This window comes from Urtica dioica, chromosome 3 (assembly GCF_054948205.1).
Source record: "Urtica dioica subsp. dioica isolate 48M chromosome 3, U.dioica_male_clone48M_v1_H2, whole genome shotgun sequence".
NCBI lineage: Eukaryota > Viridiplantae > Streptophyta > Magnoliopsida > Rosales > Urticaceae > Urtica > Urtica dioica.
In genome coordinates this window covers 2,435,805-2,507,893 of record NC_142758.1, presented here as the reverse complement: position 1 = coordinate 2,507,893, position 72,089 = coordinate 2,435,805, and the positions used below count along the sequence as shown (strand labels likewise).

Sequence of the window (72,089 nt, the reverse complement as noted above, 5' to 3'; positions counted from 1 at the left end):
ACCTCTTAGGCTGAGCTCAAACGTCTTGTTTAGTCCGAATGTACGGCAACAACTCCTCAAATTAATTCATGAATTACACTTGAGCTGACATCTAATTAATTCTCTTCAAAATTACAAATTAATGAAGAAATTGACGTGTCCTTTTGTAGTAATTTATTAGTCTTTTCTATTAATCACTTTTTCCTTATAAGATTAATTATATGCACAACCATATATGTGCAAATAAAAATTTTGACGAATAAAAATGATATAAAAATTGTCCCACAAATAAAACTAAGTTACAAGCACACTAGATGTTGAGCACTTACAAATTCTAGACATGATTGTCCATAATTAAAAATTCTAGGGAAGATAATGAAAAAGTGTTTTTGAATTTGCATTCAATTGTCCCATTCAATGCTCTAGTACTAAAGACCTTTAGAAGCGACATGTCGCATCTAAAATATTTCCACGTTTTGGTAGGATGATTTTTAGATGCGAGAAACGGACCAATTCCCATGTTTTGGACGGAGCTTAGATACGACATGTCGCATCTAAAAAAATTAGATGTGAATATTTAGGTGCGACGTTTATCGCATCTTAAAACACTTTTAAATGCGATATTTGGACCTTTAAATGTGCTATTTGTCGCATCTAAAAATCCTTTTTATTCAAGTGATGGTTGCTCCATTTTCCTTATATAGAGATGTATTTGAGGGATCATAAGGTGATCAAACTTAAGACTTGACAAATATCAGATAAGCGTCCTAATACCCTACTTGAGTGGGTATTAGGACACTTACATTTGTAACCACATGTTACGTTGAGTGAGATTATGATGGGGTAATTCGCCGTCAAATCTGTGTGCTTGGATGGTTACCGTTTTTCTTCAAATTGTAGTCACGTTTTCTTAGTTTTACTCAGGAAGCGCGACTAGAACACCCTGAACTCGGCACTTTTTGACTGTCTTGTCGATACTTATATGATAATACAAAATTATACTTTTTTTATGTTAAAGAATGTCTTACGACCGAAGATTACGAAGAACATCACAAAACTTCAAAAAAAATATTGTACAATAAATGTGAAATCTAGTCAAACAGGTGGTGGTATAGACCGTCCCAAAGCTTGATATATTCTTTTTCTAACCAGATCTTGAATGTGAGTTGACTTGATAAATTTTCCTTTTTTAAGGCAACTTTTGCTGCGAGTGCAGATTGAATCCACAACTTCCACTTTGGAGGTTGTGTAGAATTATGAACTAAGCTATGCTAGGTACCACAGCTAACTTTGATATCAAGAGGTAAAGAATTTTATTGCGTTTTATTATTGAGAAACAATCGATGGTAGGGATGGCAATGTATAGCTCCTACAAAACTAGACCCTACCCACAAATTTTATTAAAACCATACCATACTCATACCTATTTATTTTTAATGGGTATGGGTCTGGGTAAAATCCTAGAGAGTACAAGGTGACCTACGGGTATGTTTTTTACTAATTTAATATTAGAATTATTAATAGAAAAAATACTTAACTAAAAAATAAATAAATCTAAAAAATACTTCAATTAATAAATACATACCTTAAAATTTGCTTATATAATTCATAAATACAGTAATAATTTCAAACGAGTAGGGTATGAGTAGGGTCCTGGGTAGCGTACCAAAAAGTCATACCCTATCCATACCCATATAATATTATATGGTTATTACCCGTACCCTATCCATTACCCATTTAGTAATTTATTCGGGTAAGACTCTACCCGTGGTGAGTAGGATCTTGAGGGTATGTGGGTACATTGGTAAAAAATTGCGATTCATAATCGCGGGGGTAAATAAATATCAGATCATGCATTGTATTGTGAGAGAAATAAAAATTTAATGACACATCAGGGACATTTTTATCCAAACGATAAAATACACATAATTTTAAAATTTAACAATGGAGATGTGAGGTCAACAAAATCAATTTGGTACTCGCGAGTATATTATCTGAATTTTTCTTGTGTTATCTTTACTAAAAATAATACTGAAATTCAATAAAGAATTCTACCGTTTCCTCTAGATTTCTTTATCATGAACCTACTTAAATTTGTCTATTTGTCTTCACCGAAAGAGAGGGGAAGAAACGAGTACAAATCGTTCTTGGATGAAAGCGTATCAAACCCTAAAGAAAAACTAGGCGTATCAAACCACGAGCGAGATCCTGAAACAGATAGAGAAAAAGAAAAAATTCATCTCCAAAGATTGTATATGTGTTCAGTCATCATTGTTCACGGAGAAAGAAGAAAAAAAGAAACAGGATAGAGATATAGATAAGTAGTAATGGAGAGAGAAAGAAGCGCGTTTTTATGTCAAATGGTTTTCTTTACAAATAAAATCTCGGCTTTATCTCAAGTTTTTATGTAGTTTGAAATTAATACACAAAAGGGGAGTTGTTTTTCTTGGATGTGGACATGGGCCTTAACGTGAGAAGAACTGTTGATAAACTTCCAATGGCCATGGGCTTGAACGTGAGAACTTTTAATAAACTTCCAATGTAAGGAATGGAAAATGGCTTCAACTAGTAGCAATTTTGATCATTTGGACAAAAATAATAGCAACTATATTATTAGACATTTTTACTAGTAACTGTAGACCTATAAATCTATAATTGTTGTTAATTGTAGACTTGTAAGTCTACATTTTATGAAAACTGTATACTTTCATGTCTACAGTTACTAGTAAAAGGCCTCTAAACATAGTTGCTACAATTTTGGTCCAAACTCTAAATTATCAAAATTACGACTAGTTAAGACCATTTCCCATTTTTCTTATGGTCGTCGATCAAGCTTTGGAACATGACGCATTTAGTTCCCTTGGCGTAGAAGCAATTCCCCGCTAAGCACCATAAAACCTCCTCTTACTGTGCTGTGTGCAAGTGGTGATCCTTGCTATAAACCAAAATATCGTCGAAGAAGACAATGATGAATCAACGGCGAAACGGCTTAAGGAGTTGGTTAATTGCGGCTTGAAAATTTGAAGGGGCGTTGGAGAGACCGAGTGGCATCACGAGGAATTTGTAATGTCCGTCGTGAGTTTGAAACGCGGTGTTATGTATGTCTCTCCGATCCGTTCTGATTTGATGGTATCCGGACCGTAAATCAAGCTTGTAGAACACCACGGCTCCACCAAGCTCGTCGAGGAGCTCATCGATGGTGGGAATCGAGAAGCGATCATTGACGGTTTTGGCGTTTAAGGCATGGTAATCCACACAGAATCACCAAATACCATCTTTGTTCTTGACTAACAGGACCAACGACGAATATAGACTATTGCTATGTTAAATGAACCCGTCGTCGAGCATATCACGTACCAACTTTTCCATTACATCCTTCTGAAAATAAGGGTATCGATACGGCCTTACATTCACCGTAGAGGATCCCGATTGTAAGAAGATTCTATGATCAATGGGACAAGTGTTGATGTCGATTTTTAGATCGACCAACAATCACAAATAGGAAAATGGAATAATGAAACGTTTTAAAGGGGACATAGAAAGATGTCGTATAAGAAACAATTTTATAACAAAAAATTATAATAATATACGAATATTAATTGATTTTATTGATATAAGGAGAATTACAAAGGGACGAGGTGACGAACTCAATAAGTCGAGCTCAAGACTGTGAATACAGGAATACAAAAATAGAATCTATTGGAAAATGAGAGCTTGCGTGTGTGAAAATTATCATCTCCTCTTCTATTTATAGGCGAAATGAAACCTTCGGGCCGAAGACACGTGTTCTCAGAACCATATTCGTCGCCAAGGCTGAAGTCGTCCAAGATCCGGTCTTCGCAGCGTAGTCTACTCTTTGATTGACCGATCCTTCTGATCGAGAAGACATGGTCGAGCTGGAGTCCATCGAAGCGGGAAGTGTCGCTGATCTTGGGCCGATCTGCTGAGAGTGAATTGGGCCCGTAATTGATTTCGTGGGCTGGTCTTCAAACTGACTATGGGCTTCAGTTGGGTCAAAGCCCAACTCGAAATAATATTAAATATTTGAATTTTTATACCCCCACAATTAGCCCCCAAATATTTTGAAAATATTTTGAACATTTTGAAAATATTCAGCACATAGAGTTCGAATTGTTTCGAGTAAAAAGGGGGGAGATCAACGATTTGGGACCATGTGGCGTCGTGAGAGAGCGCGTCTCTTTTACACGTGGCATGTTTGTAACCGTGTTTCGTAGGTCGAAGTCGAAGAGTCGGGAAATCTGTTATCTTTGCGGTTATCGAGAGAGATTTGATTTGATTTGTTTTCCGAAATCATTAGATTTTCTCGTGATTTTGGTTAATAATGAAACGTATAAATATGCGGGTCGGGGAGCCATCTCTCCTCATTTATATTCTCATCGTTCACATTTAAAAAGGTAATTCCTCTTCTCTCTAACTTCTCGCTCTTTCTGATTTCGAGTTCTCTCTCTACGTTCTTTAGCTTACTTGCACTTCGGCTATTATCGATTGTCAGTTCGACTAGCGAACTCAAACGTATTCATAGATCGAAACACTTCGTCCGTAGAACATATTAGAACCAGATGTCAAACTCAGAGTTTCGTCCTTCGGGATCTCAGCCTTTCGGGAATGAGGATATCTTGTTACCCTCAGCCGTGACCTCGACCGATCTTCGTAGAATTCGTGAGAAATACCAGATCTCCCCAGAAATTAATATCCTTCTTACTCCTCCTGGGGCTACAGCTGATGCCGTAGTGGAGGGTTAATGTTGTATATATGAATTACGGCTGGAGAAATACGGTTTGAGATTTCCCATTCATCCTCTTTTGTTCGACTTCGCCCAGACTCTGGGGTTGACCCTTGCCCAGATGTGTCCGAATTTTGTTAGGATGGTGATGGGTTTGATAGTCGTGGCCTACGAGGAAAAGATCGAACTCACTTTGATGGATTTAGTCCGTCTTTGTGTGGTAACGGCGAACTCGAAACATGATCCAAAGTGTTTCTACCTCTCGAAGGCCGCGGGCAAGGGTGTGATCTCGGGCCTTCTTTCGAAGGACAAATTTTGGGGACGGCGATATTTTTTCTTTGCCGTGAACGAGCATTCACTCGGGGATCGAGCTCGTTCCTTCTCGTCAAAATGGGCGAGCTCGCCGAGTATGCATAAACTTTAGTTCGCCTGTATTTATACGTTTTTTTGCAACGACGTTTACTCATCATTCATCATATATTTTTTTTGTAGAGAAAATAAAAGCGCCATCCCAAGGAGTGGAGTTCACCGAGAAATTATCATTACTGCAGTTGGGCGAAGTAGAGTGGTCGAGCTTCACCCCTTACAGATTCATATCAGCCAAAGTTTGGCCTTTTCCACCGAATTTGTCAGGAAATTTAGAGGAAGGTTAGTTCAACTCGACCTCGTCCTCATTCTTTTGTTCGGTACCAATCGTCTTCGTTGTTTTCTTAAAATATATATTTATATATACATATATTTTTTTATGCCCGGGAGGCGAGGAGACAAAAGAAGGGTCCCATCGCTGCGACTTTGACCCAGACTCCAGCTGCTCCTACGGACACTCCCGATGTCGAAGTGACCGGGGTTCGCTTGGTGTCCGAGATCCCAGTTGTTTTGGTGCCTTCTGACGAGGTACCTGAGGCAGCCGAGGACGTTCCTACAGGTGTCCAGGGAACCGAGGCTCCTGAGGCCAAGGAAGATCAAGTCCCCGAGATCGAGGATGACTGTCCTTAGGTGGCCAAGGTCGCGGGCGCGGCCAAAAAGAGGAAGATGCCGGCGAAACGAGTCCTTGAGGGGGGTGCTTCCGGAGAAAGGAAGAAGAAAAAGAGGAAATAGCTGGTTCCCGAGTCCGTCGGACAGAATGAGGAAGGGCCGACCCCTGAGGCTCCTGTAGCTGTGGTGACTAGGGCAGACAAAGGCAAAGCTGCAGCTGAAGGAAGCAAGTCCTCCTCGAAGTCGAGGTCTGGAGGCCGAGATGATTCTGCCCCATCGGCGTCCCGGAAGAAGAAACACGTCATCAACTTCCATTACGCGCGGGATCACCTGTTGTGCGACGATATTTACTCCTCAGCGGGACTTCTTGACGGCAAGGTCGAGCAAGAGAAACTTGCCGAGGTTCAGAAGGGGACGGAGTCCCTTCAGGCCGAACTCCAGGGAATGAACGACAAGATTGCCACCCTCCAGGACGATCTCATAGCTAAGGATGCTTTGCTGGAGAGGTCGCACGGCAAGATTGAACGCCTTACCGACAAAGTTCAATTCTTGTCGGTCGACCTAGACAACAAGAAGGAGAAAATCAAAGGAAGGGCGGCTCGTTGTAGCGGCTTCGAGAGGGAGAGAAACAAGCTGGCGGCCGACTTGGGGGCTCGGGATAGAGAGCTCAAGGACGCTCTGGAAGAGATCGCTCGATTGAAGAGGACTGCGAAGGCAGAGCGAGATCGGGTGGTGCACGCGGCGAGGAAGGCGACCTCGCATAAGTATCGCGAACAGATACTCAAGCACCGAGCGTAGAAAGAAAAGATGGATGTGGCCGTCCTTATTCTCAAAAATCTCGAACAGTGCCGGGGGAACAGAGAGCAGATTTCGGAAGCCATGAAGGGGGAGATCTCGGACTGGGTGGCCGAGATGAAGGACACTGAGGATGACATTACTCAGTACGAGGCCGACTTCGCGGCCGTTGCGATTCCTACGGTCGATGAGATCCCGTTCACCCCATACTCCAACCGCTCTCCTGCCGACGTCTCTATGGCCGAGGACGAGACTGTCCTTAACGAGCATGGTTTGATGCTTGGCCGTTCTAACGAGGTTCTCAATGCGATCCCGGAGGGGAACGAAGAGATGGCGGCGTTCACGCCTACTCCGGAGCGTCGAGATGTTGAGGCCGAACCCCGCAACCAAGCCTGAGCCCGTCCTGCTATAATTATTTCTGTTTTTCTTTTTTTTTTTAAGTATTTTTTTGTTTAGGGACCCGTGTGTTTTGGGCGAGTTTTAATTGTTTTTGATACAATTATAGGGGGCTTCGGTACCCCTATTTTATTTGAATTTATGTTATTCTTATATGCAATTTCGATTTCTATTAATTTTTGCCAAGTTTTTTATCTCCCCAAAATCTATTACGAATGCCTGGATGTTTATTCTTTCATTCAGTTCGTCCGGCCGATCTGAATACCATTAGTGTTTGATCCTGAGACAACTCGGATTGATATAATCTGTCAAGTCTTTCAGGTCGCCTGTAGGCCTAAAATGTTTCCCTTAAGTTTCAGATGATTTGCTAGGTCTTTTAGATCGCTAAAGAACGAAAAAGTTTCCTTTAGGCTGAGGTTTTGAATTGGTTCGTCGTTCGAGATCTGTTAATTTGTTCGGAGTATCGCCTGTCCGAAGCTTTTCCCTTTAGATCTGAAGCCGAAGTCCACAAATAAATTTGGTTTTTAAGTCTTTTAGACCGTCGGGGATCTAAAAAGTTTCCCTTAATATTTTCGGACGAGGTCGACTCGTGCGTGTGCGATCTTTGATGACGCTGTGAGATGTCGGCTCTCGCCAGAGTCCGTGAGGCATTTGCACTGCTAGCCTAGTCCGAGGTCGGGGTCTTTGGCCGAGATGCGAGCTCCGTGGCTCGAGTGGATAGAGGGACTGTCCTGTGGTAAGAGGCTGCCTACGTACCCTTATGCAAGGATCAAGTCGGACGTAGTTCAATTCTTACTGCTTTCAGCAGTAGTATTTTTTGAGGTTCGAGACGTTCCATGATCTTAAAACCGGGATTCCGTTGAGTGTTTCAAGTTCATAAACGCTGGGATAGGTTACTCTGGTGACCCTATAGGGGCCTTCCCATTTTGCCCCGAGTTTTCCTGTGTTTGCCTCAGTAGTGTTTTGGAAGATTTTTCGGAGGACCAAATCCCCTATATCGAATCTTCATGTGTTAACATCTTTGTTGTAGAATCTAGCGATGGATCGCCTATAACGGGATAACCGTGATAGGGCTGAATCTCGCTTTTCTTCCACAAGGTCTAAGGCATCGCATAGGGCCTCGTCATTTTTTGGCTCATCCTCAGGTGCGAGTTTTACCCTAAGGGTTTGCACCTGATGTTCAATTGGGATGACAGATTCAACTCCATGGGCGAGGGAAAACGGAGTCTCCCATGTCGGTCTCCGCAGGCTGGTTCGGTACGCCCATAGCACACCTGGCAGCTCTTCTGCCCACCGCCCTTTCTTGGCATCGAGCCTTTTCCTTATGGAGTCGACTGTGGTTTTATTTGTTGCTTCCGCGTGCCTGTTTCCTTGAGGATATCGTGGTGTTGACATTCTTACCTCAATGTTGTTATGGGAGCAAAACTTTCTAAACTTTTTCGATAGGAATTGTGATCCGTTGTTTGTTATGATCTCGTGGGGAGTGCCCTGTCGACAGATTATATTTTTCCAGATGAATGCGGTGACGTCGACATCTTTTATCAAGACGAAGGCTACAGCTTCCACCCACTTTGAAAAATAATCTATTAAGATTAATAGAAATCTTAACCCGCCAGGGGCGACCGGCATTGGTCCCACAATGTCCATAGACCATTTCATGAACGGGTACGGAGCCGAGATAGATGACAATTCTTCTGCGGGTCTTTTTATGTTGGGAGCGTGGCGTTGGCATTGATCGCAGCGGCGCGAATGCGCCTCGCAGTCTGCCAGCATGGTCGGCCAAAAGTAGCCTTGCCTCTTTATTTTGATGGCAAGCGCTCGCCCGCCTGCGTGATTTCCGCATTCCCCTTCGTGTACGTTTTCCAGGATTCGTTTAGACTCCTCCATCCCGACGCACTTGAAGTAGGGTCCTGCGAAGCTTCTTTTAAACAAGCTTCCATCTATGATGCAAAATTTTGCGCTTCTTAGCACGAGCTTGCGTTTTTCCATCTTATCGGACGGGACCGTACCAGTCGTGATGTAATGTAGAATTTCATCTCTCCAATCCCACTTTTCTATTGTAATGACCGCGTTAGTGGTTATGACAATGGAAGGTTGTTTGATTGTTTCGACTGGGATGATCCTTTTGAGGTCCGGATCCGAGGTGGATGCCAAGGCGGCCAACGCGTCGGCTGAAGTATTTTCACCCCGAGGGATCTTAGTCAGGGAGAATTCTTCAAACTGTTTTGTGAGCTCTTTTACGACTTTTAGGTAGGCTTCCATTCGCTCATCCCTAGTCTCGTATTCTCCGGAGTACTGGTTTGCCATGAGTTGGGAGTCGCAGAAAGCTTCTACTTTCTTTGATCCGACTGCGGTAGCCAACCTCAGTCCGGCGATTAGCGCTTCGTATTGGGCTTCGTTATTTGATGCGACAAAGTCGAGCCTGAATGATTGTTCTATAGTTTCACCGTGAGGAGACGTCAAGTGTATTCCTACTCATGCGCCCTGTTTTGATGACGCCCCGTCCACTTTAAGTGTCCAGGTGCCTTCGACTTCGGTCGTGGTGGGACTTTCCCTTGGGAGTTCGATGATGAAATCCGCTAAAACTTGCGATTTAGCGGCTGTTTTCACTCGGTACTCGATGTCGTATTCACTCAGTTCCACGGCCCACTTGGTTAATCTTCCCGATTGATTAGGGCTGTGCAGGAAACTTCTGAGCGGATGTGATGTCATTACTATTATGGCGTGAGATTGGAAGTATGGTCGAAATTTTCGAGCAGCGGAAACGATGGCCAAGGCCTCCATGATAGGATATCGAGTTTCAGCGTCGACTAGCGACTTGCTTGTGTAAAAGATCGGTCTTCGGTCACCTTGCTCTTCTCTGACGAGTACTCCACTGACTGCCGCTTGAGATACTACGACGTATAGATAGAGCGGCTCCCCTGCAACGGGTTTTGCCAAGATTGGGGGTGTCGATAGATACTCATTCAATTTTTTGAACGCCTCTTCGCATTTGTCGTCCCATTCAAGCTTCTTGTTTCCTTTAAGGAGCCGACAGAAAGGAAGACATTTATCTGTAGACCGAGAGATGAAGCGGTTGAGGGCAGCGATGCATCCCGTCAACCTTTGAACTTCACGCCTATTACGGGGTGAAGGCATCTCTCGCAAGGCGTGTAATTGATCCGGGTTAGCCTCAATTCCTTGCTGGGTCACTAAATACCCAAGGAACTTGCCGGATGATACTCCGAACGAACATTTGGTGGGATTGAGTTTCATTTTATATTTATTCGGTACCTCGAAACATTCCTCCAAGTGTCCTATGTGGTCATTCTCCCTTAAGGATTTTACCAACATGTCATCGATATACACTTCCATCGTTTTCCCTATCTTTTCTTTGAACATTTCGTTGACTAACCTTTGATAGGTGGCGCCAGCGTTCTTTAGTCCAAAGGGCATGAACTTGTAGCAATACGTGCCTCGGTCGGTGATGAAGGCTGTTTTTTCTTGGTCATCCAGATGCATTAAGATTTGGTTGTATCCTGAGAATGCATCCATGAATTAGAGGATTTTATGCCCCACGGTCGCTTCGACTAGCTGGTCGATGTGAGGCAACGGGAAGCTGTCTTTGGGGCATGCTTTATTTAGATCAGTGAAATCGACACATACCCTCCACTTCCCATTTTCTTCTTTACAACGACAGTGTTTTCCAGCCAATCCGGGTATTTCACTTCGCGGATTGAATCTGCATTGAGCAATCTTTCAACTTCGCCGTTGACTACCCGTGCCCTGTCGGGACCGAGCTTTCGTCTTTTTTGTTTTACAGGTTTAAAACTGGGATCAACGTTAAGTTGGTGAGACGTGACGTCGATGCTTATTCTCGGCATATCTTCGGTTGACCAGGCGAAGGTGGATTTGTTTTGTTTTAAGAAACAGATCAGTTCTCGCCTGATGCCACCTTTAAGCTTAGTTCCGATTCTGACACACTTGGAAGGATCGGAACCATCGAGTTGTACTTGGACCGTTAACTCAGTGCTTGGTGTATCAAGGGAGTCGGGGTTTTCTAGTGCAGATACGCTCTCAACCGACTCCACATTCATTAATTGCTATTGTTCTTCTTTGATTGTTTTAACGCAATGTTTATGGCTAGTGAGATAGCAGCTACGCGAGGTTGCCTGGTTACCTCGGATCTCTTTTATCCCCTCAGGCGTAGGGAAGCGAATACACTGATGAAAGGTTGAAGGCACAGCCCTCATCCTATGTATCCACGGTCTTCCCAAGATAATATTGTATGGGGAGAGACAGTCTAGTACTTGGAATTCTACTATTTTATTGATTTCATGTGTTTTTATGGGCAACCTGATCGTTCCTAAGGACGGGGTAGTGGACCCATTGAAACCCGTCAAATGGGTTTTTTCCCTTTCAATCTCGTCTTCGTTGATTCCCATCCTGGCTAGGGTATCTTTGAAGATAAGATCTACTGAACTACCTGTGTCGATCAGAACTCTCTCGACCTCACAGTTAGACACGTCGATCGTGATTACGAGTGCGTCGTCATGCGGTTCGGTTGTCCCTTGTCTTCTTTCTCGGAGAACGAGATTTGAACATCTTGTTCTAATCTGATTTGGGTGGTTTGGTTACTCAACCGAAGATGATGTATTTTGATAGAGTTAACCGTTTCGTTGCAAAACTTTGAGCCGCCCATTATGAAGTCAACCCTGTGTTTTGCGACAATCGGCGGGGAGTTTTGTTCCCCTTCCTCCTCGGGTTTTGCTCTCTTGGGGGAGGGGTTGCCCATTCCCCTGTTGTTGCTATTGAAGATTTTCTTCTTTGGCGGGGGTCCTAGATCAACATCTTTTAGTTCCCCATTTGCATATTTCTCGGCTAAAGCCTTTCGCATGGTCTCACAATTAACTGTGTCGTGGCCGTTAGCCTTGTGGAAACTGTAATACGCATTGGGGTCCCGTGTCCATTTCTTAGCCTGGGGACCTCCCTCCTTAATGTCGTCACTGACATTGAGCGTATAATTAGGAGGGGCGTGCTGCTTTTTGGTGTGAGGTGCGGCGTCGTGGGGATTAATCCTGCGAGGGTTATTCCCAGCATTTACGGGCATCACCCATGTATTGGAGGGTGGTTTCTTTTCGGCCGCACGTTGCCTCTCGTAGGAAGCAAATTCTTCTTCGGCATTTGCATAATATGCGGCCTTATGAATTGCATCCTCTAGTGTGAAGGGGCGGTTGACAGTCATTTCCAATTTCAGCTTTGAGTCGTGTCTTAATCCGTTTCTCAGAGAGGTTATGGCAGACTCGTGGCATACGTTGGAGATTTTCGAGAGTACGTCCTTGTAACAGATCATGAAATCCTTCAAAGATTCGTTCTCTCTCTGTTGGATCCCCCATAAGTCTGCTATGGTCAGATCGTCCTCCACGAACATCGAATAATGTTTCAAGAATGCAGCCGATAGCTTATCGAAACCATCAATGGAGTTTGGTTCGAGTTTGGAGAACCATTCCAAGGCGGGTCCGGACAAGCTTTCAGCGAATAGTTGGCAATACCCTGCCTCTAATTCTCTCTCGGAGAGCATAACCCATCCCATTGCGACTCTGAAGGACAATATAAAAGCTTTCGGACTCGAAGTGCCATTGTATCGTGGAAGGCGAACCTTTCCGGTATCTCCCAGTTGCACTTCAGTGATATTTCTGGCGAAATGAGTTCGCTTGTTTCTTCAATAAGACGATCTATCTCGGGAGCCGAGCTGGTCGCAGAATGAAATTCTGAACGAACAGCTCTCAGTTCGGCCGCTATAGATTCCTTGAACCTGTCCAGGTCGGTCACACTGGGTTCGCCACCACGAAAGAGGCGAGGTCCCGATTGTGCCGGATTGACCGCGGTTGTATTTACCGGGCCATGACGGGTCTGATTCGTCATGCCAAAACGTTGGGAGGTGAATGTTTGATAGGTCGCTAGAGGGTGAGGTCTCGAATCAGTCGGGAAAGACCTGGACGGTGCTCCCCCGAGCGGAGGTGGAGGGAGTCCGGAAGGATCGATCGTGACTTCTGTCGCGACCTCGCCAGAAGTCCCTCCAAGCTGAAAGCTTGTGATGGGCAACTGGTCTGTTCCTCGGGTGACCTGTATCCCAGAGAAATCCAGACGGACTCCGGGAGGGATAGCTCGGCTTTGCACAACCGAGGTTGCTTGGCGAGAGAGTATCCGGAGTGTTTTGAGGAGTCGAGAGAGTATTCAACCGGTCATTAAGAGCACGGTTGGTCTCGGCTTGCTCATCTATCTTTTTGGTCAGCATATCCAGGATTGCCCTGATCCCCGGGGGGATCTCCTCTCCGGATTCGTAATGAGTCGGAGTGGAAGACATGAAAATTTCTTTTTTCTACGAACTGCTTCTTCCGAGGTTGATCTTTCTAAAAATTTCCCACAGACGGCGCCAAATTATTGATGTCGATTTTTAGATCGACCAACAATCAGTTTTAAAGGGGACTTAGAAAGATGTCGTATAAGAAACAATTTTATAACAACAAATTATAATAATATACGAATATTAATTGATTTTATTTATATAAGGAGAATTACAAAGGGACGAGGTGACGAACTCAATAAGTCGAGCTCAAGACTGTGAATACAGGAATACAAAATAGAATCTATTGGAAAATGAGAGCTTGCGTGTGTGAAAATCGTCCTCTCCTCTTCTATTTATAGGCGAAATGGAACTTTCGGGCCGAAGACACGTGTCCTCAGATCCATACTCCTCGCCAAGGCTGAAGTCGTCCAAGATCCGTTCTTCGCGGCGTAGTCCACTCTTTGATTGACCAATCCTTCTGATCGAGAAGACGTGGTCGAGCTGGAGTCCATCGAGGCGGGAAGTGTCGCTGATCTTGGGCCGATCTGCTTAGAGTGAATTGGACCCGTAATTGATTTCGTGGGCTAGTCTTCAAACTGACTATGGGCTTCAGTTGGGTCAAAGCCCAACCCGAAATAATATTAAATATTTGAATTCTTATACCCCCACAACAAGCATGCGGCAATTCATGGGGTTTGTCGAAGACCGCCCGGTATCGCTGCAGTAAACCCTTAGCTTCTAGTGGTTGCTGGTCTTCAAGCACGGTGAACTCATTCGGGGTTGTGGCTTGTTGGTGGGGTTCAATCGCCGAGGAAAGTTCGTACATGGTGCTGATCGAGTCACTGCAAAGCATAGCCGTGAACTGAGGGTACAAAACTTTCCTTGATTTGCTTGGTTTATTCCCTTCAAGCTTCACCATCTCGCCTTGCCACATAAATTCCATGGTGAGCACGTCGTTGTCATGTAGACATGGGAGCCCCACATCTGCCCGAAGCGTCGGCAAGAGTCCGAGATCCATCACGACGCTGGCCATTGATCCAATCATCATGACGATCTTCAAACAATTGAGAGTTCATCATTGCATGGGGGAGTGAATGTGGTGGGTTCAGCAACAACTCCTGATGGATCTCCGGTTTCACACCTTAAATCAAAAAATTCAGAAACAATGAGTTAGTTATTCTAGTGATTCGCAACATTAGAGCTTCAAAGTTGCATCGAAATTGAGCAATCGTACCTGTTTGGTTCAGTTTGGCTATGCGACCCAACGGGTCATCCTAAACTGACAAACTGAATCGAGCATGAAGCTGAGTCAGAAACGCATCCCACGTGGTAAAACCACCGCTGCGCTCCATCCACTGATACCACATTGAGGCGTTGCCATCGAGATGAAATGAGATGACAGAGGGACGAGTAGCTGGTTGGACATGATGCAGATCAAAGAATTTATCAATCTTGTATATCCAATCATCCACGTTGGAGCCATCGAAGCGAGGATCCCACGTGGTAAAACCACTGCCGCGCTCCATCCACTGATACCACGTCGTGGCTTGCCGTCGAGATGAAAAGAGACGACAGAGAGACGAGTAGCTGGTTAGACATGGTGCAGATCGAAGAATTTATCAATCTTGTATATCCAATCATCCAAGTTGGAGCCATCAAAGCGAGGAACGTCCACGCGAAGGATTCGCATCAGCGGGTTTAGATCTGGGCTTTGAGGTTTGGCGATCGATGGTTAGCGCATTCTGACTACCGGTCAAGGTACGACCACCACCGACGGAGGCTCCTCGGTCGGTGAAGAGCTCGCGGAAGCTCGATCCGGGCACTGTGGGATCGAGAGCTGCGAGATCTGAGCAACGGTCAAGGTCCGGTGAAGCTCCACCATCGCTAGAAGATGCTCCTGTTGAGCCATCGACGAGGATCCGTGCTCCTCCAACAGCGTTGTGAAGTGTTCACGCTGCTCGTGACGTTGGGCGTGCGATATTCGCAGAATTTGGCCTCCATGGATTGAACCAGAGCAATCACGGGCTTCACATCTGCGGGTCTTTGGGGAACGGTTAATTCCAGCTGGCATTTGAATCATCTATCAGGCTAGAGATTTCACTCTAAGTTCAAAATTATTTTTCAACGCGTATAGGTGGATATGTTTCTTCAATTCAAGTTTGTTTTCAAACTGCTGCCCAATATATATTTCTTCTGAGCTACCTGTTACTTTCAAAGGTTCGTTAAACAATAATTTAACAGATTTTACTTGAAAATTTAAATCCACTTAAATCACGCATGTAGAAGAATGACTTGGATAACGACTCGGTTCTTCCTTCACAACATCATCGGCGGTGAACTCGGGTGCTTTCCTTGAATAACGAATGATAGGTGATCCGATCATCGGAGGCTTACGCTGGCAATGACCCGATGGTTCACAATGACCCGTTGGTACTGTAAAAGTTTCCACAAACTCTTGATATTCTTCCAGATTAGCGAATTCTTTAAATTCTTTACCTCTACCATTGTTATCTCCATAATCTCTGTCACCTTCGTATTCATCACCTTCGCCACCATCGTATTCATCACCTTCTTCACTATTGTGTCCATCATATTTGTCACAGTTATGATTAGAATCTCTATCATGTCTGTATACTTTTCACCGTTTTTGGCACCCTTGTACTCGTTAATCAAGTCATCGTCACAGCCACCGTCTTCATTTTCAATTATAGGATCATTTTTTCGATCCTCGATAACAAGAATATTTCGTCTCTTCTTCGGTTCATTGCAAGACACCTTCCAACTTCCACAACTTTCCATTTACATACTCCTCGATACGCAATAGGCGTAATGATCTGTTTCGGTACCAAACTTACACAAATGGAAATCTATTACGATATTTATGCTTCATAAAATGCGAAACATCACCATTGTCCTTCAAAATGGTAGGACCCAGCGGAATTGTACCCATTGTGTGTGGGACTTCGAGTTTTCAATCGAACACGAATCTGTCTAACTCGAGCTTCTCTTATATAAAACCTACTAACTCCGTGTACATTCTCTTTCGAAACATCGAATGCATGCGTATCTGCATTGGTGAACCTCCATAGGTGTCCTTCCTTCTCCGAAGTGCCGTTTACCATGATAAAAACTGCAAAAAACAGTCAAACTATGTAAAACTAGCTTATCCATCATACATCATCGTACAACATTGCATCGTATAGAATCTTATAACATCGTACAGACTATAATTTTTTCCCCAAATTTCATCGTACAAAAAGTTGAATCTCATCATACCATATCGTATACCATCGTACAAAAAAATTAAAACCCATATTTTTTTACTATGTTTTTTAGATCTGATCGATTTTTATCGTTACATTCTATCATATACAATAAAAAAATGATTATGTTAGTAATCTTACCCATGATTCCTTTGAAATCCACTGAAGTAGAGAGGATTCGAGAGTGAGAGAGAAGATTGAAGTGAAAAACTGATGAGAAATGAATGAGTGAATGAGGTATAGAGTTCAGAAGGATATTTTTGTCCGATTTTGGGTCAAAAGTCCAGTTTTAGATATTTTTCAAAGTTAAGGTCTAATCTTGATATTTAATCAACTATTGAGCCCAATTAATGAAATTTCTCAACATAAACTAACGTGTTATTTAGCAACAATTTATATTAGCTTTCTCTAATGAATTAACTTTGAATATTATAATTCTTTCTTAGAATATGAAATTAAACTCGAATAGGGTAAAAATGATGTTCTATATTCCTTAGATTGTGTTCTATTCATAGAATAGATGCTACTGATAATTACTCGGCAAAAGAAAGTACAATGGATCGTTTTGTTACTTTTTAAGGGGCAGCTTAGATGTATCTTTCTTTACAAAAAAGTACAAACACAAAAAGAACAAAGAAAAACTTACAAGCATGCAAATTTCTATATAAAAGAAAAAATATATGTTGTCACAAAACATTGTCACGACCTCTGTTGATTCAACCATTATTAGCGGTACTACTTCAAACCGGATTAACATCCTTTGACGCCGTGTTCTGCTCGCCGTCGTCGTTCTCTCCGGTCAACTCTTCCAGCGATTTTCCCTTTGACTCCGGCACCAAGAAAGTGAACAACATTCCCAAAAAGTTAATGACTCCGAGCATGATCAAAGAGTTCTTGATCCCGATCCCGGTTGGGTAACCTGCATCCACCTTCTTCGGATCCGTGCTTTGCGCTGCATATAGGAACCCAAATGCACCGACTATGGCCCCGGCTTTTCCCGAAGCCGCAGATATTCCGTGACAGGTTGACCTAAGCCTGGCCGGGAAGATCTCGGCCGGGACAATGAACGTGGTAGCGTTGGGACCAAAATTAGCAAAGAAGAAAGTCAACGAGTACATGATCACAAACCCTATATGGTTATCCTTCTGGGTCCAGTGGTGATAAGGGATGGCTAGAGCAAACATGAAGACGGTCATGAAGAAGAAGCCCATGAGTTGGATCGCGAAGCGGCCCATGTAGTCGATGAGCGCAACAGTGAACCAATACCCGGGGACGGTGCTGAAGAGTGCGATAAGAGTTTGGGCTCTGGCGATCTTGTAAACCTCGTGGATGGCGTTCATAGTGTTGGCCGGCGGAATCCAACCGATCCCGGTGAAGATGTCCTTCTGGAAGAGGTTCTGACTGTAGAAGGCGATGTCCAAGAGGAACCACGTGGTGGTGGTCCCGAGCAAGTGAAGGCCGTGGCGGCGCGCGAATTGCGGGGAGAAGAGGCCAAAGCTGTTGGCGGTCGAGGTGGCTAGCGCTTGGACCTTCTCTTCGTCGGCCTCGAGCTCGACTTGGAGGACTTTGGACATGTCGGCCGCGGCCAGCTGGGCGTTCTTTGCCACGAGGGCCGTGTAACGGGCAGTTTCCGGCATCTTCATGCGCCAGTAGTATGTGAGGGCCGCCGGAAAGGCACCGAAGATGACAATAATGCGCCAAATGTAGTCCGCCTGTGGAGGCAGGGACGCCACCCGGTCGACTGCGTACGGCGGCGCCGGAAAACTCTTGTCAAATGCCGTCGACACGATCAGGGCCACAATCCCACCACCTGAAAGATATTTATTATTTGTTTAGTATGATTATTGTACCAATCCTCATGATTGAAATTAAAAAGAAAAAGTCAAACCCAGAAAGCTATCAAAACAGTGCTATGGCGTATAAGAGAATAAAAACCTTACCTAGAATTCCGAAGCCCTGCATCGCAAACACAGCAGCGATAAACGCGCCACGTGTCTTCTTATTGGCGTACTCGGACATGATCGTGGCGGAGAGCGGGTAGTCACCGCCGATGCCGAAGCCAAGCCAGAACCGGAAAAAGCAGAGAGTGGCCACCACGGCCTTTGGCGTGCTTCCGAGGGAGAGCCCCGATCCGACGGAGCAGATGACCATGACAAGAAGCGTGAGTCCGTACACTCTCTTCCTCCCCATCTTATCGCCGAGCCATCCGAAGAAGAGCTGCCCAGCCAGAGTCCCGCAGAAAGCCACGCCGTTCACCGCCGCCGCCACGTTTGGCGGGAGCGAGCCCGGCTTCTCCGACGTGAGGTCGGTGTAGTAGATCCGGCCCAGGAGCTTGGTGACGAGCGAGACGCAGAAGAGGTCGTAGGCGTCAGTGAAAAATCCCATTCCGGCGATGACTATGGCCGTGAAATGGTACCATTGAGTTTTCGCCACGTCGAGTGCGTTAAGCACTCCCATCGTTTGTTCTCCCGCCATGACTGATTGTGATCAGTACTCTCCGTTTCTCTTCCGTTTTTATCTGTATATTTTGACAAGAAGATTAGGTTATTTTATTTTGCTTATAATTTCTGGCAGATAAGCTTATGGGTTTAAGATATGTTGAAAAATTAAATGAAACACGGTAACTTTATTTGACTTCGTGTTTTGTTTTCTTCTAACTAACTGTTAATTTGATTATTAATTTATTTCTTTTGAGGGTAATGAAAATTATTTTAAATATTGCAAGATTCCAGTCGCTGATTGACTTATTTGTTCGAGTATTTCTATTACTTAATTAATATTATTACGGAAATTGAAAAATGATGAGTCACCATGAATCATGCGATGCAGTTAATCGAGTTGATCAACTAGGGATATTAAAACAATTAGTAACTACATATAGCTGTATTTGCGTGCAATGTTATAAATGCTTCTAGTTATTTAAAAAAAAAAAAAAAAAACAGCAGTAAATGCTTATGCTTCTATATATATAATGGATAGAATACCATGGAGTATAGTAACTACAATTTACAACTATTGACAAGCACATCAATCTATATAAAAGAATACGTAAATAAAATTAAGAATCTAAAATAACTACCAAGCTTATCACTAAAAGAATTAACTGCGTCTCTTGTATATAGAATAAGAAAAAGCACCTAGGACGACAAAATCTCACTTTGGTATATCATTAAATCGTAAAAACACTCGAGAAATATAGAAATAAGGGAACTAATAAATTAACCCTAGTCCAAAGCTATTATTCAATATAAGACTAGTGCACTCAAATACATATTTCAAGGTATAATAAAAGAGAATAAAAGATTATTTACAATATATGTGTATAAAGGTAATGACGCGAGACCTTGTATACGTACTATTACACTTTATTGAGGTTTAACAAACAAAATAATCCAGACAATCATGGGAAATTTATTTTTGACATCTTTCAATTATGCACAAAAAGCATCTGAAAAGAAACAATGTTGTTTGAAAAAAATGAAAATAAAAAAGAAAAATCAAAGAAGAGACGCTTAAGAGAGAGAAATAATTGGAGCCACATGTAGACTGACCTTCTATTCGAGAGAAGTGTGTACGTATTTGAATGACTCGTGGAAGAGATATATTTCTCTACTGCTCGGAGACATATATATATATATACTGGAGAAAGGTCATTTTATAAATATATGTTTATATACTGGAATCATTTTGGCATCTAATGGCATATACCCGCTCTTATCGTCACGTATGTAGTCTAAAAAGTCAACTCGATCTTCTAAACGTCATTACATACGGGCCACGGTGGTTTCACAACTAGTCCCCCCACACCCATCTCCCTCCCTCTCCGTATCTCTCACGCACGTTAAAAAAACGGAAAATTACGAAAATAACTAATTTAAAAGTTTGATATTACTGAATAATCAATGTTTAGTAAATTTTAGATAAATAATCACTTTAAGATGTAAATATTAAGTAAATAATCAATGTTTAATATATGAAAGTGTCTATTTAGTAATGTCAAACGTTTAAATTGACTATTTTCCTAACAAACTCTTTAAACAAAATCATTAAACCGAATTATCGTAGTGGATAAAGAGGAATACAAATATCAAATCTTTATAAAACCCATTTCGCATTATTTAACTATATCCTCACATGGTATTTTATCATTATTTTTAAGTTTCTCTCTATTGATTGTGATCAATAATGTGTTAGATAGAAAAACATTTTTTTATTGTCATGTTTTCTTTTCTTACCATGTATATTTTCAATATATCCATTGACATTTTGGAAAACTTGTTATTAACCCCGGATCTTAAATTCCAAACAATTTTAATATAGCTAATCAATATATTTATGAAAATAAAATATGGATAAGTATTTAAATATGAGGATGGCCAAAACATTTTCGAGCGATTATTACCACCGAAAACGGGTGTAACGACTACGCAAATACTTTAATTGAGATCCGGACATCACACACATATTCTTCAATAATCTAGGATTTGTATATAGAACGTCGAAATCCAAAGCCTCGTCAACAATTTATGTAATTTTAGGTTGATATATTTTCCAACATCAACAAACAAAAAATACAAGACAAATTTTTTTTTTTCGCAGAAAAGCATAAGAAATAAGAAAGAATATATAATTCATGAAGAAAAAAATAAGGGGCCGTTTGGTTTAGTATTCTAAATTTTTTTTTTGTTTTTAAATTTTGTTTTCTGATTCTAATTTTAAATTTAAAAAACATATTTAGAATTATGTTTCAGAATATTTTAAAATGTTGTTTGATTATGTTTTACATTCAATTGTTTTAGAATTTAATTTAAAATATAAGAGAGATAAAATAGAAAACACATTTTTATTGTTTTATGTTTTCTAAACAAATTTCAAAGAATAAAGAAACATGATTCTAAATTTGTTTTCTAAGTACTATAGCCAAACATGTTTTCTAAAAGTGTTTTCTAGAATTTAGAATTAAAAAACTATTAACAAATTCGGAATCACAAACCAACAGCCCCAAATATTAAACCGGTATTTGGGCAGATAATATGACCGGTAGTTACCCAGTGTGTCGGAGAGGACAAGTTCCAATATAAAATGGTGTAGGCCACGTATTTATTATATGGATTATTATATCATAAGAGTTGCTTTAAAGGATATTCAAGTTAATAAGAAAGAGAAATTTCATTAAGTGGGCTTAATAAGCTATTAAATATCAAGATTAGACCCTAATATTTAAAAATATCTAAATATGGACTTTTGACCCAAAATCGGACAAAAATACCCCTCTGAACCCTATACATCTCTCACACTTCATTTTTATCATTTCAATCACACTCAAATCCACTCAAATCCACTCAAATCCTCTCTACTTAAGCGGGTTTCAAAAGAATCATGGGTAAGATTACTAACTTAATCATTTTTACAAAGTTTATGATTGTATATGATAGAATGTAGCAAAAAAAATCGATCAGATCTGAAAACAAAGTCCAAAATCTGGGTTTAACTTGTTTGAACGATGGTATACGATGATGTACGATGAAATTTAAATTTTTGTACGATGAAATTTAGAATAAAAATTGCGTTCTGTACGATGTTGTACGATGCTGTACGATGCTGTACGATACTGTACGATGCTGTACGATGCTGTACGATTCTGTACGATGCCTGTCTGTAAGATGATGTACGATTCTGTACGATGGTGTACGATGGTGTACGATGGTATACGATGCTGTACGATGATGTACGATATAGAAGCTTATTTTGCATAGTTTGACTGTTTTTTGCAGTTTTTGTCATGATTAACGGCACTTGGGAGAAGGAAGGACACCAATGGGTTTTCACCAATGCAGAATTTCGTGCATTCGTAATTCCGAAAGAGGTAACGTACACGGAGTTAGTAGATTTCTTATACGAGAAGTTCGAGTTAGACAGATTCGCGTTCGACTTAAAACTCGAAGTCCCATACGCAGTCGGTACAATTCCAGTAGGTCCTGCCGTATTGAAGGACAATGGTGATGTTTCGCATTTTATGAAGCACAAATATCGTAATAGATTTCCACTCTGTGTAAGTTTGGTACCGAAACAGATCGAGGTCATTGCACCTATTGCGTATCGAGGAGTATGTAAAGGGAAAGATGTGGAAGTTGGAATGGTGTCTCGCAATGAACCGAAGAAGAGACGGAATATTCTTGTTATCGAGGATCGACAAAATGATCCTATAATTGAAAACAAAGACGGTGGCTGTGACGATGACTTGTTTAACGAGTACAAGGGTGCCGGAAACGGTGACGAAGTATACAGGCGTGATAGAGATTGTAATCACAACAGTGACGAATATGATGGACACAATGGTGATGAATACGAAGATGGCGAAGGTGATGAAAACGAAGGTGGCGAAGGTGATGAAAACGAAGGTAGCGATGGTGATGAAGAGAATAGTGATGGATATGACTGAGATAACAATGGTAGAGGTGAAGAATTTGAAGAATTCGCCAATCCCGAAGAATATGAAGAATTTGTGGAAACGTTTACGGTACCAACGGGTCATTGTGAACCATCGGGTCAATGTCAGCGTGAGCCTCCGATGATCGGATCACCTATCGTTCCTTATTCATGGAATGCACCCGAGTTCAGCGCTGATGATGTTGTGAAGGAAAACCCGAGTCATTATCCAAGTCATTCTTCTACAGGTAATTTAAGTTATTCAAATGAGATTCAAGTATAATATGAAACCACATATTGTTTAACTAACCTTTGAAAGTAACAGGTAGCTCAGAAGAAATATATATTGGGCAGCAATTTGAAAACAAGCATGAACTGAAGAAACATATCCACTTGTACGCGTTGAAACATAATTTCGAATTTAGAGTGAAATCTTCTTCGAAAAAGAGATGGTATGTTCTATGCAAAAACGAGAGATGCACATGGAGGTTGAGGGGTGTCGTGCAGTGGTCTGAGATGTGGGAGATTACGTCGTACGAGGGTAAACACTCATGTGGGCGTGTTGTTCGAACAGAGGGCCATCGAGGAGCGGCACCATGGGTCATCGGTCACGTATTTAAAGACAAGTACTCAATTAACTCTATGGCGGAGTATTCGGCGCATAACGTCAGGGAAGAAGTGAAGACAAGATGGGGTGTGAACATATCGTATTTGAAAGCTTGGAGATCCAGGGAGAAAGCTATTGGGTACGTGCGGGGTACGCCGGAACAATCGTACCAGAAGTTACCGTCTTGGCTGTACATGTTGAAGCAAAAGAATCCTGGGACGTTAACAGACTTTGTGCAAGATGGTGACAAATTCAAGTATGCTTTCTTTTCCATTGGGGCGTGTCGTAGAGGCTTCAAAGCATGTCGGCCGGTCATAGCATTGGACGGTGCATTTCTGAAGACAAAATACGGGGGACAGTTGCTTTGCGCAATTGCAATGGATGCGAATTCACAATTATATCCACTTGCATTCGGAGTTGTAGATAGCGAGTGTCATGCTTCTTGGATTTGGTTTTTGAGAAGATTGCGAGAAGCTATCGGTGAAGACGTACCTAATTTGGCGTTCATATCCGATCGCCACGTTAGCATCATACATGGTGTCGAGGTTGTGTTTCCTGGTATCCCTCACGGAGCATGTTACCATCATTTACAACTAAATGTCCAACACAAGTTCAAGACAGACCATTGTCGCTTTGAACTTTACGATGCGGCTTACGCCTTCAGTAAAACAGCATTCGAAGCTAATTTTAGACAGTTGAGACGTAAGGATGTCGAGATGGCAAAGTATCTCGAAGAAGTTGGTGTCGATCGGTGGGCCAGAGCTTTCTTTCCTGGAAAACGGTAAGAGTCTAGAACTTCTTTTGTACTGGATTTTTTATGTCGTTGATTATATAAATCAAGTATGTTTTATATAGGTACGACCTAATGACGAGCAACAACGCAGAAAGCTTCAACAACAAAACAAGGAATGCGAGAACGTTTCCCATTACGACGTTGCTCGAGTTTATTCGATTCACACTCCAAACTTGGTTTTTTGAACGAGAAGAGATAGCGAACAAGTTGAACACAAAATTGACATCAACGTGGCAAAATGATCTCGCACATCTAAATAATAAGGCACAGTTCGTCAATGCGTAGGGACTTGGTCTATATGAATGTCATGTCAAAGACGTAAGAGGTGATTTCGATGTAGACCTTATGGCGAAGACATGCACTTGCGGACTACCACAACAATTGAATATCCCGTGCGAGCATTCTATCGCAGCAGCCCAACATCGAAGCGTGGACGTGTACTCGTTATGCAGTGACTTTTATTTGAAGGAGACGTGGATTGAGATGTACAAGGAAGCCATATATCCGGTTGGCAATGAAGATCAATGGGATGTCCCGGATGAGATAAAAAAACATGAAAGTTTCGGAACCCGTTGAAAAGAAGCAAGCCGGTCGACCGAAGAAAAGTAAACAAGGAAGAAGAAGAATTAATCGATACCCATCTCAAGGCGAAAAGATTGTCGTCCAGCGAAAATGCGGGAAATGTGGTGGTAGGGGACATAACAGAAAAACATGCACTTGGAGGGATTAAAACTTTAACGTTTATTTGAGTGACCGTTTACTTTGTGTCATGTCAAAGACGTTTACTTTAACTTTAGACTTTTATTTAATGGAGTGTCATCCGTCTCATGGACCTTTTCGCAATTCAACTCTGTGAGAACGACGAAGATCTCATCTCGCTTTTGTCCCAAGACTCGTTTTCGTCCACAAATGTCTCGAGTTCTAAACCCTTTGTGAATGTGTGAATTTTTTATGTTTTTTTTTGTGAATCTCTTTCATTGAATTACATGTTTATAAGGTACAATAAAAAACATATTCAATCAATAGTCAACAAATCATCTCGATAATATGTTTATAAGGTACTATTACATAGAAAACCAAAAACATAAAAAATAAACATCCGAAAATACAAAATCACGGGATAAGGTGGTTGTAGAATAAGTCCACGCACCATTTCTTCCTGAACGTTCTCATATTGACACTTTGAAGAGTGTCAAATGATTCGTTCAGTACTAGGTGCTCGACATACTTCAGTGCGAACATCCCGCAATCACCGCTACAACACAAGAATAAGTAAAAGAAATTGTCAAAAAAAGTTGAAACATAACTTGAAAAAAAAAGTTCAATTAACTAATTGTTTAAAAACATAAATTGTCAATATAAACATAATTGTTTAAAACTTGTCAATAAAAACATAATTGTCAAAAAAAAGTTCAATAAACTTGTCAAAAAACTTGTAAAAAAAAACCAAACTTCTAAAATAACTTGTCAATAAAAACATAATTGTTTAAAACTTGTAAAAAAAAAAGTTCAATTAACTAGTAAAAAAAACTTTTTTAAACGAACTTGTAAAAATAAACAAACTTGTAAAATAACTTGTCAATAAAAAGATAATTGTTTAAAAGTTGTCAAAAAAAGTTCAATTAAGTAGTAAAAAAAAACTTTTTTAAAAGAACATGTTAACCTGTATGCACATTGTGGGACCTTGTCATCGACGATCCACGTCAGGTTAGTGAACTTAATTTCACCATGCTCAGTCTCCCGATAAGAGTTGGGATGGTTCTTGAAGAAACCACCTATGGCCACAATACTCGCAAATGCTCGACTCCAAGTCTGAATAATAAACATTTTAACAATGTTAAGTAACCCTTATAATTTAATTAATTGTTGCTCTAAGGTAATAATTGTGAATAACATAACATTTTACGTACCTCCATCAGCTCAGTGAAGTCCTTTTGATGGTTCGGCGACTGCATGAGATCCTTTTGGCAGTCGAGGACGGTAATGGTCCAGGCCTCGATGTCGATCCGAAATGTGAACCAATGAATGTTCTGGAAGTTCACGACGAACACGATCTCGCGAGCACCATCCCAAGGCAAAATATCGGCGTCCCTATACCCAGTCATCGGGCTAATAGTTGCCCTCATGTCCCAGTCCACGGGTTCGGGCTCTGCTCCCAGCTCGATGGCCTTGTTGATGTTCGCTTCTTCCGTTCTGAATCGGCCGTACACGTGCTGGACCCACCGAAAATCCATGATTCGGACGTCTTGCCGATATCCGTCGAGAGCTCGTTGGCGAGCCCAAACCATGTGAATCATAGCATCAATATGCTGAGACATTAGAAACATATAGCGTTATTTTAAATTGATAGGGAAAGTGAAATTATATAATAACGTACCGAATCATGTAGCCATCTGGTTTCTGTCAATATCGTGTCGAAGAAAATCGTGTCTCCGTCGCACGTCTTCAGTCGAACAGACTCCATGAACTTGCCGTCCCACTTTTTAATCCGCACCCACTTAACGAAATTATCAAACTCTTTTTGCTTCGCGTCCTTCAACGGCTTGAACTTGGGGATCGGCTTTTCCAAATACTTGGGCCTCGTCGGATCAGTGAATTCGGCCCAACGCGACGTCTTCTGTCGCACTTGCCGATCTGGACGTGCCGGAGTAAGCTGTGCCTTCTGTCTTTTCCTTAGAGGAGTTGTGAGCGGGCGTAGCTTATCCGAAATGTCTTCTCTACGAGGACTCGACGAAGACGTCGACAACCTGGGAGAAGTCACTGGCCTGATCTCCGATCGCTTCGACGACTCGCGATGCGTTGAAGACGGCTTCTTCGACGTCTTCGATGACTCGCGATGCGTAGAAGACGGCTCTGACTTCTTCGATGACTTGCGATGCGTAGAAGACGGCTCTGCCTCATGCGATGGAGACGCCGGCTTTTGACTAGCCGCCGGAGGAGGAGGAGGAGGAGGGGTCCGGCGTTTAAGACCATCAGCTTGGGTCGTGGGAATTTCACCCCCAGGCAAGCCCGTTGCGTCCTCGAACAAAATGTTCAGCCTCTTCCACATAGAAAGCTGAAAGTCAAAGTAATAAAATATGTCACAAAATTTAAACTTGTCACAAAAATTTAAACTTAACTCTAAAACGTTAAAATAAAATTTAAACTCAACTCTAAATTTTAAACTTAACTCTAAAACGTTAAATTATATTTAAACTTAACTCTAAAATGTTAAATTATATTTAAACTTAACTCTAAAACGTTAAATTAAATTTAAACTCAACTTTAAAACGTTAAATTATATTTAAACTTAACTCTAAAACGTTAAATTATATTTAAACTTAACTCTAAAACGTTAAATTATATTTAAACTTAACTCTAAAACGTTAAATTAAATTTAAACTCAACTTTAAAACGTTAAATTAAATTTAAACTCAACTTTAAAACGTTAAATTGATTTAAACTTGTCACAAAATCTAACCTGTCTAACACTTATGCGCTCAACTCTACGGCCGGTCGTGCAAAGAGAACGTAAGACTATCCCTTGTGACTGAATCATTCGTTTTTGGGATGCTAGCAGTTGTTCTTGAGATGCTCGCAGTTGTTCTTGGGAAGCTCGTATTTCTTCCCACATTTCCCGTGTTATGACAAAGGCCTCGGGAATGTCGGCGCGAGAGGTCGCTGTGGGCCTCGATCCCATTGCGGGAGTGGTCGGACTAGCAAGACGAACACGTGGAGTGTCTGACACGTGTTCGTCGTCGGAGTCTCCGACGATGGCATCTTCTGCAACAGTCGCGACTCGATCTATTTCTTCTTCGATGTCTCGCGGCTCTGTCGCATCTTCTCCCTCGACGTCTATGGGATACAGACATTTGCTCGTCTGTGTCTCGAGGAGAGTGAACATTTCTTTCTCTGGTGCCCTTGATCTCAGTATTTGAAGAACACCCACCTACAATACATTAATAAACGTTACCAATATTCCAAAATAATGTAAAATACATTAATAAACGATAAATAATAAAAAGTTACCGTTTTTTTATTCAAGACCGCCTCGATGTCTTTGCCCATTATGAGCACATTACTAGACCACGAGTGCATCCGGGGCACACGAATCCCCTGGTTCGACCCGAACCTCATCCCGATCTCTGGGATAGCCTCGTACGCCCAGTAATGAAGGGTATGGAGATTACCCGTCAATGTGTACTTGGCCTCTTTCTGTGCCACATCCGGCTTGCCCTTCAACTTCTTTTGCAGCGTTTCGTGATAACGCCGTAGGTTCACCGACAGGCTGGAATACGTCTCTGCCCAACTCAAATTTCCCCAAGGCATCTTGAAGAAGAAGGGGAGGTCTTGAACGATGTATAGAAATTTCTGCCACCTTTCTTCGATGGCTTTGTTGGCCGGCTGCCCCAGAAGATACCCGTAGACGAATACGAGCAGCCCGAGCTTGAACGCAGCGTCAGGGCTTCGACATATGGTGAACGCGTTGATCAACGCGCTCAACTTGCTTCCGGCAACGCCGTTCAAGTGATCCGTGATCAATCCATCGTTCTTTCGCTCGTCTTGTTCGGCTTTCGTCGGACCGTCTTCTTAAGTCATCCCCGAGACGAGTGCGTACTCGAGGCGTCCAAATCGTACTCGTTTGCCTCCGATACCAAAATGTATCTCCCCTCGTACCGTCGCCTCGATCTTCTTCTGAAGGAGAGTATGTACGAGCACCGGTGAGAAACCAAGCTCGCTCTCCGTAAAAAATTGCTCGAACGGAGTCCCGAGGATTCGTTCTTTTATCCCGAGCTCATCGAATCTACTCCGTACAAGCTTCAAGATCCCCGTCTCACCGTACGTGATACGCCCCGGGAATGAGACGTTGTATATGTAGTTTAAATTGTCCTAAAAAAACAACAAAATTAAATCAGAATCACAAAACAAAAAATTAAATTTTTTAAAAAAATCATCGTATAGCATCGTACAGCATCGTATATCATCGTAAAACAAGAAATTAAATTTTTTAAAAAAATCATCGTATAGCATCGTACAGCATCGTATATCATCGTAAAACAAGAAATTAAATTTTTAAAAAAATCATCGTATAGCATCGTACAACATCGTATATCATCGTAAAACAAGAAATTAATTTTTTTAAAGAAATCATCGTATAGCATCGTACAGCATCGTATATCATCGTAAAACAAGAAATTAAAGTTTTTAAAAAAATCATCGTATAGCATCGTACCGCATCGTACGACATCGTACAGAGTCGTACGACAATTTTTGAGAAAACATAAACCCATCGTACACCATCGTATCGCATCGTAGAGCTCTATGAATTTCATCGTACGACATCGTACGATGCATCAATCTCATCGTACACTGGCCCTAATTTCAAACCCTAACATTCTAAATCCGACCCAAATCAACTCAAAGCAACTCAAATAAGATTAATACTAACTCATAAACCCTATTCTAACTATTTCCAAAGACATTTAACAACAAATTAGTTGAAAACTTACCTTTTTAGATGACTTTTGAGCTCGGGATTTCTGTGTTTCACCGCCGCCGAAGATTGAAGCGTTTCCATCGTACGCCATCGTCCTCTATCGTATTATATCGTACTGGCTCGTACAAGATCGTATGCCGTCGTACAATATCGTAGGAGTTCTCAGTTTTTTCTTTGTTTTGGAAGTGAACGAGTGAAATGGAGGAGAGAGGGAGAGAGGCGCGAATGAGTTCAAATAGAGGACAGGGGTATATTTGTCCATTTTGGGTCCAAAAGTCCATTTTTAGATATTTTAAAAAGTTAGGGTCTAATCTTGATATTTAATCAATTTTTAAGCCCACTTAATGAAATTTCTCATAAGAAAAGCCTTGATCACCCTTTTAGTATATACTTTAGGCGAGTTAGTGTCATGGTGGCATCCCTTTCAGAGGTAGACCACATTTTCCAAACTCACAAATCACGACAATATATTATTAAAAAAATCAGACTGATCGTGACTTTCTAAAGAAACTGTAGACTTAGTTCTTAATTGAGGTTCTTCTCCTGTATTTTTTTTTTCTTTGTTCTTCGCACATACCATTGAATAATAATCTGAGGTTCTACACTAGTAACGGCTGTTAGTGGTTAAGGTTTAATGTCTACCAATACTGAAATATTAAATAAGAAATACATCTATCTGTGTTCGTTGTATTACCCCCGTTTTTTAAACACACCTTATTTCTTTCTTTCTTTTTTTTTTTTTTTTTTTTATTTTTATTTATCGACTAGTAGGGGAAGGAAAATATTATCTAACGGAATGTTCAACTTCTACTGCATTTCAGTTTCTAAACATAATTTATGCCAGCTCGTTTGACATTCTTATCAAATTTAAGTAAAATATATAATTTTACTTGAGCAATGAGAAAATTAAAAGAAAAAAAATCAATTTTTTTTAAAAGACACCCATTATATATATATAGCAATTTGATAACAGTTTAACGGACCCACTATACAATACTTATATATAACAATTAATATATACTAAATGTTTAGTGGAAATTGTATAGTGTTTTTTTTTTTTAACTTGACTGAGAAGAATTAAAGTTTTATCGTGAAAATAATATTTTTTGAGCTATAATATTTTTTTATGTTTATATATTTTTAATAAATTGAAACAAAAAATATGAACCGTGGCCCACGTTTACGTATTTGCGATTTAGAATGAAAACTGATATAATTCATTAAATATATGGCTTCTTAAATAAGCAATCAATGTTTAAAAAAATTTAAATAAAAAAAAAAGCGACCGATATTCTTTTCCTCTTCAAATTACCAATGACGAGCTGATAACGAATAAGAAATAAACGAGAACGCATGAGAAAGAAACCAATGACTACTATTCTTCTAGAACGCATAAGAAGTAAACCAGTATTATAAACAAATTATCAGAGAAATCGGTCAAAGAATTTCAAACAATTTCTTATACAAATGTCACCCTAAGGCCTTGTTTGGTATGAGAGAAAATAGGAGGGATGGATTATATAGGAGGGATTTGGAGGGATGGATTATGCATTTTTTTTGTTTGGTAGGAAGAGAAAAAAATGGAGGGATGGATTTGTATCCGTGGGACCCACCAAAAAACTTTCCCCTCCATTTTGGAAGGATTGTAGAAATCCATAGCATTTTATTCATGAAAATTACATTTATAATATTTATTGATGCAATTTCATAGAATCTAATTATTTTATACACAATTTATTTTCTAAATTATTTTGGATGTGAAACAAAAATGAGTAAAAATTAAACATAATTTTAAAATTAATGTTATATACTTTTATTTATGTACCTTTATTATATATTTGATATGTAGACAATATAGTTATTTTACTCACATATTTTATAATATATAAATATTAATATATATATATATATATATATAAATATTTGTTCAAATTATTTTTGGATAAATTACACAATTTGGTCTCATATAATAAAAGAGTTATTAATGTCATTAGTATAATAAAAAATAGTCATGTTTTTCTTTATTATTTATACCAAACAACAAGTGGATGGATTTTAATCTTTCCTCTTAACATACCAATCAAGTTTTTGGAAAGATACAATCCATCCATTTCTTTTCCTTCCATTTCCCTCCTCTTCAATCCATCCTTCTATGTTTCCCTCCTCTCTACCAAACAAAGCCTAAATAGTGACATTTTGAAATTTTAAAAAACGTACAGATCCTAATATGTACGAGTCACCGGGAGATGCAGGACGATTTGGCTTCTGACTTTTGAAACAGACTCGTCAAATCTTCAGGAATCTCCTCTGAAAATGTGTCTATTTCTTCTACTCCATAGCTCTTCAAAGATAGCCCAGGCCTAACCACAAACTCGTCTTTCTTTGTCACTCTCCTGTTCAAAGAGACGTTGCACTCCAACAACGAATTCAGCAGAATGGGACCCTCTACTTGAACGTCCCAACGCCAGAACCGACCTAAACCTTCGACTAGCTAGAGGCGTCTAGCATAAACGCACCTGAAAAAGACGTGGGCTAGAGTCTCGTCTTCACTCACGCAGACTCTGCATTTTGGATCCGAGGATAAACTACGCCTCACCAGGAGCGACCCAAATTGAAACAATTGGCCGCGATTCTCCATAGGAAGAATTTATCCCTCTCATGAATCTTCAGAGCTCGGATTTTCTTCCAAATTGGATCCGGGGTATCAGTTATCCTTTGCTTCATTAGCCTCAAAGTTGACTTAACGCTGAAATTTCCGTCTTCATTATCTACCCAGCAAAGAGAATCCTTAGAGCTACCTTAGGCAATCTTGATTTTTACCAATTCTCCCCACAAAATCACCCCCGCAGATCTCTCCGATTTTCCGGGGATCCTACTCTCTATGCGGATCCACCATAAGGTCTTTCACGAACAATCCTTCAAACAACTACAAACCCTCGTCAACTAACCTGTGGTAAGGGGAAATCCAGTTGTCAGAGAAGATGTTGACCTCCTCAACACTTCCGATATTGAAACACGAGTTTCTCTTGATGAACTCCTTGGTCGTGGTGATATCCTTCCAGCACAACGAATGGTGATTTTTAATTTATGCGTTTAAGAAATTGTCAACTTCATAGTACCTTTGGTTGATGGCTTCAGCCTACAACACATTGAGCTTCAAGGCTAATTTTCAATCCATTTTAGCAAGGAGGGCTGAATTTATATCTTCAAATTTATTAAAGCCCAAACCTCCCCTAGCCCGAGGCTCACAAAGATGATCCCAACTCAAGGAAGCAATATATCTCTCATTATCTCCAACCTATTTCCACCAAAACTTTCGAGCCATCTTGTCCTAGTCTTGACAAAAGGTTTTCAGAAGTTTGAAAGTAGACATGGCATAAATGGGGATACTTTGAACCACCGCTTTAATCAATGTACTTCTCCCGGCTTTAGACATCGTCTTCATCATCCACCCTTCAAGACGATCGTGGACTTTCTTCTTCAAAAAGGAAAAACTTTCGGATTTATTTCTTCCTAGGAACAAGGGATTACCCAAATGACTAACATCTTTGTGGTATTCTTTCATTCTGAGGGACTCTTCAATTTGGCTCTTCAAAGTACTTTGGCAATTGTTAAAGAATATAATCCCGAATTGTGATTGACCTCTTGCCCAGACCACCTCATATATTTCTCCATACAATTCCAAACCGACTTTGCGTCTTTTACATTAGCCCGGGAAAAAAGAATCATGTCATCGGTGAACATAAGATGAGAAATGCTAAGATCTCTCTGATCGGTCTCGATCCTGTGAAAACCTTTGGTCTTTTCCTTTCTCGAGAGAAATCTACTAAGAATTTCCAAAGCAATGATGAATAAGTACGGTGAGAGCGGATCTCCTTGGCGGAGGCCACATTCAAGATTCTACTTATTGAGAAGGCTACGTTGAGAAGAATCGCACTCGAGGCTGTGCTAATGCATTGCCGAATAATTTTACGCTCCGACATCCCAATATTTTTTAGATCATTGAGTATAAAACCCCATTCAATTTTGTCATACACTTTGCTCATGTCTATTTCGATCCCCATGAGCCCTCATTTACCTTTTTTTTCTTCATCTTATCCATGATCTCCCTTGCCACTAAAGTTTTTTCCGCTATCCACCTCCCCGAGATAAACGCCGATTGGAATGGTAAAATCATAGCTTCAAGAGATGACCTAATTGAGCCGTGATGATTCTAGTGATAATTTTGAAGCTAAAATTGCATAGACTTAACGGACGAAGCTTGTCCACGGTATCCGCTCCATTACTCTTCGGGATGAGCACTACGTGGGCGAAACTCACTTCGGAATCAAGAACTTTACCCCCATAAAATTCTTGAATGAAAGTAACCAAGGAGTTACCCACTATGTCCCAACATTTCTTGTAGAAAACTCCTTGAAGCCCATCCAGCCCCAGGGCTTTGATAGCGGGCATTTCCCATACACGGTCCTCTTGACTTCCCCCGATGTCGGAATGGCTTCCGTTCTCTCATTATCATGCCTCCCCAATATGGGTTCAATAAGAGTTTCGAGATTCTCCGACGATGATGGAAAAGTGGACATGAAAAGCTCTCTAAATTTGAGGTTCAAGAACCTCCTAATCGCTTGTCTAGCCCCGAGCACTTAACCCCTATCATCCACCGATAGGCCTATGTAATTTCTTTTTTCCCGGATAATCGTAGCCATATTAAAAAAAAGGGGTGTTAGCATCTTCCTCTTTGATCCAAGCTTCTCTCGACTTTTGCCTCCAAACTTTCTCCACCTTAGCATTGAGAACCGCGAGCTCTTCTTCTCGCGTCTTTACATTGAACCCTCAAGAGTTCCTCTTCCAATCTCTTGATGTAGGCTTGTGAAGTTACCTGTTTCTCTTTTTGCCATTTTTGAAGAAAGATCCCCACTCTTCTACTCTTCCTCCTAAAACCTTCTTTTATTGACCCAAGCTCCGGTTGACGCCAAAAAAGCTCAATCCTCTCTCTACACCCCGGGTCATCACTCCAAGCTTCATAAAAACGGAATGGCTTTCTTCCTTTCTCGTCTAGAAGAAAACAATCTAAGAGAATGTGATTATGATCCGAACCACACTCCGATAACACTCGAACCCTGGCCTTACAAAAGAACTCGAGCCACCTAGGACACACTATAGCCCTGTACAACCTAACTTTAACTCCATGTCCCTCTTTTCTCCCATAAGACCAAGTGTTCCCTTTTTTTATCCCTAAATCTATCCCCCGATGCAAAGGAGAAAATTTCTAAGAATCCCGCTCTCGCCCAAGTGACTTTTATGCCTCCTTGTTTTATCTCCCGCTTCTAACACAAGATTTAAATCCCCGACAACCATCCAAGACCTCCCAACCTTAGCAACAACAACCCCAAGAGACTCCCAAAAAACCTTCCTCTCTTTAAGGTAGGGAGGCCCATAAACACCAAAAAAATCCCAATCATTTCTACTATTTTCCCCTCTAACCACCGCCCAAACATAATTTGTTGTGATTTTCCAAATATCTAACTTAATGCCTTTCCTCCACCAAATACACATTTTCCTCGGTTAAACCATTGGCCGAGACTGCTTCCCCACCCCAATATCCTAACTTAGCCCTCAAAAGTTTCATAGAACCGTAACTCATTTTAGTTTCCATAAGAAAAAGTATGTCCGAATTACCTCTCCACACGAACCCCCTAAGGGCTCCCTCCGTCGAGTCTCGATTGAGACCTCAGAAATTCCAAGAGATGACTAACATTGAGGGGGGGAGGGGGGGCATGAATTGACCCGCCTCCTCGGTTTTGAAGCTCGTAGTAATTGTTGATGACACCTCCCCTTCTCTGTCTTTCCCTTGGACTCCAGCTTCCTTTTTCTCACCCTTGTTGATCCCCTCTCCCTTGCGCTTAGCCTTGATGATTTTTTGTAGAGATACATTCCCCTTTTCTCTCTCTTAGTTTTTCCTTGATCAAAAGCCGTTTTGAATCCCATGGCTAGTTTGGATATTTTTTGGAGTTTTGATTCTTTCTTACTTGCTTGTCGTTTGTGAAGGCTTTCAGAGTTGACGTAGTTTGACTTTGAATTCAAACCACATGCGTCTAGTGCTTCATTTTTCCTTTTAGTAGTAGCATCTGGGGTTTTTTAACTGCCTCGTAAATGGGCTTCTTTCGTTAAACATGAGATGTTGATGCCACATCAGAATTAGTGGTTATAACTGGAATATATATATTTAAATCGTTGGCTGAATATCAATGTTACCATTTGAAATTATATTATCTATGATATTTTTGTAATTATGAACCAGCTAAAAGAATCATATAACCTCAACGTAATAATATAATCGTTGGACTTGTTTGTATTGAATATACCATCACATATACTATACATTTCATAATTTGTGATTAATTGAGGGACGCATGAATTGACCCGCCTCTTCGGTATATGTCATTTATATTAAACTGAAATGATATATTTGATATTTATAAAAATCGAAGGGATAAATTTCGCATTTCGATTAAATACGAGCGATCCTCTTGATATTTTCCCAATATAGAATGCATGCTAATTTTAGCTTTGGTGATATCAAAATGACCCACTTTCATGATCTAATAATTGAGGCCAAATCAATCAGCCAATTGACATGAATTAAAATAAAACACGAAGCAAATTTATAGTTTGTAACAAAAATAAGTTTCTTAAACCATATCATCACCTTTTGTAGTTCATTATTATAAATATAACTTTTATTAGTAATATGTGAAACCAAAAATTTAGCATTATTTTTATTATTATGTACCCCTTATTTTATTATGTTTTTCATATAAAAAAATTTGAAATATTCCGTCCGTCCCGTATGTTGCCAATGGACATATTTTATTATTAATGCTAGTTGCCATGTGTTATTAGTGTACATTGCTTGTCGACTGACATGTTATTATTGTGTATATAAATATAAATTATATGTAACGTACACGATTCATGTTTCTAGTTTCTACAACTTGAAACTCTCGGTGATACCAAAAGCCACGCTCATAGTCTTATTTAAATATATTTTGAGTTTTGACTTATTGATTTTAAAAATTAAGTCAAAATATAGTATATTTTAATCCTTGCAAGGGCTGCTATGCGCCAATGTCAAATATATAAATCGGAGAAAAAACAAATAATTTGCAATTTACACTATTATGCTTGACGTGTATATAAAGTATAAACAATAACTTTTATAATTTTTTCAGGATTTTTTTTCCCCTCTTAGCGATCCTTTAGCCTGGAACATGAAAAATCTTACGAAAAATAATGAGAATTCATTATTTTTGTGTTATTTGAAAAAAAAAATTGTGAAGAAAAATATATGACTAATAATGAGATTTTATTTTCTTTGAAAACATGGGTAGAGTTCAGGCAAATTTGCAATTGTGAACTATATGTGAATTTTCTTTTCTTACTATCCCTCATCAATTACATTTTATTGACTTCCAAACATAATAAAAAGTAAGTTACGATGCAACCTTACATTTTATTTCAGATTTCAATTTCTTTTTCTTATTGTAAAATTTGGATTCCAAACATGGTCTTAAAATTTTTTGATATTAACATTTTGGTTCTTAATATTTAGTTGATATATATCCTTGAACAGTTGAACTATTGATTTTTTTCATCTATGTATTGGATCTATTTACTTACTTTTTTGTTTATGGAAGATCAAAGGTTTCTAAACATAACGTTAATTAATTATTATTACGTAGTTATTTTTTTGGGACAATTAGATCAGTAGATCAATATAACTCACATTCTTTTTTAAAAATAATCAAAATTTAATTTTAATAAGAAACTAACTCACTAGTCTAAAGTAAATTAATTAAGGGCCGACTAAACAAGTAGCCAAAACAACACCCCTACTTTAAAATTATAGCCCAACTATTAACATATTTAGGAAAATAGCAAATTTATCATGGCAACATTCCAATATTCCAATAATACCCTTAAGTTAATATTATTAACTATAATAGTAAATAATATCATCCATAACAAAAAAATAAGTAAAATCTAATTAACAATAACAGAAACTACAGTAAATCTTATTTACCGTAACAAGAACAAAAGTAAATATTATTTACCGTAACAAGAACAAAAGTAAATCTTATTTACCGTAACAAGAACAATAGTAAATCTTATTTACCGTAACAAGAACAATAGTAAATCTTATTTACCGTAACAAGAACGATAGTAAATCTTATTTACCGTAACAAGAACGATAGTAAATCTTATTTACCGTAACAAGAACTACAGTAAATTTTATTTACCGTAACAAGAACGACAGTAAATCTTATTTACCGTAACAAGAACGACAGTAAATCTTATTTACCGTAGCAAGAATGACAGTAAATCTTATTTACCGTAACAAGAACGACAGTAAATCTTATTTACCGTAACAAGAACGACAGTAAATCTTATTTATCGTAACAAGATCGACAGTAAATCTTATTTATCGTAACAAGAACCACAGTAAATCTTATTTACCGAACAAGAACGACAATAAATCTTATTTACCGTAACAAGAACAACATTAAATTGGTTATTCTCTTAAATAAGTGGATAGTTAAACAAATGAGGTCAATGGTTAATAGGATTAACTATCCAAGTTAATATGATTTAATATCTTGATACGCAAACAAAAGTAAAGACTTTTTAATGTTTTGTACAATGATCGGTATACTCAATCATTTTCCATCTTCCTGATATATTTGGGACAAATTGAGGTTAAACGACGGATAATCTGCATCATCATCCACGATATGCTCCTTGTCTTTATCTTTTTTCTTCGGTTTCTCTACCGCGGATCCGAAAGTTGTCGTATATGGCGTTGTAATTTTGCTGCTTGGTTTTCGCTCCCTTTTCTTCTCCAGTATTCCTGCAGCATTATGTTCTTATTGTTCACAACTTGTAGCTATTGCTTTCCCTTTAGTTCGTTTACTTGCTCTTCTTGGCTGCTCCTTTTTGTCCTCGGGTTCCATTGCATTTTCTTGATGCAAAAACAAATTGTTTGCATAAATGTTTCAAGGTTATAAGATGGTTAATTCAACAAATATGAGATAGTAAATAATATTAACCTTTAGAGTAAATCAGTTTAACTTCGTGCTCTTCGATGCCGGTGATTTCTTGCTTCGACACCGGCGATTTCTCTGGCTCCTCTGCCATTAATTCACCTATAAGAAATATCATTATAATCCAACACCTCAACCAAAATCATACAATCAAAGCCAGAATTATGGCAAATATTCAACAAAACCAGACTCAGAGATTGATTTCCCATCCCATCCACTCTTCCCACTCATATTCATTGTCGCAAACACCTATCGCTCTGTCCTATTCAGATTCATCAACAAAATCTCAAACACACTTGTCTCTCATCTCAAATGCCTCATTACTATCTCAGTAATTACAAAACCCTAAGTTATCTGTATGCTTCGTTGTTATTACTGTTAATTAATCTCCATCTCTAAAATCACGATTAAGGTTGTGAATAATAGAGGACTCACGTTGTAAGCTTTGTTGATCATGTGAAACTGAACTCCGGAGTTGCTTTCTCCGCATACATTGGGATGGTACTGCAGAAATTGAAACGGAGAATCCAAAATTAGTCTCCGAAGAACCCTAGATGATTCGAATCTTTTAGGCCAAATCAAGAAAAGAAAAAAAAAAGACTGAGATCGAAGCTGAAGGACTGGCTTTCGAAAGGCCTTTTTGACCTCCGATACAGAAGCGTCGTGTTCGATCCTCAAAGTCTTGTACGAATCGGCAACAACATGCGAATAGGAAGCTCGACGGAGTCTTGGCTGTGCTCGTTTGGAGTTGCGTAGGTCTTCCCGAACCGCTTCTTGAAGAGCGAGAAGTGGTGGTGCTCGTCTACCACGCCGTCCGAGTCCACGACCTGCCTGATGAGAGCATTGTCGCCGTCGGAATCGCTGGAGAGAATCTCTGACGAGGCGTAGCAGAGGAGAAAAAAGGAGAATGATGGAGAGAGAGAATTTCCGACGAGTCGTAGCAGAGGAGAAAAGAGAGAGAGAGATGGGAAGAGAGAATCTTTGACGAGGTTTGTAGATGAGCTGATTTGGAAAAACTGATTTGGACGATGCTGGTGGGGGTATTTTTGGTAACTGAATTTCACATTGGCTATTGTTTTAAATAAGTTAATAGATTGGCTATAATTTTAAATTACTCCTTATAATCAGGCTAGTTCTTAACAAATCTCATTAATTAACTAATTACGTTAATTTAATTTAATTTGAAAATAGTCTTCTGAGCCAAAGTAAATTAATTAACCTAGTTAGATTAATTAATTTACTTCGGTCTATTGGGCTATTCTTTTAATAAAATAAAACTTTGGCTAGATCATTAAAAAGGGGTAGAGAATTGAGTAGTTAAAACAAATACTTGTATTGTTTTGTAGTTAAGTAATGTTATTTTTGTGAAATATCTTATTTATAATAAAATGAATATTATGTTTTTAGAATATATATATATATATATATATATATATATATATATATATATATATATTCAAATGCAAATGATTTACACATAATATACACTCATAGTATACTATTATGCATTTTAATTTATAAGAGGTGTTATATATTTAATTAGGGGGTTGAATATGTTCAATAATTAAGTGTAATTACCTAATTCAGAATCACATAGCGACTTTTTTTTTAGTACGTGAATAGTAGTACGTATTGAATAATATATATTCTTTTTATTATTAGTTGAATAATAGAGATGCTAATGCACATCAGGTAAGATTTAATACTAATCTTGTTTGTGTTTACACCTACAGCATGTTAAATAACCCAATTTGTGTCAACGTTTCACCTGGTCAGAATTAGAGGCTTAAATAATACTAGAAGATTTCTGAGACGTTCTTATAGTAGTAATTAAAAATGTTTAAATAGTATTAAACTGCAACTTTTGCACTCTTTCATTTGATGTTGAAAGTTGAAACACAGGTGTACAATGTGTGCGTCAGTCGTGAGGACAACATCAACTTTTTTTTTTTTTAATGCACATCTAGGAATTAATTTTTGGACAAATTGCATTGTTTCTCTCTTAACTATCTCATTCGTCACATTTCACCCCCTAAAATATGAAATCGTGCATGACAGATCTTACAATCCTACATTACAACAAATTCACCCCTTATGTTAAGTATTTAATATATTTTAAACGTTTAATGCTAATCTGAAATAATAATTAGGGATAAATTTGTAAAATCATTTGCAAGTCATTTTTTTAAGGGAAATGTAGCAAAATAGCCAGTTTGAAACTATAGAATTTGTTTTTAGCCTATGTTTCATAACTTTTAGGGAAATAGCCAACATGCTTAAGTGTGAATAATTAATAGACTAATTTACCCTTTAAATTAATCAAATGGAAATAATGAATATAACAATATTAAATAATAGGCAATACCGATAGTAAATAACAGGCAATTTCAAAATAAATCTCAACAAAATATTTGTAACAAATATATCATTAATTACGCGTGTGTTAAAGGTTACACGTAGCCTTAAACCTCTAACAAATCTCAACAAAATATTTTATCAAATATATCATTAATTACGCGGCGCGCTAATCTAGAACGGCTTCACCAAATTTCAAAGTCAACAAATCTCCTGGACTAGACACGATATTTTGGGGAAGCTCATACCAGTTTGGCTCATACACGCCAAATAGCCAGAAGCTAAAAAAAACAATCTTCAACGCCATAACCAAAACTTTCGAAGCTCTGAAAGCAGTCAAATGTCCACCGAAATCAGTCAGGTAATACATGCAGAGGAAGAAGAAAACGATTAAAGGATAAAAAAGCTCATAGGACTCGATCAAGATCATCAAAGGTATGTTTTCTAAACACATTTACAAATTGCATGTTTTACACATTGGGGGAAAAAAGCGTTAATGTCTTGTCAAATAAAATTAGGGATTTGGTAAGAAAAATGGGTTTCGATGATTGGTTATTTTAAAAAATTTCCGATAATTGGTTATTTCCAAAAACTCATGTTTTAGCATCAACGATTGATATTTTTTATTCTAATAATTTACTACGATAGGATGAGTGTTGAAATCAGAATAACTTCTGAAAAAATGGACTCGGGTTTTGCCCAAATGATTTGAATATTTTCAATAATTGCCAATAATTTCTGTTTTTTTTAATCAATAACTTATGACTTTGTATTTGAATGACTTCTGTTTTTATCAATAATGTATGTTAATCAAAATTTTATACTGATTTCAGATCTCACTATAAGGGGAAGATGGTTAAGAAAAAAGTTTCTAGTTCAAAAGGGAAAAATGTTATGCCTGAGGTAAAAAAATTTATTGAATGTGTTTGGAAAATATTTATTATCAATAATTAACAATTATTTCCTAAATTTGCAGAAATGTGATTGAGTTGTGAAAGAATCAAATTGGAATGAGGCACAAAAAATTGTTAAACATAGCAATTTTAGTATCGTCGACAAAATACATAGCGGGTTGACGAATGAGAGGCAGGATATGCTATTCAATGATGGAGCGTTTGGACATTTCTCGGAAATTGAAGGAAAAGAATTTCCAAAGAAATTAACGCACTTACTTGTTCTTAATCAACTTGAGAGCAAGAACTCTCATGAACTATATGGTTCAGCATTGGAGGGAATCAATTGATTTTCACTTTAAACTATTTCGCTCTCATGCCAGGTATGTGTTTTGAAGTATATTCAGTGTGTTAATTAGTGGAAATAAGTGTTAATTATTAGAGAAAAACATAACTATGGTTACCATGTAAATATTAAAAACTTTCTTGTGTAGTAATGGTGAAATTTTTAAATCATCTGAAAATGATATATTTTTTGATAAGTTAGTTTCATAAGAAATTTGTGACAAATTGGTCTAAATAATTAGATTGGATAGACCGGTTAAGTGTGTGTATGGTATGATAATAAGTGTAAATAAATGATAATTTCAGGACTACAATGCGGCCCAACTCCGAACGTGAAAGACCTGCCTCACATTGAGAACATGCTGGAGAAATTGTATTTCACGGGCGAGGCTTCTAAGAGACCAAACCACATCCTGGCGTTGCTGGCTCTTCCTACTTTGGGCGCGTCTGACGAAGATCGCGCCGCCCTTGTTAATTTGGCGATATTGTCGACAATGGTGTTACCAAACCAGGAAAACACCAACATAAAGGAGGAGCACATACTACTCGCAAATGATCCCCGTGTTTTTAATGACTATCCTCGGGGGAGGGTGAGTTTTGAAGCACTATGTGCTTCAATGAAAAAATCTGGAAACTTTATCCCAAATCATAGAAAAGGGTACAATCTGGAAGGTTTTCTCCACACACTTATGGCTTGGGCGTATGAAGTTGTACCGTAATTTGCTGTACAAGGATTCACAGCAAAGTCGTACTCGGCTGCGATACCGAGAATGTTGAAGTGGTCGTATCACAATAACCTCGGATATGATATTCTGGAGCGGCTTGTTTTAAAAAATGAAGAGGTAATTATGATTAAATTTTTGAAGTTACAGATTCTTTATTTGTTATTAACAAAATTTCTTATATTTGTTTTAGATTGATATCCTAACCATAACACCAACTGAAGATGAGTTAGCTATGTCATACATGGTGAATACAACATACCCGGGAATCCCAGATTATCAAGGGACCAGAATATGAAAAAAGTGCCAAGATCCAAATGTACATTTATACATTATTTACATTCATTATCCAAATATTCATAAAAAGGATTTTGTTAATTTGTATGATAATTTGATTAATTTAAAACAGGAACAGATGCCGCGAGCAGCTCGAGATCACCCAACTCAACCAATGCTGAATTGAAATTTGAAATTCAGAAACTCACTGAAAGCTTAGGAGTTGCGAATTCTAGGATTGAAATTATAGAATATGAGCTTAACATGGTGAGCTGCAAACTGGAATCGCTTCAGAAGTTTGTTACAGAGAACGAACGAAGCGAGGATATGCCATTAACACCCGTACCCGAGACTGACCCTTCTCTAGTGATGGTAATAATGAGAATGATTACTTAATAATTTCCGAGTGTTGTTTATTCTAACTTAATAAAACCATACTTGTAACAGGAAGATTTAAATGATAGACACTTAAGGGAAACACCGCACAAGGTACGAAGCGAGGATAGACCAACAACACCCGTACCCGAGACTGACCCTTCTCCAGTGATGGTAATAATGAGAATGATTACTTAATAATTTCCGAGTGTTGTTTATTCTAACTTAATAAAACCATACTTGTAACATGAAAATTTAAATGAGGAAACACCGCACAAGGTTGTCGAAGAAACACCAATCGTGGCACGTCAAAAAACAACACAAATATTTCCCTTCAATATACTAGAAAAAATATACTTTTTAATTTTTAAATTTGTAGATGAGGTGCATTGTAAACAAATTGTCAAACACAAACAACGATGAGCATTCAGTAAATTTAACCTTTATTTACAATAAATGTAAATAAGTATAATTGTTTAATTTGTCAAAATTTAATTTCAGGAAATTCAGCCAACAACATCAATGTTCACGTCCTCGTCTACTGTCAATGCAAACAGTGAACCAACTGGTCGTATAAAGAGCAGTCAAAGATTAGGCAAAGAAGTGGTAAGTAATTTAAGACTCTTTAAATTTAATAGAAATTTTTTGGAAATAACTGTAAATAAAATTTTGTTCATATGTATAGTCTCCTTCCTAGCCAGTCGCCGAGAATATTCAAGATGTCCCAAACATACCAGAAGCTCAACAAAGCGATTCTTTAAGCCTACCAGAACAGATCAATGCCGATATGACTGGTGATGTAGCACCCACACAACAACCGACCAAATGTACTCGGGTCAACAAAAGACAACCCAAAGAACCTGTAAGATATATTATTTTGTATAATTTTTTTTTAATAATTATTGTGAAGTTTTAATTAAGAATATTCTGTTTGTAAATATGAATATAAACAGGAATTGTCCCCGATATTAGGAAACCTTGACAAATCATATAGTCCAATCCAATTAACGAGATTCAACGATGATGTGATGTGTTTGATAGAAAACATCAGAGAGTTTGATGATTATGATCCTATTGATCATACGCAGGTAGATGACGAAAGTGAACCCGAAGTTACTTTGGTGAGGAAGAGAAAACAGTGAACAGGAAGCACAACTGCCATTCCAACCGTAAGTGAATGGCATCGAAGGGAAATCAAGAAATCAGCTGCAACAAAGACACCTTACGTCACGTCTCCGAAGAAGACAAAGAAATCTAGTGGTGAACAAGGAGACAACCCATCGAAGAAACCGAAGAAAGGCAAACCCAGTAGCCAGCCCGATCATCCCAGCCATCCCGATCATCCCAGCCAGCCCAACTTTTTCTTAGGCATATGAATAATTATGCAAACAAATTGATTTAGTTATTTGGTACAATGGTTTTTTATGCTTTTGATCTCCCTGTTAAATTTATTTTGGAACTTGGTTTACATGCTCCGATATTTGTTTTGTTTCCATGTTATAACATGGTTTTATTTCATGTTGAACATCATCGGTTAATGCTTTGAAACTTATTTCATTTTATTATCAGTTTTAATAGTTGCAATTGATAAATACCAGTGCTACTTATTATTAATAATTGCTACAGCTCTCATGTTACATTCTGGAAATAGTTGACAATAATCGGAAATGAAAATCTCAAAAATTTGTCATGATTTGTCGAAATAGCCAAAATGAAACTATAGATATTTGTTTTGTTTCCATTTTATAACATGGTTTTATTTCATGTTGAACATCATCGGTTAATGCTTTGAAACTTATTTCATTTATTATCAGTTTTAATAGTTGCAATCGATAAATACCAGTGCTACTTTTTGTTAATAATTGCTACAGATTTCATGTTAGATTCTGGAAATAGTTGACAATAATCGGAAATGAAAACATCAAAAATTTTGGGCGAATGAATTAAAAAAATATATCATTTGAAGATAATATCAACCTAAAAGCAACCTTTAATTTTGGACGAGTTGTTATAACTTATGTAATGAATATAGCATCTGCAGAAATGATAATGACAAATATAGGAAAATGCTAACATAAAACTTGAAAGTGAAAAACAAGTCAAAATGTCTACAACCAAAAATACTTCATAAAAATAATAAAAATTAAAAGTGCAAACAGGGGAAAAACATTGATCATTAATCATTTGAAGACTTGCATCCCCTCTTGTTGTGGCCCTGCTTTCCACATTTGCTGCAACGTTGACGGTATGGGTTAAATAACTCGGACGTTGATCGATACCTCTTCATTTTTGGTCTTCCAGCTTGTCTTTTGTAAAATGGTGGATTAATTACATGAGCATCCTCAGACAAATCTCACTCGCCTACCTCTTCAATAGGATCAATATCTTGAGTGTAGATGGCAGCATAATTTTGACTAGTGTAATATGAAGGAACAAAATCAAATGATTTCAACTTCCTACGGTATAACGCCGCAGCCGCATGAGAGCAAGGAAAATCATCCAATTGCCAAACGCGACATGTACATGTCTTTTCTGCAATGTCGACAATTCGGTGAACGGCACCATCAATAACCTCAAACTGTTGGTCATTGATGATGTTAACCTAAAAAGCAAAAGAATAAAGCAAATTATCAATATACGATAATTAACAATAATTTCCACATTTTACCAGTAATTTTTGTCGTGAAACATACCTCCATCGTCCGAGCATCATCTTCAGAGTTAAAAAGAATACCAAAAGCATGCTCAGTAAGACCAGATAGCATTCGTGGGATAAGTTCTCTCTTCTCATTAAACCACCTTTGCAACAAACTTCGATAACTCAAAACCAAACAAGCAACAGGCCAGCCACGCGCTTCGTTCATCATAGAATTCAAGCATTCGGAAATATTTGTCATCATTACTTATACCTCTTTCCCATAAACTGACTCCGCGACCATAATTCAGGTTTCGCATCCAGTAAGTATTGTTTCATGCTAGGCTTAGACTCGGTCATCTTTGCAAGCCAATAGTCAAAATCTTTTTTAGTATATGCCTTTGCACAATTGTAAAAAAGAGGCCCATAATAAGCTTTTCCAAACTTTGCCTTCACATTCGCCCAAAGATGTTGCATACACATTGCATAATTAGCCTCGGGAAATACTGCATGGATAGCTTCTGGAAAAGATGTATTTCGATATGAGACAATAACCAAACCATCTTTAACACCATAAACTACCCTGAGATGAGTCATGAACCAATGCCAAGATTTATCGTTCTCTGAATCAACAATACTAAAAGCCAAGGGAAAAAGATGATTATCACCATCTTGAGTCGTGGCCAATAGTAATGTCCCGTGTGATTTACCTTTGAGAAAAGTCCCGTCCACCGAAATAACAGGACGTAAAAACTTTCAACCATGCACAGAAGCCCCCATTGCCAGGAAAAAATATTGGAAATTTCTATGTGCATCAGTTTCTGTTACTGTGTAAGAACCCGCCAACACAGATAATAAACGTTAATTACTGAAAATTATCTCATTGTCCACATTTAAGTATTCATAATGGAAATAAATGGAAATAACTATAAATAAATAACCTGTACATCTAAAAATGTAAAAAACGGCTATATGTATAGAATCAAAACAAAAACAAACAGAAAACTTTCAAAGATAAAAAATTACATGGATTCTTCTCTTTTATCATATCGCCTACAATGGGGAGATGAGAATATGATTTGTCATAATCACCGCGAATATCTTGCAAAACCTTGGAACGAGCCATCCACGCTTTATAATAGCTAATCTCAACTTTGAAACGCAAACACATGATCTCCACAACTGCTTTTGGTGTATATTTGTCAGCCATTGAGCTTCGGAAATCATTGTTAACAACTTTGCTAATAAATGAAGATGACACTTGTTTATGACGATGTATAAGGTTCTTTCCAAAGCAATTATGATCTTTGTTGAAAGAACTTATCACCCAAAATTTGGAAACATAACATACACTAGCATTCAATTTCCACGAGCAATCAGAATTCAAACAAGCAATACAATATCGCGTCTCGCTAGACCTTTTCACCCGGAATTCGAAATTGTTTCTTAACGTAATAATAGTCAACGCTGAAATAATTGTTTCTTTACTCAAAAAAATATTATTGACATCAACTTCAACTTTCATCGGGCAGTTTTTCAATTGCGTCTCGTCAAAAACAGTTCCACCATCTGGAAACTTTTCATCAACCATGCTCATTAGAATCACATTTTTCCAAAGACTGACGTTCGAAATTCTTCACTGTTAAAAAAGACAAATTAACAGTGAGAGTCGGACCACCTCTAACCAAGTTAACGTTAAAAAAAAACAAGAAAACATACCAGAATCCACCAACGACCAAGACGCAGAAGCAATCGGAAACAAATTATTTCTTCCAGTCGCAATTTTTTTTTCTTCTGCGAAATAATTTCAGCTTCAACAAAAAAAAATCGTGAGATTGCTTGTGTTTCAAAAACTCAAACGTTCCAAAATTTAAAAGCTATTTGTTTCCTTAAAAACAGCAACAAATATTCTGTGTGTACAATAAGAAGTAAAATACGTGAATTAAAACACACGCACAAAAAAAAAAGTGTCATAACACCCTTAAATATAGAAGTTAATTGACTCAATTCTAATTAACCCAGGCAGGTTAAAAAATACCAACACATACGGAAAGAAAAAAAGCGTGTCCAACAACCTTATCACACGAATAAAAGTAAAATATATTGAAGGATAATTAAAAAAACTGCCTTAAAATATTGAAGGATAAAAATGTAAAATATATTTTGCCACCTAATACGTTTGACTATTTCCCTAAAAAACTTCAAACATAGGCTAGATCTCAAACCTAACGTTATAGGTGGTCTAGTTAGTTACAAAACTTTTTTTTTTAATTGGAATAATCACCTCTCTCACATACTCACACACAAACCATACTAACGCCAATCAAATTAATTTGATATTCTTTATATTTTAATAGGAAAATGTACAAAATAACCATTTGAAACTTATTGATTAGCGGTTTAAAATTTTTTATTGACTAGCAGAATAGTCAAAGTTTCAACTTTGAAGCAAAATAGCCAAATTTTTGTTTTCAAAAAATTTTTAATAACCAAAATTAAAATTTTTGACAATTATTATAAGCAATTTATCACTTAAAAAAATTATTCTAGGAGTAAAAAATTTGAAAAACCAAATTACTGCACATTTGGCTATTTTACTAAATTAAGACAAATCCTACCTATTTTGCATATTCATAATTTTAACTTAGCTATTTAGCTATATCACCCTATTTTAATATTGTATTTAACAATAAAAAATATTTATTAAACATAAAAAAAGAGTTCTTCTTCGAACAACTGCACAAATCGTGACATTGTTGAACTCGTCACCGAGCTCTTACTGCTCGTATCCCATCGCTTCCTTCTTCCACTTTCTCCTTCATTTTTGTTTGTATCTGAAGCCATCAAAAATCTTTGGGCTGCCGTTGGAGCTACTTTGTGTCGCCGCTAAGTATGGCTTCGCAATAACCACAACGCCGTTGAATTCGGCTCTTGCAGTCAACCGTCTTTCTCTCCCCAATATGCCACCAAAACCTTATTCTGTCTCCAAAAACTAAAACTCTGAATCAAAACAATCAAACCACAACGTATCAAACACAAAGCAAATCTCATCTACCAAATCAGAAGGAAAAAAAAATACCCAGAGATTTATACACAAAAATCCTTATCAAATGCTTTACACATCACCAATCAATCACCAATAAACTTGACTTTTTCAGAGGATTCGGGGTCGGAGATGGAGAAGATCGATATTACCATGTTCGTTCTTCAAAGTCCGGAGAGAGAAAACACGAGAGAGAGAGAGAGAGAGAAAGAGAGAGAGAGAAGGCTTCGCTTAGTTGTGAAAACTGGTCTCGAAACCATCGAAGCCATTGTTGATCGACGTTGACCTGAGCTCTGATTCCTTCTCCGGTAACTCTCATGTCACGGAAGCCCTGATTTTTTATCTACGATCGCCCATGAATCATGTCTCTACATTCTCTCTCTCACTCGCGCTGTGATTTTTGAATCTAGCATGGTTTGGTTCGAAAGTTAACAAAAGATTGGTAATGTTTGTTGCAAATTCTCAAAGGAGGAGGAACGAAGTTTGAAGATTATAATTTTTTTTTTAATTTTTAAACATAATAATAATAAATAAATAAAAAAGCATTGGATAAAAAAAAAGTATAATACTATTTTATCCTTAATTGTTTAACAACGTCACAAATTTTTTTACAGAATGAGATGTGTGTTACAATATAAGAATTCAAAATCTGTGCTGCATGATTTCAAATTTGAAATGGGTGAAACGTTACGAGTAACGTCGTTAAAGTGGCAACAGTGTAATTTATCCTTTATTTTTTATCCTTTTTTTTTTGTAACTTGCTGTTATTTTACTACTATCCACTTTAAGTCGTTATGCAACTGCTTTAAAAATAGAATTCGCGAAATAGTTTTAAAGTCAAAGTGACAATTATGTAAGAAATTATAATTTTATGCAAAGCTATACAACCACAAGCGCATACTTTAGCTATGTATAAAAATTAACATTTTTTTGTGTAAGATTTCACCCCTTCAGCGAAACGATGAGTCAGACCTAAATACGCGGCCAAACCCAATAAATTCCATAATATCTTCTCGAATAAGAAGGCCTAAGAAGTATCGCTTTGGCCTGGTTCATCTAAGCCCGAAGATCTAAGCTCGAAGGCAAAGGCGCAAGGTTCTATCTAAAAGAGCGTGTTGAGCAACAATTAAAAAAAATTGTTGCATTACATAATTAATCATAAAGACGAGAGAGGCGTCAATTGCGAGATCCGGGATAAATTGATTAGATAACATGTTTTATATACCTGGAATATGTATAGTTGTAAAGGCCATATGAAGATCTTATTCTTGACCTGATTTCAGTAAAGCAATCTCTTTGTAATTCGAGCTCAATACTATGTATAATCTTCGTTCTGAAATTAAGTTTACTCAGAGACAAGCACACATAATGATATGACAAACTGTGCGACAAGATGTTCCGATGCAATACATGAAACAAAGCGTAAAATAAAGACGGAAAGAAATTACAAAAATCGCAATACCGGCACATATTTCTTTGAATTGCAACAATTGTCGTGATTGTTTCCCAAAAAGGCGCGGCTAAATTGGTTTTAGCCACGACTTTGCTATTTCAAATAGTTGCGACTATCTGTTTTCGTGCTGAAAGGCGGTAAGAGTAACAGCTGTTGCTCTTTTTTATTAAAAAATCGTATACTTTAGCCATTACCATGCAAATTAATAGGTACCATAAAATATGAGATAATTTAGACCAAAATTAAAACCAAGTTCAAAACATAAACATGAAGTCCAAAACCAGAAAATACATGAATCATAATCGATATATATCCCATTTTTTTTTTACTCATACTTGAGAAATATGTAAACAAAAGTCTTTAAGCTTTTACGACGTCCTTTGCAAGAGGAAATAACAAATTAAAAAAAAACATGTATCTCTTAACTTTTTTTTAGCCAGAGAGAATTTATGGGTAATGGCAAGAAAGTGTATTTTTTTGTGACGTTTTCCAGTGTCTGCGATATGGTCATTTCCGCACTCGTACATGACACAGAAACACCAAATGCCTTGGAAACAAGTAAATAATATATCTACTAGATACCAGAAGCGGAAAGAGAGACAAGTGAGTCCTTTACCTGCTCAGGAGAAGAGAGGCTTGCTTGGGAGTCTTGTCCTCACAAACTCGGAGAAAGCGTAGCAATTGAAGTGACATAGACATGTTACATTTAACGAAAATACAACCAGAACAAAATAAATTAACATCAAGAAAAACGTGCACTGCAATGAATGTAACGAAACCTGTTGTCGGGGTTTTTGGAAATTATTAAATTCCTCATGACTTACGAAGAATTCCGCGTCGAATTCCGAATTCCGCGATAGCGCTTCTTGTCCTAAGTGGCTGCTCTGCTTAGCTCAAACGTCTAAGCGATCCCGCGTGTTAGCTTATACGCTCTGCGCTACTCTAACCAAAGACGCTCCAAGTGGCGCAACAAAGATGTCCACCAACGACACGCATACGGTGTAGTTTTATGTAATTCAATGGGTGATTTAGTTAATGTAGAATGAATAGTAAAATGAGTCTGAGTGAACAGTAAACTTCGGTTCTGCTTCACATATATATATATAAAGAATATGTTGCAACTACTCAATCCTCTCTTTTCTTTTACGATTCTAGCCGAAGTTTTATTTTATTAAGAACACAGCCCACCAGATCCGCAGTAAATTAATTAACTAAAGAATAAATTTATTTTACTAAAGAGTAAATTTAATTTACTCTTTAGTTAATTAATTTACAGCGACCATGGTGAGATATTTTCTTAATAAAATAAAACTTTGATTATTTTATAAATGGATGGTGGCTTATTAGGCTACTGACCTAATGGTGTTTTAGCTAGATAGCGAATAAAACATGAATCATTTTTTAAATAAGTAAGGTTTTTTTTTATTTGATAAAATTAGAAAAATAGCTAAATTCACAAAATAAGAAAAAAGGTTTCAACATAATTTTTTTACATTGTTAATAAATTTATATAGACACATATACCTTGTATAAAGTGTTGAAAACTTACAAGTGTAAAAAAGTTTAGACTGTCAAACTTTGGCTACGTACTCTGCTACAATATTGAAAATATGGTTATTTTGCAAAATCAGGCTTTGCTAAATGAATTAATTTTTTTTAGTAACCAATCCAATAGTTTCAAAGGCTTATGTGTATATATATATATATTAATTAGTTTTAAAAGCCTTATTATTGTATTTAATATTCATTTTCAAAATTGTGGCGTACCCTATTATTAAGGCAAAATTATGGGACCTCCTCATTTGAGGAAGAGCCGGTAAACACAGCAAAAACAAATCTAAAATTTGACGTAAAAGAGTCTGCAATACATCAAAATCTGGATTCAGAAGTAAAATCCATAAACGCATATCGTAAAACTATCGTATATACGATGCCCGACGATTATTCATCGTTGTTTTGTGTGAGAATTTTGCAGTGAGGCCTAAAAAGGTAAAAGTGGAAATGGAGAGGAAGAACAAGAGTGTGAGAGTAGAGCCCGAGTCGTCGGAGAAGAAGAAGTTCCCGACGGGACAGCAACACTACACTCTCTACGAAGAGGTCGGTCAGGGCGTTAGCGCCACCGTGCGCCGAGCTCTCTGTAAGCCCTTCAACGAGATCGTTGCCATCAAGATTCTTGATTTCGAACGCGACAACTGCGATTTGGTGCGTATCTATTATTTATTCCACTCCAACATGTTTTCACTTTCACCTTTTAAATCTCGACATTCTTGTTGTATTACTTTATAAGCGAATGATTTATTTTATTCAATCACTCCTCTAAGCGCATTAGGAATATAAATTAAAAGAGAGGGCTTTTTTTTATTATTTATTTATTTTGTTTAATGGAGCAACTAAAGGGCCTGTATAAATTTCCTCAATTAAAATTGTTAGTCATAACAAAAGTAATTTGAGATTGTAACTAAATTTCATAAACTTTTTCAAATTATTTATATATTCATCTCCATAGCCAATCACCTTTAGGAAAATAGCCAACGTAAACGTTAGATATTGTTAAATAATCATTTTCATACGTAACTATTAAGTAAATAGCCAAAGCTTGAGATATGAAAATGTCTATTTAATTCAGATTTACATTTGAAAGTGACTATCTACTTGAGATTTACCAAACTTTGGCTATTTAGTAATGTCAAACGTTTAAGTCAGCTATTTTTCTAATTTTTTTTTCCTTCTTTTAGTTCCAAAAGCTATTGCATATTTGTTTTGACTTGAAGTATGTTTTGACTTTATGCCTTGTATCTCAGTATTCCTGTTTTATTATTAGAGGACTAACAGAAATAGTGTAAGCTTAACCATGTTCCCTCAAAACCACAAAAGAAAATGAAATAAACGAGATTATGATTTGATGGTTTAACTAAATATATGTGTGAATCTATAATTTATTAATGTTTTGGGGACAGAACAATGTATTTCGGGAGACACAAACGATGGCGATGGTTGAGCATCCCAACATACTGAAATCACACTGCTCGTTTGTGTGCGGTCACGATCTGTGGGTGGTGATGCCGTACATGGCCGGAGGATCTTGTCTTCACATCTTGAAGTCCGGCTACTCGAGAGGTCTCCCCGAAGTCGCTATTGCCACCATTTTACGTGACACTTTGAGGGGTCTAGACTATCTTCATCGTCACGGTCACATACATCGCGATGTCAAGGCCAGTCTTCGAAACACCTCCGATCTCCTAATTTTTTAATTTTTTAATACCATTAGACTCGGTGAAATTTCTCGATCTTACTTGGTTGTATTAAAATTGATGGCATTTGTGTCAAATAAACCTTTTTTTAGAAGTTTTAGTAAAGATTCTCGCAATTGTTACAACTTTGTCATTTTATGTGAACTCTCTTGTGTGGTTGTAATTAACATGAACGTGACAACACAAAATTCTTTTAGTGATTCTTTGTGAAATGATTTTGCCTGTGCCATTTTCCTAATGTTCTAAAGTTGAGCTAGTATTCCTTCAAAAAATTCTTGAAATATTGGTGATTCTAACTTGAGACATCCATTGGCAGTCGGGTAATATTCTAATTGATTCACATGGTGCTATAAAGCTCGGAGATTTCGGGGTCTCTGCTTGCCTTTTTGATTCAGGAGATCGACAACGTGTAAGGAATACATTCGTCGGGACGCCTTGTTGGTACGGCTCAACATCTTTCCTATATTCTTTTGCACTAGCTTAATCTGTTAGACTAAATTCTGTTAGGAAAGACAAGTTAGTAAGCTCATTTATTTGATCATGTTTAATAGTATAAATCCCTGGCCAATAAGGTCATAAAAAGTTTGAACCGATTTGCATTCTAAACTATGCACCGTCTCAACAGGATGGCACCTGAAGTGATGGAGCAAAGTGGTTATGACTTCAAGTTAGTATTTGCAGATTTTTAGTACCCTGATATTTAACCATAATTCTGTTTATTTATTTGACAAAATTCCTTTTAGAGCTGATATCTGGTCCTTTGGGATAACTGCGTTGGAGCTTGCACACGGCAACGCTCCATTCTCGAGATACCCTCCAATGAAGGTCCATATATTGCATTTGATTCACTACACCAATATTCCAATCTTGTTCAAATTTTATTCACCGAAATGAAATGATTTCATAGGTTTTGCTCATGACATTACAAACAACACCCCCTGGGCTTGAGAATAGGCAGGGCGATGATTTCACAACGGTATGTTCTTAAAAGTGTTCGAATCGGAGTGACATTGACCACCGTGCTCTAGAAATTTTAATAATCTGGTGACTGATATTTTTTAAGGTGTTTCGAGGAAGAGGAATAAACAAACTTCGAGAATTTCTTTAAGAAATATGAAGCAAATATTTTGATGTTTTTCTCTCTTCCATTTACAGCAGACACAACTCTATATATAGAATTTTACATCAGGTAAAAACTGAATAAAAAGCGTCTAAAATATTAAAAGATACTAAAAGACGATAAAACAGTAGTTACTAAAACGGTCATAACTTATTGTAGAAATCTACAAATGGTCTGAACCTTCGCCATTAGAAACTAGACTTCAAGAGCTTTAAATGGATATATTATATCTAAAATCTATAACCTTTTGCTCATTTCTTCACGTTTAGGCTTTTAAGCATATGGTTGGTACATGCTTGCTAAAAGACCCCTCAAAACGTCCAACGGCTAAGAAATTACTGAAGCATTCTTTCTTCAAGCAAGCTCGGTCCAGCGACTACATTTTGAGGACACTTCTAGATGGCCTTCCTGCTCTTGGTGACCGTGTTATGGAACTAAAGGTTTCATGATTGATATACTTTTTATATCATACATTATATGTTAATAATAAATTGTTCTTTACAGAAGAAAGAAGAATGCATTGTTGCGCGGAAAATGGTAGCAGAGGGTCAAATAGAAGAGATGTCTCAGGTTGGAATTCGTTGCTCCTAATAAAAAATTTGGTTGAAATTTTCTTATTAATTTTTTTTTTATCTCTAGATTTTTTAGTGCTTTTATAATTATTTGATTGGTTACTTGACTTTTTGAGGCCACATAGTCCTTAAGTATTGGACTAGTACTTTGGTCATGTTGAATTAATATTTTAGCGAAATGATTCATGGTAGCCTTTTAATTAATCATTTTCTAAAAATTATTAAAAAAAAAATGAGCACTTAACGCTTACGCTGCATATATAACATAACAACAAACTAAAGTAAAGAAACTAATTACATCATATTCTGACCGGCCCTTAGAACATTATAAATTAAAACTAAAACAGGTTTAGATATGTTTAGTGTAGGATTTTTATTATACTATACTTTTTAAGAGCATAAAATATTTCATTTATGTTTTGTAAACATGTTTTTAAATTGTTTAGCTGTTTAAGTTTAGTAAAAACAAAAATTATCAAACTAACTAAAATGCTAAAATACTTAATGATTTGAAGATAATTTGACCTTAAAAAAAATAGTTTAGTGACATGCTCGCATTATAGCCTAGAAAATTCAGTCGGGCTATATTGACTAATACTGTCGTCTACATTAGTACAAAATCTTTAGTAATAATCTAGAATTCTAGGAATTTGTCTAAATTTAAATATGTTTTATTTCAAAACTAGTCGGGGAAATGGCATCAACTATTAGCAATTTTAATAATTTTGACAAAAATAGTAATAACAACTATGTTTTTGGACACTTTACTAGTAATTGTAGACTTATATATTTACAATTGTTGTTAATTGTAGACTTGTAAGTCTACAGTTAATGACAACTATATATTTTCATGTCTACAGTTACAAGTAAAAGTGTTAAAAAATTTAATAATTATTATTTTGATCCAAATTATCAAAATTGCTACTAGTTGATACAATTTCCCAACTAGTTGATAAGGAGAATAGAAAGTCATGGCACTTGTTAGTTTATGTTCTCTTTGAGTTTCAATTTCTAACATGGCCTCCAATAGTCTGTCTATTTGCATTCACTCCAAATTTCAAAGTTTGCACTCTATACCTGATAGAGCTTTGTTGGGCTCGATATCATGTAAATATTATGAGGTTTCATCTAAAAACTAATTGGTAATGAGATGAGTAACGTATGATCATATAAGTATTTGTTAGTTCATATTTTCTTTCAACAATAGATTTTTAACGATTTTGCACTTTTGACCCATTTTTCATAAAATTTTACATTTTTTTATCCTAAAAATTTATAAATTAGCCTTTCTTGAACTTTTTTTTTTGCATATTAAACCCCATAATCTAAATTCCTGACTTCGTCTCTGTTATTAACAATAGTTGAAGTAATAAAAAATGCAAAAGATATTATTCCAATATTTGTACACTTTATTAATTGGCTGGCTTTAATTCGATTTTGGTTCGAGTTATGTTGTAGACCGAGTACAAACGAGGAATCAGCAGCTGGTTTTTTGATATTGAGATGTTTAAATCTGCCCTGGTAATCTAATCATTTCTCATCCAAGCTCTTTAGAATTAGTTTTTAGAGTTATCGAAAGACATTCTAATTATCTATGTGAACCAGGATTTCGAAGAGCCTATCGAGGACTCCGTTTCGGATAATAGCCAACCGGAGAGCTCAAACTCTCCTCCTTCAATAGAGGTGAGTGCAAAAAATAATTATAAAATTATTCATATTATACATTTATTGTTCATGCTTGTTTCTTGATAATCATATCTCTTCTAATATTTCTATATATAAAAAAAATTATATCTTCCAATTTTTTACAGGAAACTAATTACGGGACTACATTCCATGAGTCAGCCTTGGATGATTATCACGAGTAAGTTATATCTTGTACAATTTCTCTTCAAGCGTATTAAAAAGATTTAATACAAAGTACAATAATTGAACTACGTTTGAATGTGTATGGGAAAATCAATTTTTTTTTTACGTGTCTTTGAAGATTGATTTGGATTCAACATTTCGTTTGATTTATCCCTAATTTGATTAACTTTTGCCAAACTAAATGATAGTGAAGAATTTCATGACGAGAAAGCAAAGGAACTGGTTGTTCAACAGAGAGGACGTTTCAAAGTAACCTCGGAGAACGTTGACGTAGAAAAGGTATGCGTCTTTATTTGATGATTAATTTGTCACCATATTAATTTGATTATCGTGCGAAGAAAACTCATTCCTTTCATCTTGTTATAATATATATATATATATATATATATATATACGTATATGTATATGTAAATGAAAATGAAAATTGATTGTAGGTATCGTCCACTCTTAGTTTGGAAGGACTTCCAGCACTCAGTTTTCTCATGGAAACCTGATTTTTTTATAAAGAAAAAAAAAAAAAAAAAAAAACAAGAAAGTGTTTGAAAGTTGGATAACTTGTAAGCAAATTTCATTTTTAGGAAGAGTGTTCTTCATAAAAATAAAAAATAATTGCAGCGATTTGAATATTTAGGAAAATTAAAAAAAATTTAGTCCTATAATTTTTTTTCTTCAAATTCTCGTTTTTTATTTTTCGAAAATCGAGATTATTGATTAAGTCGATTGCTTAACTCATGTTTCATAATTGACCTCCACGGAGACTTCCATGAAGATCTACGATTACTAAAGAAATAATAATAATTCACTATAATTGACTTCCACGATCCACGATTTTTAAAAAATTATTACACAATAATCAGTTTGTTTTTTCCCTCTCTTAAAATCCAGTTTCCAAACATATGTGAAATATTATTGAGATTTCTATAATAGCTCATTTCCCTTTTTCTCTACTGAGAAATTCGATAACTCATTCGATTATTTGGGTTTGTGAAGGCAATAATTGGTCCTCCAATTTCACAGCTTCTCGGAAACTTAAGCATGGCATGTTCACCTCCTAAACCGACTAAGTTACCAAACAACTGTTCGTTGTTCTCGCTCTTGAACACGGTTTTAGAGACAAATATAGTTCAGAGGGTATCTTCTAATCATATTAATCTATGTCACTTCCAAACAATTTTATTTTATTTATTATTGTCACAGTTATCTTTTATTTATAGATTCATGTTCCTTTCTAATTACAGGACTTAATTTTGAATATCATGAAGCATGCCGCTGCGGGTGGCTTTACAGGTGTTAATAATCAAAGTTCTCAATTCATTTTTATTTTTATATTATTATTTTTTTCTTCATTTCCTTTAGCTATTCACTGTTTTTCCTTTACCTTTTTTTTTTCTTCTGATTTAAGCAGACGGAGGATATACATCTGCCGACACTTTAGAGAGAAATCTGGTAATAAATTTTTGTGATCGCTAACATATTTAAACTATTTAATTAAATTAATTCAAGCTTATACATATCTTTAATAACTCGGTGAATCTACGATGATGTAGTTAAATAGCCAATTTGAAGTTATGAATTTATAAAATAGCCAAGGTTTCTCTTAAACGAGTGAAATAGCCAAAATGTACAGCAATCTGGTTTCAAAAAAAATTTTGATCCCAAGATTAATTTTTTTTAAAATGATAAATTGCTCATAATAATCGTAAAAATTTTTAATCATGACTATCATAAAAATTTTGAAAATGTAAATTTTGCTATTTTGCTGAAAAGTTGAAACTTTGGCTATAATTTGGTTTCAAATGGCTATTTTGTACAATTTTTCCATCTTCTATGATTTACCCGCAAAGGAAGATCATATATTTTAGTTTATTTATAGTAGCAATTAAGTCATTAATATAATAATCTATTCTCTTTTTAAAAAATAGTCAAAGTTTTATTTTATTAAAAAAATAGTCCATCAATAAATTAATTTAAAGAATAAATTTAATTTAATTTTTAATTAATTAATTTACTACGAGTCGCGCGGATTAACTTTTTTTTATTAAAATTAAATTTTGACTAAAATTTTAAAAAAAGCTAGTCATTTGAATTTTTTTTTATTTATATATATATATATATGAAAAGTTAAGATGTCTATAAGCTGCGACCCTTGATATATCATATATGAATCAATTTATGATTGCAATCAGACTTGTTACGTAAATAGCTGATAAGATATTCCGTGAATGTTTTTAGTTTTCGAACTAATATTCATAGCAAAATAATCCTGACACTTGATTTTGTAGCATTTTAATTAGTTATTCTTTTGTACATAAAATATTGTTTTTTTAATCAAATACATCATACGATTAACTTAACACATATTTGTTACCTTAAATTTTATTAGTAAAAAAAATAAGAATTTGTTGTAACTAATCGTTCTCCTTAGGATTTTAACATTATATTTGATGTAATGTTCACACTAACTATAGTGTAGCTTTAAAACCAAATTTTGATTTTACGTACAACACCAAATTTTGCATTAAAGAGAATATTACAAAAATATGCTTCTAGATTAAATTTCTTGATTTCATTAGTTACTAATTATATGTATAATAATGTAATTATATTTTATTTATTAATTATGTGTAATATTTAGTATAGATTAAGGATAAATTATTTAAAAATAGAAAATATAATTATAAAAAAATGAAAAATTAATTAACTTCATTATATAAATAGTACAACATTTTTTCTTGGGAATAATACACCATTAAAAAATACATGAAAATTACATATTATTAGTAAAATTAATTACTATAAAAATAAAAATTACTATAAAAACTTAGCACACTAAATTATTTAAGTTGTATTGAATGAAATAATAAGCTCTAAACAAAAAATATATTAATGAAACTTAGATTAACTAAAATATGTATTTTTAATCATGAATTATGAATCAATTAGATTAAAATAATGCTTAAATATTTTGTGTAATTTTGACACTAAATGAACAGTGTTACACCAATGGTGTAATAATGTTCATTTGGTGTCAAAATTACATCAAATGTAGAGTCTTACCGTTCTCCATTAGAGATATTCTAACTTCTTTTAAAATTTTAGCCAAAGTTTCATTTTTTTAAAAAGACAGCCTATCAGGTCTGCCGTTAAATAATTAATTAAAGCGTAAATCTAATTTATTGCGAGTCTGGTGCTATTTTTTTAATAAAATAAAAATTAAGCTAATTTTTAAAAAGATGGTGCGCTATTGGGCTACTAGTCCAACTGTCCCATAAAAAAAATTAAATTAGTCTAAACTAAAAAATGCTAATTTAAATTAAATTGTATGTCGTTAATGTAAGATTGTGCGCTATTGGGCTATTGGACTTTGCTCTCACTTTTGGGAACGTGACGTTTTCGTTTTTGTATAATGTAAAATAATGATGTAATAATTAATTATATCTTGCTTTTGTCTTAGTTTCTTTTTATGGTTTTTTCTCCTTTCTTTCTTGTTTTAGATCGAAGAAGCTCATGAGAAGGAAAAAGAGCTACTTCGTGAGATAATTGATCTGAAGGAAAGGTATCAGCGACTAACACGTTATATATCTCGTTTTTTCATGGATGGCAATAATCACATCTTATTATGCTTTCTGTTTTGGGATTTAGGACATTGAGTCTCCTCCAAGAAGAAGATACAAAAGAGTACAATGGGTAATGAAGGCTGAATACGAGCTTCATGATGTCCCTACTTAACTTGCAATTGTAAATAAATAATTGTAGGACAGAGTGTTTTCAAATAATTGCCTGATTTCTACTCTATTTTTTTTTTCGTGGTAAAGCAACTAATGTATCTTTTTACCTCTTCCGGTTAACTGGCATTTTTTTTTTAATCCTTTTTGGTCTATGACAGGTTGATCTTTTTTTCTTTTTTTTTTCTTTTATGAAAATGTAATTTTTGCAAAATAATTATAGTTCAGTAAAAACAGTTACTTATAGACGCAATTATTATAACTCGAATCAAACACATCAGTGGCGGACCCAGGATTTCACAACTGGGGTTTTTTTTTCGAAATCCATGTGTGTATATAAGACAGCCTAAACTATTGAGCATGACAGCACAAAGTCTATGGGATTACTATGGGAACGTAAATTTCCTTTGTTCGTGTTCATCAAAAACAAAAAATCCCTTTGTTTGTAAATACCCATTTTAAATCAAACCCTATAAAATACAGAGACAATAACAGTATGAAATTAAAACAAGAAGAGGGGGAGTCCGAGAGTCGGAGTCAATTGAGGGAGAGAGGGCCAATACTTTAACAGGCTGTGTTTGGGCTATATTGGACCAATAAGTTCATTTTAAAATTTGGCTTTAGGGGGGGGGGGGGGGGGGGGGCAAGGCACCCTCAGCCCAATAACGTAAGTCCGCCACTGAAACACATGGCGTACGTATGTGTTTTATTTTTAGGCGTAAGTATTTATTTTTTATTTTTTTTATCCTGCTAAATAATTATATTTAAAAAAAAAACAGTAAATATAATTAAATAAAAACCAAACAACTAAGTGTTTACATACTTCAATAGAGGAGATAATAAGAAATTATATATAGAGCCAGCTGATGGAAATTTTGATATCAAATAGGATTTCATATATGTTACGTAGTTAATTTAAGGCAAAGATTTAAGCGGAGTCCTTTTAATAGAATTGAATAATTCCAACTTATTCATTATCCTCGTTCCGAGGAGTATAAGATTGATTACTTATTTGCGGTCTTCAATATCCTCTAAGTCCATGTCCTTCGTGCTTGCGGTTTATTAAACTTTTCTGGTTGTTTAGTTTGTTAGCAATATTACATAAATAATATTGATATAGACGAATAAAGACAAATTGCTTGTTAGGAAAATACACGTAAATAAATTACAAAAAACCCGGTTACACCTTTGTACTAAGAACCGGAGAAAACAAAAACAGATCGGAAAAGTCGAGGCCCGTTGGGCCACGCCGTTTGATTGAGGAGAATAAGGTGGAGTGACTTCGTGAATAATAACATGTTGTGCACAAAAGGCACCAAAAGGTTCAACATATTCACCTCCTCGATCACTTCGCACTTTCTTAATCTTCTTATTAAGTTGATTCTCAACTTCCAATTGGTATATAACAAATTTCTCAATTGCTTCATCTTTGCTTTTAAGCAAATATACGTAACAATATTTTGTACAATCATCAATAAAAGTCACAAAATATTTATTACCACCTCTCGTGGGCATGAACTTTAAATCACATATATCGGTATGGATTAAGTCTAGAGATTCATTACTTCTTTCAACACTATGAAAGGATGTTCTTGTGAGTTTTGCTTCAACACAAATTTCACATTTATGATTTGAGTCAATATTAAACTTTGGAATACATTCCAAATTAATCAACTTTCTCAGTGTGTCATAATTTACATGACCTAGTCTACCATGCCATAAATTAGACGACTCAATCATATACGAGGAAGAAGAAGCTTTATTAATATATTTTGCCTTGATGGCCATTACATTCATTTTGACCATGCCATTCTTGACATAGCCCTTGCCCACATACATGCCATTCTTAGACAATACAAGCTTTTGAGACTCTAAAACCATCCTAAACCCATGGTTATCTAGCACAGTCCCAGAAATCAGATTCTTCCTCATATCAGGCACGTAGAACACCTTGGTGAGCTTCAATTCCTTCCCATAGGTCATCTTCAAGAAGACTTCTCCTTCCCCCTTGACTTCAGAAGTGGCAGAGTTGCCCATAAACAACCTCTCTCCATCTCCAGGTAGCTCAAGGGTGGAGAAGGAGTCAGTGCAGATGTGGCGGGTTGCTCCAGTGTCCAGCCACCACTCCTTCGGGTTTGAGTCAACCATGTTGACTTCGGAGACCACAGCGACGAGGAGGTCATTATCATCCTCCACTACATTGGCCTCCTTGTTCTTCTTCGGCTTTCTACAATCCACAGCTCGGTGACCGACCTTGTTGCAATTGTAGCATTTACCAACAATCTTTTGTTGGCCCTTCTTCTTGAACGTCTCACTCTTGACTCCAAGCTTGTGGGCGTGCTTCTTCCCCTTCGAGTTCTCGCCATGTTCGACGACGTTAGCTCGCTCGGAGACGGTTCTTAGTCTCCTATCGGATCCTCGGTTGTCTTCTTCGGAGGCGAACGACCAAGTCCTCAAGACTCATCTCCTTTCGCTTGTGCTTGAGGTAGTTCTTGAACTCCTTCCACCCAGGTGGTAACTTCTCTATCACGGAGGCAACTTGGAAAGACTCGCTAATGGTCATTCCCTCGGCTTGAACCTCATGAAAAATGAGTTGAAGCTCTTGGACTTGACTTACAACGGTCTTTGTGTCCACCATCTTGTACTCAAGGAAGCGACCCACAATATACTTCTTGGAGCCCGCATCCTCGGTTTTATACTTGCGATCCAACGAATCCCATAGCTCTTTAGAAGATACTTTAGAGCTATACACGTTGTATAAAGAGTCGGCGAGACAATTTAACACGTGGTTTCGACAAAGATAGTCGGATTCGTTCCACCCCACATAGGCCCGAAGCACTTGTGGGTCGGCTTCACCCTCTCGAGGAGTGGCCGGAGGATCTTCGGTTAAAAACCGTGCAAGTCCGATGGTTGTCAAAAAGAAAACCATCTTTTGTTGCCAACGTTTGAAGTTGAGCCCATCAAACTTTCCAGGCCTCTCGGCCGGCATCACCGTGGGAGGCCCTCGAGCCACGCCCACGTTTGAACCATCTAGGCCCAAACCCGCCATAGGTTGAACAAGACCCGCAGGTCCGTTCCCGGCCGTAGCCGCCATCGAGCCTTGTCCCAGAACCACGAGAATGTGGCCGATGTTGATTTGGTTTGGCGAGGTGTTCACCACGGAGGGGTTGTCTCCAACGTTCCCTCCAACATTCACATTCATCGAGTCGTTGTTGTTCACGTTAGTCATATTTTCTACAAAAGAAAATTTGCAAGTTAGTTATTTTCAACCAAATTCGAACACAAATCGGAAACAAAAACTGGAAAACCGAAAATCAAGGAAAATAATTATATTTCCCTTCCTCCACGCAACCTGTCTTCTAAAAGTAAAAAGCTTCAAGATTGTTAGCAATATTACATAAATAATATTGATATAGACGAATAAAGACAAATTGCTTGTTAGGAAAATACACGTAAATAAATTACAAAAAACCCGGTTACACCTTTGTACTAAGAACCGGAGAAAACAAAAACAGATCGGAAAAGTCGAGGCCCGTTGGACGGTTTCCTTGAAGCTTTTTATCGCCCTCCCACGGGTGCTGGAATTCGTGAGCGAAAGCCTCCCAGGATACAACGACTTCAGAGACAAGTTGAGCACCAACCACTTGACTCTCTCAGCGAACTAGAACCTGTGAGAATACTATCACCAAGACAAAGAATATTTTCTTGGGGAAAGAGGATTTTTCTCTATGTATATTTCGGTATACTTCCGTATGTATGAATGAGAGCTTAAACCTCTTTATATAGGCCAAGGCAGTGAGGTTTGAATTCCAAAACGTCCAGCCATAAAGGCAAAAACGCAGGTCATTACACCCAGTAATTACACAGTTTCAAACCATTCAGAGCGTCCAACGTTTCCAGCATTAATGGCATTGAACACAGCCATAAAGTGCGCTTAAAGCCCAAAAACCGTAGGCTTTAATTCGTCACTTCGTCTGGTCGAGCTCGTCCAGTTCGACCTCGCCAGTCGAGCTGATCAGTTCGACCTCTCCAGTCGAGCTGATCCAGTTCGACCTCTAGTACGTTGGTCTCGCCCTTGTCGAGCTGAATGACTTCGTCAATACGTCCAGCTCGACCTCGCCTAGTCGAGCTGATCAGCTCGACCTTGCCTGTCGAGCTGATCAGTTCGACCCTGCCAGTCGAGCTGATTCAGTTCGACCTCTCCAGTCGAGCTGATTCAGTTCGACCTCTGCAGTCGAGCTCACCCGGTCGAGCTGAAGTGACTCCGTCACTTCGTCCAGTTCGACCTATCTAGTCGAGCTGCCCAGCTCGTCCTATCTAGTCGAGCTAAGTGACTTTATCCAGCTCGCCCCAGCTCGTCAATTTCTCATTCAACTTGGGTCCGATTTTGGCAAACAAAATCAGCCATCCACATGTTAATAAATATTATTTATTTATTTTATAACTTTATTCCAACACTTTATTCCAACAAATAAATAATATTTATTTATTTATTAACTTTATTCCAACAATCCCCCACATGAATGAAATTGAGACGACAATTATAAAAGACACGACTCGATGTGGTGATAGCTTCTACGGTCAATACCAGTATAGGATAGGTAGGCAAAGCCTTTGAACCTTCCCTCGGAAAGATATGCCATCTTTACTGACTACTCAGTAGACACGTTGTCCTTGAACTGTTAGCCGTTTTGTATAAACGATAAACATATCCCCCACTGATATCTCCCTGGCACAGGTTCTGTTCTCATGGTTATGTTCATTTTGGCCCTGAACATCAGCCTGGTTCTGCAAGAGTTTCTAAAGAATTAAGCCCAATTAATTCTCCTTCGAAGCGGCCCCACTTCTCTCTCACATAGGTGATTCTTTTGTCAAGAGTAATCCCACATTACTAGAATCATTAAAAGCTCTAAGCTTAACCTCGTACGGGAGTCACTGTTTAAGATTTAGGAATAGGACTAGGGGTTTTCCCCCACAGTGACCTCACAAAGCCATTGACAATTAGGTTGTCCCTTTGAACCAAGATCTTGGGATCTCCAGTCATCATGGTTGGGTTTCCTTTGCCTTGGCTTTATTTGCCATGGGCTTTAGCCCCATTCCTTTGGTTGTCTTCTCTACTTGGTCCCTATTTAACCCTTTGGTTAGCGGATCCGCAATGTTCTCTTTGGACCTAACATAGTCAATACTAATGACACCAGATTAGAGAAGTTGTCTAATGGTATTATGTCGTCGACGGATATGTCTAGACTTACCATTATACATCACATTATGTGCCCTACCAATAGCAGATTGGTTATCACAATATACACATATTGCAGGCATCGGTTTTGTCCAATTAGGAATATCCTTCACAAAGTTCCTTAGCCATTCGGCTTCTTCCCCACATTTATCCAATGCAACAAACTCAGATTCCATCGTGGATCTCGTTATCACAGTTTGTTTGGAGGATTTCCAAGATATGGTTGCACCTCCCAGAGTGAATACATAATCACTCGTGGCTTTTGAATCTTGAATATCAGATATCCAACTTGCATCAGTGTAACCTTCAATTACCCCAGGATATCTCGTACAGTGTAGACCATAATCACGAGTGAATCGTAGATACCTCAAAACTCTAACGATTGCTTTCCAGTGTTCAGTACTTGGATTACTCGTATATCGAGCTAGTCTACTCACGGTGTAGGCTAAATCCGGTCTCGTGCAACTCATCAAGTACATGAGACTGCCTATCACTCTAGCATATTCAATTTGAGAGATGCTTTCACCTTTATTCTTAGACAAGTGTTGACTAATATCTATGGGAGTTCTCGAGACTCCAGAATCGTCATTTCCAAACTTGTCCAGAATCTTATCAACGTAGTGTGTTTGATCCAGTACAATCCCATCGGGTGTTCGGGTAATCTTGATCCCCAGAATTACATCAGCAATTCCCAGATCTTTCATATCGAACCTTGAGTTCAACATATCTTTTGTGGATTGGACCATACGATCATTACTCCCCACTATGAGCATGTCATCTACATATAAACACAAAATCACATATCTATATTCAGTGGTTTTAATGTACACACATTTGTCACACTCGTTGATTTTAAATCCATTTGACATCATCACGTTGTCAAATTTCTCATGCCATTGTTTTGGGGCTTGTTTAAGGCCATAAAGCGACTTGACAAGTTTACAGACTTTCTTTTCTTGTCCACGTGCGATACAACCCTCAGGTTGATTCATATAGATCTCTTCTTCGAGATCTCCATTAAGAAAGGCTGTTTTTACATCCATTTGATGAATTTCAAGATTGCGTAATGCAGCAACGGCAATTATCAATCTAATAGACGTTATTCTCGTCACGGGAGAATAAGTATCAAAGTAATCAACACCCTCTTGTTGTTTATACCCTTTGATTACCAGTCGTGCTTTGTATTTATCAATTGAGCCATCGACTTTCATCTTCCTCGTAAAGATCCACCTAGATCCAAGCGTTTTACTTCCAGGAGGAAGATCAACCAACTCTCAAGTGTGGTTTTGCATGATAGAGTCTATTTCACTTCTTATGGCTTCTTTCCATAAGTGACCCTCAACAGAGTTCACGGCCTCTTTATAATTTAGAGGTGGACCCTCCAACATATAGGTGAAATAATCAGAACCAAATGATTTTTCTACCCTCGCTCGCTTACTTCGTCTAAGTCTCTCAGACTCTATCTCTTCTTCGGACTCTTCATCATTATCGTGAGTTATTTCCTCAATATCCTCAAGAGAATGGTTTGATGAACTTGGTTCATCTTCCTTAGACTTATAAGGAAATACATGTTCAAAGGACGAAGCATTTTTAGATTCCATAATCGAATCATTGTGTATATCGGGGTTTTTCGAGTCATACACAAGGAATCTATATGCATTACTATGGTGTGCATACCCAATGAAGATACAATCTACAGTTTTTGGTCCTATCTTCATTTTCTTAGGAGCGGGAGCCATTACCTTAGCCAAGCACCCCCACATTCGCAAGTATTTATAAGAAGGTTTCTTTCCTATAAATAACTCAGACGGAGACTTATCCTCCTTCTTTCGGGGTATCTTGTTCAGAAGATAATTTGCAGACAAGATCGCTTCCCCCCACATTTCTTGGGGTAACCCAGAACTTAACAACATCGCATTCATCATCTCCTTGAGAGTGCGATTCTTACGTTCGGCCACGCCGTTTGATTGAGGAGAATAAGGTGGAGTGACTTCGTGAATAATAACATGTTGTGCACAAAAGGCACCAAAAGGTTCAACATATTCACCTCCTCGATCACTTCGCACTTTCTTAATCTTCTTATTAAGTTGATTCTCAACTTCCAATTTGTATATAACAAATTTCTCAATTGCTTCATCTTTGCTTTTAAGCAAATATACGTAACAATATTTTGTACAATCATCAATAAAAGTCACAAAATACTTATTACCACCTCTCGTGGGCATGAACTTTAAATCACATATATCGGTATGGATTAAGTCTAGAGATTCATTACTTCTTTCAACACTATGAAAGGATGTTCTTGTGAGTTTTGCTTCAACACAAATTTCACATTTATGATTTGAGTCAATATTAAACTTTGGAATACATTCCAAATTAATCAACTTTCTCAGTGTGTCATAATTTACATGACCTAGTCTACCATGCCATAAATTAGACGACTCAATCATATACGAGGAAGAAGAAGCTTTATTAATATCTTTTGCCTTGATGGCCATTACATTCATTTTGACCATGCCATTCTTGACATAGCCCTTGCCCACATACATGCCATTCTTAGACAATACAAGCTTTTGAGACTCTAAAACCATCCTAAACCCATGGTTATCTAGCACAGTCCCAGAAATCAGATTCTTCCTCATATCAGGCACGTAGAACACCTTGGTGAGCTTCAATTCCTTCCCATAGGTCATCTTCAAGAAGACTTCTCCTTCCCCCTTGACTTCAGAAGTGGCAGAGTTGCCCATAAACAACCTCTCTCCATCTCCAGGTAGCTCAAGGGTGGAGAAGGAGTCAGTGCAGATGTGGCGGGTTGCTCCAGTGTCCAGCCACCACTCCTTCGGGTTTGATTCAACCATGTTGACTTCGGAGACCACAGCGACGAGGAGGTCATTATCATCCTCCACTACATTGGCCTCCTTGTTCTTCTTCGGCTTTCTACAATCCACAGCTCGGTGACCGACCTTGTTGCAATTGTAGCATTTACCAACAATCTTTTGTTGGCCCTTCTTCTTGAACGTCCCACTCTTGACTCCAAGCTTGTGGGCGTGCTTCTTCCCCTTCGAGTTCTCGCCATGTTCGACGACGTTAGCTCGCTCGGAGACGGTTCTTAGTCTCCTATCGGATCCTCGGTTGTCTTCTTCGGAGGCGAACAACCAAGTCCTCAAGACTCATCTCCTTTCGCTTGTGCTTGAGGTAGTTCTTGAACTCCTTCCACCCAGGTGGTAACTTCTCTATCACGGAGGCAACTTGGAAAGACTCGCTAATGGTCATTCCCTCGGCTTGAACCTCATGAAAAATGAGTTGAAGCTCTTGGACTTGACTTACAACGGTCTTTGTGTCCACCATCTTGTACTCAAGGAAGCGACCCACAATATACTTCTTGGAGCCCGCATCCTCGGTTTTATACTTGCGATCCAACGAATCCCATAGCTCTTTAGAAGATACTTTAGAGCTATACACGTTGTATAAAGAGTCGGCGAGACAATTTAACACGTGGTTTCGACAAAGATAGTCGGATTCGTTCCACCCCACATAGGCCCGAAGCACTTGTGGGTCGGCTTCACCCTCTCGAGGAGTGGCCGGAGGATCTTCGGTTAAAAACCGTGCAAGTCCGATGGTTGTCAAAAAGAAAACCATCTTTTGTTGCCGACGTTTGAAGTTGAGCCCATCAAACTTTCCAGGCCTCTCGGCCGGCATCACCGTGGGAGGCCCTCGAGCCACGCCCACGTTTGAACCATCTAGGCCCAAACCCGCCATAGGTTGAACAAGACCCGCGGGTCCGTTCCCGGCCGTAGCCGCCATCGAGCCTTGTCCCAGAACCACGAGAATGTGGCCGATGTTGATTTGGTTTGGCGAGGTGTTCACCACGGAGGGGTTGTCTCCAACGTTCCCTCCAACATTCACATTCATCGAGTCGTTGTTGTTCACGTTAGTCATATTTTCTACAAAAGAAAATTTGCAAGTTAGTTATTTTCAACCAAATTCGAACACAAATCGGAAACAAAAACTGGAAAACCGAAAATCAAGGAAAATAATTATATTTCCCTTCCTCCACGCAACCTGTCTTCTAAAAGTAAAAAGCTTCAAGATTGTTAGCAATATTACATAAATAATATTGATATAGACGAATAAAGACAAATTGCTTGTTAGGAAAATACACGTAAATAAATTACAAAAAACCCGGTTACACCTTTGTACTAAGAACCGGAGAAAACAAAAACAGATCGGAAAAGTCGAGGCCCGTTGGACGGTTTCCTTGAAGCTTTTTATCGCCCTCCCACGGGTGCTGGAATTCGTGAGCGAAAGCCTCCCAGGATACAACGACTTCAGAGACAAGTTGAGCACCAACCACTTGACTCTCTCAGCGAACTAGAACCTGTGAGAATACTATCACCAAGACAAAGAATATTTTCTTGGGGAAAGAGGATTTTTCTCTATGTATATTTCGGTATACTTCCGTATGTATGAATGAGAGCTTAAACCTCTTTATATAGGCCAAGGCAGTGAGGTTTGAATTCCAAAACGTCCAGCCATAAAGGCAAAAACGCAGGTCATTACACCCAGTAATTACACAGTTTCAAACCATTCAGAGCGTCCAACGTTTCCAGCATTAATGGCATTGAACACAGCCATAAAGTGCGCTTAAAGCCCAAAAACCGTAGGCTTTAATTCGTCACTTCGTCTGGTCGAGCTCGTCCAGTTCGACCTCGCCAGTCGAGCTGATCAGTTCGACCTCTCCAGTCGAGCTGATCCAGTTCGACCTCTAGTACGTTGGTCTCGCCCTTGTCGAGCTGAATGACTTCGTCAATACGTCCAGCTCGACCTCGCCTAGTCGAGCTGATCAGCTCGACCTTGCCTGTCGAGCTGATCAGTTCGACCCTGCCAGTCGAGCTGATTCAGTTCGACCTCTCCAGTCGAGCTGATTCAGTTCGACCTCTGCAGTCGAGCTCACCCGGTCGAGCTGAAGTGACTCCGTCACTTCGTCCAGTTCGACCTATCTAGTCGAGCTGCCCAGCTCGTCCTATCTAGTCGAGCTAAGTGACTTTATCCAGCTCGCCCCAGCTCGTCAATTTCTCATTCAACTTGGGTCCGATTTTGGCAAACAAAATCAGCCATCCACATGTTAATAAATATTATTTATTTATTTTATAACTTTATTCCAACACTTTATTCCAACAAATAAATAATATTTATTTATTTATTAACTTTATTCCAACAATCCCCCACATGAATGAAATTGAGACGACAATTATAAAAGACACGACTCGATGTGGTGATAGCTTCTACGGTCAATACCAGTATAGGATAGGTAGGCAAAGCCTTTGAACCTT

General features: G+C 37.9%; 3 protein-coding genes across 3 annotated transcripts; 1 reads left to right on the top strand and 2 right to left on the bottom strand.

Annotated features, from left to right (window-relative positions):
• Positions 1–16,946: 16,946 nt before the first annotated feature.
• Positions 16,947–20,099, bottom strand: LOC149402037 (putative inorganic phosphate transporter 1-3). Its single transcript, XM_089608968.1, has 3 exons — positions 20,032–20,099; positions 18,421–18,998; positions 16,947–18,290 (listed from the first exon to the last, which is right to left on the bottom strand). Exons 2-3 carry the CDS (start codon positions 18,953–18,955, stop codon positions 17,221–17,223), a joined length of 1,605 nt encoding a protein of 534 aa, XP_089465094.1. The 5' UTR covers positions 18,956–18,998; positions 20,032–20,099; the 3' UTR covers positions 16,947–17,220.
• A 26,103-nt stretch (positions 20,100–46,202) lies between these two features.
• LOC149402036 (uncharacterized) lies at positions 46,203–47,694 on the bottom strand. Its single transcript, XM_089608219.1, has 4 exons — positions 47,577–47,694; positions 46,759–47,107; positions 46,543–46,648; positions 46,203–46,451 (listed from the first exon to the last, which is right to left on the bottom strand). The coding sequence occupies exons 1-4, from the start codon at positions 47,692–47,694 to the stop codon at positions 46,203–46,205; spliced, it is 822 nt and encodes a 273-aa protein (XP_089464345.1).
• Positions 47,695–52,874: 5,180 nt separating this feature from the next.
• On the top strand, positions 52,875–61,483 carry LOC149402035 (Protein kinase superfamily protein). Its single transcript, XM_089608218.1, has 17 exons — positions 52,875–53,182; positions 53,938–54,192; positions 54,548–54,672; positions 54,857–54,898; positions 54,975–55,056; positions 55,139–55,207; positions 55,621–55,791; positions 55,856–55,921; positions 57,382–57,444; positions 57,529–57,606; positions 57,735–57,787; positions 57,981–58,071; positions 58,783–58,923; positions 59,031–59,079; positions 59,198–59,238; positions 61,287–61,348; positions 61,435–61,483. Exons 1-17 carry the CDS (start codon positions 52,982–52,984, stop codon positions 61,481–61,483), a joined length of 1,638 nt encoding a protein of 545 aa, XP_089464344.1. The 5' UTR covers positions 52,875–52,981.
• Positions 61,484–72,089: the final 10,606 nt, after the last annotated feature.

Coding starts and splice junctions, on each gene's coding strand:
- LOC149402037 (XM_089608968.1), bottom strand. CDS start 18,955: ATGGCGGGAGAACAAACGATGGGAGTGCTTAACGCACTCGACGTGGCG. Junction 18,291..18,420: donor GCAGGGCTTCGGAATTCTAG/GTAAGGTTTTTA, acceptor AATATCTTTCAG/GTGGTGGGATTGTGGCCCTG.
- LOC149402036 (XM_089608219.1), bottom strand. CDS start 47,694: ATGGCTGACAAATATACACCAAAAGCAGTTGTGGAGATCATGTGTTTG. Junction 47,108..47,576: donor GGTTTTGCAAGATATTCGCG/GTGATTATGACA, acceptor TTGTTGATTCAG/AGAACGATAAATCTTGGCAT. Junction 46,649..46,758: donor AGTCAGTTTATGGGAAAGAG/GTATAAGTAATG, acceptor TTTGTTGCAAAG/GTGGTTTAATGAGAAGAGAG.
- LOC149402035 (XM_089608218.1), top strand. CDS start 52,982: ATGGAGAGGAAGAACAAGAGTGTGAGAGTAGAGCCCGAGTCGTCGGAG. Junction 57,607..57,734: donor ACTCTCCTCCTTCAATAGAG/GTGAGTGCAAAA, acceptor AATTTTTTACAG/GAAACTAATTACGGGACTAC. Junction 61,349..61,434: donor ATAATTGATCTGAAGGAAAG/GTATCAGCGACT, acceptor TTTGGGATTTAG/GACATTGAGTCTCCTCCAAG.